Here is a 60,948-nt window from a genome sequence, read left to right on the forward strand (position 1 = left end):
CTGCAGGCCGTCATCAGAAGTATCACCGGCGTGCGGTGACGTGTCACTTATCAGCTGTTCTTACTTCCGAGGCGTGACCAGTCTGACGGTCCCAACAGGTCCGACAGACTGGTCACGCCCCCTGCCGCCCGGTGGATTCAGGGCGACAGGGGGCGTAATCATTGGAGGAGGGTGTCCCAGGTGTGGGACAGGAGAAACGCTCCTTCGTCACGGTTGATGGTGTCGGTGCTCCGTTTCCTGATTTCTATGGCTCTAGTGATACTAGAACACAAGTAGACACAATGAACGTTACGAAGTTTGTTGAGACCTTTGCAAATTATTCCACCCAAAATTGTGCCATAAATGCAGATTCTTGTAATGAGAGTGGATCAGGTGATGGTAATGTCATAAGAATGTTGGCATTTCCTGCTCCTACTGTCATTTTGTCCTTTGACTGGACCCCTCTACCTTCCCTAAGTATGTGTTACGAAATAAGAACTCAAAAGCAGAACCAAGCACAAAGGTTTAAGAAGATTTATTTAAAGCAGCAGGAGGGGAGAGCAGGTAGGTATGAGGCTGGAGGTCCAGGGGGAGCAGGTAGGTATCAGGCTGGAGGTCCAGGGGGAGCAGGTAGGTATGAGGCTGGAGGTCCAAGGGGAGCAGGTCGGTATCAGGCTGGAGGTCCAGGGGGGAGCAGGTAGGTATCAGGCTGGAGGTCCAGGGGGAGCAGGTAGGTATGAGGCTGGAGGTCCAGGGGGAGCAGGTAAGTATGAGGCTGGAGGTCCAGGGGGAGCAGGTAAGTATGAGGCTGGAGGTCCAGGGGGAGCAGGTAAGTATGAGGCTGGAGGTCCAGGGGGAGCAGGTAAGTATGAGGCTGCAGGTCCAGGGGGAGCAGGTAGGTATCAGGCTGGAGATCCAGGGGGAAGCAGGTAGGCATCAGGCTGGAGGTCCAAGGGGAGCAGGTCGGTATCAGGCTGGAGGTCCAAGGGGGAGCAGGTAGGTATCAGGCTGCAGATCCAGGGGGAAGCAGGTAGGCATCAGGCTGGAGGTCCAAGGGGAGCAGGTCGGTATGAGGCTGGAAGTCCAAGGGGAGAAGGTCGGTATCAGGCTGGAGATCCAGGGGGGAGCAGGTAGGTATGAGGCTGGAGGTCCAGGGGGAGCAGGTAGGTATCAGGCTGGAGGTCCAGGGGGAGCAGGTAAGTATGAGGCTGGAGGTCCAGGGGGAGCAGGTAAGTATGAGGCTGGAGGTCCAGGGGAGCAGGTAACGGGCTGGGGTCCGGTGGAGCAGAGGTGTCTGGCTGGGCAGGAACAATGGAAAAATGGCAAAGATAACTGAAAATAGTCTGTGAAGCCATAGTACTTCCATTACCACAATTTTAGCATGACAAACTGACAAGAAGTGAAAGTAGAACCGGAGTATAAACTGTCTGGATTGTAAGATGGCTTGCAGGTGAGAGGTTATCAGCCAGTAGCTGTAAGAGGAGGACTCCGCCCAGGTAACTCCACAGCCAAGGATATAACAGTATGATGTGTGTGTGATGTTGGAGTGGATAGAATGGATGTCCAGAAGTTCTTGCAAGGACTGGACATTGGCTCCACTGTCTTTAGCCCTATCTGCAGATTGAATCCAGTCAGACCTGGGAACAACTATAGCAAAAAATCCGCAGAAACACACTTTTGTATTTGCTCACCACTGTGACATTTCAGGCGCGCTTGTTTTGCACCTGTTTTTTGAGCCAGCACACAGCAGCTTAGAATTTATGAATGTGCATGTCTGTCCCTACAAACATCTATAGCCTGTCCATCTGCTAATTCACTGTCGAGAAGTGTCTTGGATTTAACTAACTGTTATGATCTGGGGTTGCTGCAGTTGGTTAGGTCTAGATTCATATTCCAAAATGATAATGCCAGGGTTCGTCTGGCTCCCGTTGTGAAGTTCAGGGAGCATGATTGGCCACAACAGAGTCCAGATTAACCCCACTGAGAAACTTTGGGATGTGCTGGAGAAGGCTTTGCACAGTGATCACACTCTCCCATCATCAATACAAGATCTTGTGGGGTAATTAATGATACACTGGATCTTTTAACAGTGCAGAAGCTTACTGAAACAATGCCACAGTGAATGTGAGCTGTAATCAAAGCTAACGGTAGTTCAACAAAATATTAGTGACTTTTTTTAGGACATTTTTTTTGTCAGTGTTTTTGTCTCAGCATTTCATCAAATCCACTGTTTTTATGAGGCAACTGTTTTTATATTGGGCTGCAAAACTGAATTGGTGAAAAACTGAGATGGTGGAATTAATCATTTGGGGCAGGTTCGCGGTCAAACTGAAGGTAACTGTGGTCATAATAACATCCTACCACTAATATGTGTGGCTCCAGGTCATTATTATTTGTGCCGTTATTTTTAACACAATAACAAAGTCAGATTCCGAAAGTACCCTCTGCTGAACTGTCACTTAGCCCGTGCCGGTTAAGCGCAGCTGACACTCCTCTATGTAAATGCTAATCATTCACTGTGTCTGCACATTATCATTCACGTGACAGCTGAAGCCAACACTATTACAAAAACACACTGCTCTTATTCATAAAGGCTTCACGAGGACTGTTTCTGGAATGGGACGCTGTGGGCAGAGCCGGGGTATATGTAGCTGGGGGATATTAGGCGTGGCGGCCGCCTGCAAACTTGTACATATTCTAATTTGTCCTTGTCATGTTTATCATTAATCTTTGGCCCTGGTTTTGCTGGAGATACGGTGATTTGTGGGAACGTCTCCGGGGAGAGCCAAAAACATTCACCAATATGATCACGGCATTACGCGGCCGCCCCAATGAAAATATGCCACATGAATGATGCATTATGGGTAAGTACATGCGTCATATGTTGATGTGGCTGTCGTCCGTCTGCGGCAAAACAGTGGGATCTGTCATTTTTAATGCGTTTCCATCACCTCAGGGCTGCGGAGAGAGTGGTGGTCCCTCTTTCAGAGTTCAAGTACATTTGATTACAATTCACGGAGCGTTAAAAAGGAGTTGGCATTCGAATAAACAGTGACTAAAAACAGAATAAACATTAATGCGATGTGACCAAATATTTCAGCAAAATGGGAACAAACGCAACTTAAGACATCGGCCTATCGAGAGACTGTCAGTGGTTTACGATATATTAGTCTTTGGCAACATTTCTTAAAGCTGGGGCTGTTAAAGTTAGTGCTTTAACTCAAGATTAATCAAAGGATAATTAACAAAATGAATCATTGATTATTCAGCTCTTGTACCTCGAGTGCTCACACATTACCTGAAAGACAGAGCACTTGCAAATTACAAAATACAAATGTAAGTAGTTGGGCTTTTCACAAAATAGATAGTTTGTTAATGAAATGTGAGCAAATGCCTTACATTTGAGCGTATTATGCATAGACATATTATTAATAGACCGTCATTCCTCACTCCTCCCCGTTTACCACAATGACCATGTTCGAGGGGGAAATCATGGCGGATTTACAGAAGCATGTTCCTATTGTTATCACAGGAGGAATATCTAGCTGTAGAAAGTTTAGGAAAATTAGAAACCAGGCTTTAAAGTTGTTTTTGCCGTGTCTAAAGTGCAATGCTTTCCTATGGGGGACTAGCAGCTATATGGAGGTACTACAGCAATGGCAGCCCCTAGTGTCGTTGTCACAAAGCAGAGCAGCCAGCGGGCATTGGTCTTATGTCAGCCTGGGAACACGCTGAGATAAGTCGTTTTTAATCAGATTTTAGTTGTTCATTGGTTATAAAGAAGAAGAAGAACAACAACAACAAAAAGCATGTTTCGCCGCCATTAATTGTGCCCGCCCCTTTTCTCAGAAGTCATAAAATCAGTTACTACACGAAAACAAAGCCGTTTTTTGGCTGCGCAGAGAAACGGGCAGTGTTGACTTGTTGGTGCAAATTAACATTGGATATTTTACACAAATCAATCGACTAAACATCAGATTTGAGCTGAGAATATTTTCCCTCGTTCTCCGTCTAAATGAACGGGCTTTGCGCTCGACCGGAGGTGCCAGGACAACGGAAGTGCCGAGACAAAGCAAAAAGTGAGCGGGGCGGAATAAGGTGAATACAATTTCAACAATGAATGAATGAATGGACCATAAACAAAACACAAACTTATATGAACTCAAAATACAACCTGCCATGATTGAGGCAGTTGTGAGCACAATATCAAATGTGCAGCTCAATGCATTTACAGCTTAGGACAAACAATTCTGTTTTATCTTTGGCACATTTTAGATTAGGCTGTCTGAAAAGGAGTGGGGGGAAGTAAACACTTATTTAGTCCCACCCCTTTTAAGTACTCTCAGTATCAGTATCATTACTTATTAGGCTTCCTTATAACAATCATTTGAGCACTGTGGGGATACAGTGTGAATACTACCTACCAATCAACATCTGGTTTACAACACAACAGCTGAACTTGATAAATCATATATTTTCTTCAGATTCATACCTAGATAATATCCTTTCTTTGTATCGATACTTAAACTCTCTGATATTTTGACATCGTTTGAGGTCTACATGTAATTTATTCCATATTTTAGGACCACAAACCGACACACAGAAAATTTTTCTGGATATCCAGGCATGGCCAATTTTAAATTGATCCAAGCCCGTTAAATTGTATTTTCCCTCTCTTTCAGAAATCATCTGTTGATTTTTTTTTATAGGTAGTTGCTTATTTTTAGCTTCATACATTAATTGAGCAGTTTTAAAAGTGATCATGACATGAATTTTAGATTTTTGGTTGTTCAGTTCTCTGTGAGCCTAAGTTGTTTTTATCTCTTGTGCAAATCTGTTTCCTTTGCCCTGATTTTGTTAAATACACTGCGTTCCAAATTATTATGCAAATTGGATTTTTGTGTCAAAAAGGTAAAAAAAAAAAACAATAATAATGAAACTCATGGATGGTATCGTGTCTTGGGGCTCGATGAATCACTGACATTAATCTCAGAGACCTGGGATGATTAGTTTTCAGGTTAAGCCCAGTTAAGGGAAAAACTACTGAAAAAGGGTGTTCCACTTTATTATGCAGATCATCATTTTCAAGCAATATGGAAAAGAAAAAGTGTCTTTCTGCTGATGAAAAGCGTGAAATAGTTGAATGCCTTGGTCTAGGTATGAAAACCTTCGATATTTCATGAAAGATTAAGGGTAATCATCGTACTGATAAGAGATTTGTGGATGATTCAGAGCACACTCTGGTTTGTGCAGATAAAGGCACATTATGGACAGTTTCTGCCAGACAAACACATCAGATTAAGAGAACAGATGCTACAAAGCAGCATGCAGGTATTTGAAGCTGCTGGTGCCTCTGGAGTCTCCCGAACGTCAAGGTGTAGGACCCTCCAGAGGCTGCAGTTGTGCATAAACCTTCTATCCGGCCTCCCCTAAACAGTTAATTGAAGCTGATGAACAGAAACGGCTGCAGTGGCTCAGAAATGCATGAGGACTCATTTTCAAACAGTCTTGTTCACTGATGAGGCCGTGTAGCCCTGGATGGTCAGATCAATGGAGTAGTGGATGGTTGGTGAATGGCCACAATGTCCCAACAAGGTTGTGACATCAGTTAGGAGGTGGCAGAGTTATGTTTTGGGCCAGAATCATGAGGAGAGAGCTGGTCAACCCCTTTAGGCCCATTTAGGCTCCCTGAAGGTGTGAAAATGACCTTTGAAAAATATGTGGAGTTTCTGACTGACCACTGTCTTCTATGCTACAAAAAGAAGAGCCGTGCTTTCCCGAACAAAATCCTCTTCATGCAAGACAACGCACCATGTCATACTGTAAAGAATACCTCTGCATCACTGGCTGCTATGGACATAAAAGGAGAGAAACTCATGATGTGGACCCCCTCCTCCCCTGACTTCAACCCTATTGAGAACCTTTGGAGCCTCAACAAAAAAAACTTCTATGAGGGTGGGAGGCAGTTTTCATTCAAACGTCAGCTCTGGGAGGCTATTCTAACATCCTGCAAAGAAATCCAAGCAGAAACTGTCCAAAAACTCACAAGTTTAATGGATTTAAGAATTTTGAAGCTGCTATCACACAAGGGCTAACTTGACCTGTTAATACTTTTTTGATTGAAATAGCTTTTGATTTCAGTAAATATGACCTCCTAATGCTACAAATTCAACAAATGACCATTTTCAGTTAATTACAAGCTTTAAAATGTATTGAAACGATGAGTTGCATAATAATTTGGAACAGTGGATTTTGAGGTTTTTACTATATTTATTTTTGAAAAAATACTGTTATCACTAGGAATTTTTTTCCACCACATTTAAATGATCCTCTAAAGACTTGAAAATTATGCTGACTCTCATTTGAGTTGACAATTTAGAAAATCTTAGAAAAATGTCATTTGCATAATAATTTGGAACGCAGTGCATACAAAAAGAGCAATATATCCCTGTAGTTGGAATTAATTTGTGTACTTGTAGGATGTGGCCAGTGGGTACACAATGCAACATGTATTTTACAAGTTCTTGATTAATAGCAGCTCTTTTTGAGATACCTGCATGGCTAAAGCAGCACCTCACTGCTTTATCAAACAAACAAGTGCTCAACACGACGACGAGAAGCCATTTTTCTCATTCAGACAAACACAACAGAATTATTATGTGATAAGAGGCAATACATTATTGTTCCTGTCACTTCTCCCCCCACACTCCCCATAAATATGTAGAAACGGGCTGATAGTCCACCAATAACCCTTCGCTGTGTAGATAAATTATTTTTAATTTCAGTATTACAGCTCTATGCAAATATATACATGGACAAGTAGTATAATGGAAAACATTAATGAAATTAGGGGTGAAAAATGACAGAGCGTTAACACCGTCCAGTGGCTTCTTTTCTTCTCCCTACTTGACCTTCAGGGGCTGAGCAGTCGGAGTAAGAAGATCCTGGGTTTAAATCCTGCCTGGACTTTCTGTGTGGAGTTTAGTTTGTATCTCCTCCTTATGTGTGTAAAGGTTTCCTCTGGATGCTCAGGTTTCCTCTGCTTCCAAAAAAGCGGAGGTCAGGATGTGTCCACAGGGCAGCACGCATAATCCCAGCGGCTCAAGGTCTCCATCTAACCAAGGCAATTTATTTCTACTTTTTATTTATAATCACAAATATAGCACATCGACTTGAAGGTAATTGAAATTAACTAGTATAAAGATTGCGCTCCATCAAAGGCCCATAGTTGCAGTGAAAGGCTCTTGCCACACAACCTCAAACAAGAAATACTTTTGTAAATAAAATGAATATAATTGTTTGGGCTCAAGCTTGGGTTTAAATGACTTAAAGGACTTGAGTTGAGGAATGTTAATCTTATTTTTTGCAGATTTGAGTAGATGTGTGTACTAAGATTGTCTCTGATTTTAAAACTGTCTGACAAGTCCTGAGGAAATCTCTCTCTCGAAATAAGAACGTAAAATAGGCAATAGGATGTCCACACTTTTTTTCTTTCTCCATTAGCACATAAGTCAACTGCAACAAGAAGCAATGTATTGAGACAAGTCAAAAAATATCATTAATATTCAGTTTAAGTGTGGTTTTAAGGCGAGACACTGCAGGTGAATAGGGAGAATGTTTAAATTTAAAGATATCTATTTGAAACTTTTGATGTAGATTACTGGCATAAATATGAGGAAAAAATATATTGCAAGTTTTCAGTCATTTGATGTGTTCATATAAAAATAAGGTGTTTTACTGTATGTGTGAAAAGGCCCAATATTTTACATCTTTTCAGCAAACACTGAATAACGGATGGAGCCAGATTCAAATGTATGGTTTATTTATTTATTTTTTGACATATTAGTCAAAAAAGAGACTAATTTGACTCAAAGACTTTTCTGAGGGAATTTTGGATATCTTGTTTAGTTTTAAAATAAGATGTTTTTGGTGGTAAATCAGGCTAGGCATTAGAAAAAATGTGTCCTTTCTTCAGCTCTGACTTTGAGTAAGTAAGTCTTGTGTCCTGGACATTTGGCTATTTATTTCCAACTCTCAAAATAAGATGAATCTTAAGCTATTGACAACTTTTTTTGGAAAAAATAAGCTGTTTATATTGGTAAAATCTGTTCAAATTTTAATTTTGCCTTGTTATTGGACTTTCAAAATAAATAAATCAGGCTAGGAATTAGATATATATATAAAAAAAAATGCATTTTGAGAAAAAATTTCCTGTGGAAATCTATGGAGAAACATGGAATAAGTGCACTGTTTAAACATGTTATTGTGATGATTAGGTATATCTTTTGTTTCCAGGTGAAAGTTTATGTCAGAGACCAACTTGGCCCAAAACCTGAAAATTAAAAAAATGAGTTTTGCCTATCTCCCCTTTACTTTAGATTACTCTAGATATATATATATTGTATGTTCACCATAAGTCGACATGTATAAATCACACTATCACATTCATAACAGTGCACCACGTATTTGGTCCCATTTTTCTGAGCTCAACACAAATTTGATCAGTCTCTCTCTCATTAATCATTCATGTGGCATATGCAGAGTCTGTTTGGGCCGTTAGGTGACAAAACTCATCAATCAAGGGAACACAGTGGCCACATTTGATATTATTGGCTACAGAGCATTATTCCCCATTGTCCGCAGCCTTTTTGATTGTCGCGGGTTCACAGCATATCAATCATGAGCTTTGTTAACGATTGACGCCTGTACGTGCGCTCGCTCTGCAGATTAAGAACCAATGATTCATCAAACTGGAGCCTGTAATATATCATTATGGGTTTGAGGGGATGTAAAATGTGTCTGCCATTTAAATCTGTTACAAATCACCTTTCTTTAAAGTTTTACAGCTCTGACTTTGGGTAAGTAAGTCTTGCATCCTGAACATTTGGCTATTCCCATGTAGAATTTTTCACAAAGATCTTTGTATTGATCTTTGGAATCACATATAAATGGTCGAAGCAGCCACAAGCGGAAAACAAAGAAAGGAAAACAAACGTATCTCTCTCATTACTCCACCACTAGTTTACAAATGCTGAATTATTCATATATTTTTCTACTAAATAAAGATACAGAACCCTGGAGAGGTGCAAAGTGGATCAACAGCCCATAAATACTTAAATGCTAACCATGATTCTAATATTAGATTCATGCAACATGAAGCTAATATTAGCATGCTAATGCTAGCTCAAGTGCAGTTTCGCTTCTACTGGACAATTTGCTGTGAAAATATCCATATGGGCCTGATTTTGACTTGACTTTATTTGTGTATGATAAATCTGTTTATAGTCCACTAGGAGAACTTCCCATGAGGGGCTTCATCCCCTTCGGCTAGGCCACGCCCCGTCGTATGACACGTTGCTGTCAGTATCTATCCCACAGATTCTCAATGGGGTTAAGATCTGGACTCTGTGGCGACCACACCATGTGTGAAAATTATGTCTCACACTCCCTGAACCACTCTTTCTCAAAAAAGGGACAAACAAGGAGGTATCCGGGCAAGACTCGCAGCAAAGCCACACAAATATTCTATCCCTACAACTGTTCTGACTAATGTATGTTCTGCTACTGGCTCGTCGCCACCTGCTGCCGACACTTATTTGGACATTATTTTTGCCTGGATACTTAATTTGCCTGAACTTTACATTGTCTTGTTTACTGTTCTTGTTTCATTGCTTTAAAGCAGTACTAAGTAACTCTTGCCCCTAGAGGCCATAAGCGCAACTGCAGGTGTCGTAGCAAGTTGCAATTTTTTTAACATATTCATTGTCCATGAGAGTCAATACTACGCTGACAGAAAAGGCGAAGGGAGAGAGGGATCTTATACATCCAATTACACAATGGAAATATTATTTTTCACTCAAACTTAGCTGTAAATACTGTTTAAGTGGCGCTAGCCCACAGTTAGCTTTGCCCGTTAGCCTGTTAGCTTCTTCTTCGTGTTTCCATTAGTGTGTATTGCTTGCTCCGGTCCGCTGGCAGTCAAGTTGCAATTGTGGTTTTCTTGCCAGAGACACCAGGGGGAGATGAAAGACCCCCCAATCATCCCATTAACACTTGTATTACCCCCAGAGGGACTATGAAACGTATTTATTAAGGTAAACAAGTTACTTAGTACTGCTTTAATGTTTGTACAGTCCTGTGAGGAAACTCCGTTTGTGATATTTGGCAATACGAAACCATTGATTGATTGCTAAGCTAAGCCAAGATGGTGAAAGACTGTTGTGGAGCGGAGGAAGAAGAAGGATAGGATAGGATGATACTGTATTGATCTCACAGATGGAGAAATTGCATTCGATGAGAGAGCATCCGGTAGCAGCACCCATTCAGTGTGCACCGCTCTTTTCCAGAAGAAGGTGGAGGAGAGGAGCTGATCAGTGCAGGACACCACGCTCTGAAACAGGGACAAACCTAGGAGGCGGTGCACTGTTTAAGAGGAGCCCTGCAGCCAGCCAGGTTTCCTCCAGGTGTTCCGCTTTCCCCGACCTCCAAACCCAACACCTGAATGCAATTTCGTTGTGCAATTGTACAATGACAAATAAAGCACTTACTCACCAGATCATAACAGTTAGTTAAATCCAGGGGGCACTGTGTGTATTTCGGAAGAATTTATCACGGTGTGCATCACTATCAAAACCAGCAGACTTCATTGAATCACCGCCCTGAAAATGTTCACTTCTGGGCCCGACCCACCAGTTGGGAACCCGCAGTTTCTAAACAACTCCTTTCAAGCAGTTCCAACACAACAACTGCCTCGGTGCTCGCATGGACTCCGCTGTACTTTCATGTTGCAGTGGCACAAAAAGCCCACTGCTGATTACTCTCTGAAGGGAGTGGGCACGTCACTGTTGGAGAAACCCAGAGTGCCGGAGACTTGTGGCAGAGATGAATTAGGCCCCAGCCGAAAGCACTTGGACGTCGGCGCGTGACATCCCTGCCCTGCCTCTTCTGTGCCCCCCTTTTTTCTCCCATTTATTCCTCTGCACCAAAAGCGAACAGAGGGCAAAAAGAGGCTCTTATTGTGCGAAATGGGACAGTGTATAAAACATATTCAAAGAAAGTGTGAAATTCTGCCCCAACTTCAGAAACCCATTTAGATCATGCGAGCCCGAGTGACGCAAGGGGGAATAGTATATGCGTGACCCTTTTGTCTGCGCACTTTGAGAAGTTTGTTATAATGGCCAGCCACTATAATAATTCACTGTACCTCATGTATATTAAGTAGAAATTCACCGGCTTTTATGATAAATTGCCAGGGTAACGCCAGGACACCTCTTTTGCATTTCAATACGAGAGAGTGTCAGATACTTATTTCATTACGAGCCGACACATTAGCTGACGGATTTTAATTTCCTTTTTTTTTTTTTTCCTTTTTTCAACGAGAATCCGTAGAGACCGAGGACAGGTAAGAAATGAAATAAATAAATACAACTCACTGTCAAGAACCTTTATTGCATTTTTTTTTAGGCAATTGGACCCAAAATAATAAGGAGGAGTGACTTTGCGGCGCATATTGCCTGTCCAGAAAAGAGGAGAGGGAGGGAGATCATAGAAATTGTGGTCTTTGCTGAGTGGACACAAAATGAAGCTTTCATTTGTGATAAAAAAAAAAAAAAGAATCAGAAGGAGGTAGAATTTGAGACGTGTTGAAGAAGCACAGGACCCGACTGAAGCAATGTGACTAAGTACTTGGCACAATTCAGTCCTTTGTAACGTTTTACAGCAGTTTCACAGAAGATGTTTGGGAGATGTTTTCTTTTCACTTTTGTCAGGGATGGATGACACCAGCAAATTTACTTTCAATCCAATTAAATCCAATAAAGAAATGCAATATCGATCGAATACCAACGTGTTGAAATGTGATGAAAACTCAACACAAAAAGCCACAGACGAGCAACAAAAAAGTGACAAATGTGTGATGAAAGAGACTCAAAAGTGACGACAACAGGGCAACAATGCAAGGGAAAAGACCTGTTTAGATCAGTTTTGTAGGTTTAAGCACCAGTCAAGAAGCTTTTAGATTTGGGTAAAGCCGAACTGGAGAAAAGGTGGGGGTTAAGAGGTTAAAATGCTTTGAAATTTTGGAAATTTGCAAGCCCATAATCTCTGAGGCTACTTACTAACTATAGAACTGAATGAAAAGGAGTTTCTCTTCACCATATTCCGCCCCGCCCACTTTCGCCTCTTTTTGCCTTGTCTCAGCACTGCTCTGGTATTGACACTTCCGAGCGCAAAGTCCGTTCATTAAGCGGAGAACGAGGGAAAATGTCTCGCTAAAATCTGATGTTTAGTTGATTGATTTGTGTAAAACGTCCAATGTTCATTTGCAACAACTGCGCAGACTAAAATCAGCTTTGTATTCTTGTAGTAACTGATTTTATCTTGACTTCTCCAGTCCTGTGCAAACCTATAGGAGAGAAGGGGTGGGCACAATTCATGGCGGCGCCCACGCAAACTTCCGGAATAAGGTGAATAGACTGAACACTAATAAAACCATTAAAAATTAGCAATAAAAAGGACATTTTTTAAAACATCAATATTTTGATACTGGCACTGGTATGAGTATTTTGTATCGATGCACCCTTCTAAAAATAAAGTGGCGGCGGGCAAGCTGAGCCTGAGGGTGCCATCCTTAAAAGCAGTGGTTCTTAACTGGGATGCCTGGGGTGGCAAGCCGTGACCCCGATAAGAAATTTCACATTTTCCCACAAATTAATATTGAATAAACATTAAATGAACCTAAAGTTGAAATTATGACCAAAACAACAATCATTTTTTACAGTTTCAGATGTTGCTATACTTGTATAGTTGATAAATATTGAAATAAATGTTCCCTGGAATGGGTTCATGGCCCACTGACAACTGCTCCCACTTTTAGGTCCACTTTTAGGGCCACTTCTAGGTTCATGGCCCTCTGACAACTGTTCCCACTTTAAGGGCCTGACCCACCCGTTGCAAACCACTGCTTTAAAGCTATTGGAGAAAATTGGCACTGAAGTCCCAATGTTCTCCAGTCCTGTTGTTGCCCACACCTAGAGGTTTTGGGGAACAGTAGCACGAGGGGACAATGGGACTTAAACCTGTTCGATAGTCCTGATGTATTTCTCCACTGCTCCAACATCAAGCCCCTGATCCCAGTCTGAATCGTCATTTTGACCTTAAAGGGATATTTCAGGATTGTTGACATAGGGCCTCATTTCCTAGTTATCCAGAATGTTGTTGATTTCTGGAGATATTTTTTTCTTAAATTCATGCAGTTCTTATATTTGAAGAGCTTAGTGGCGCTAGGCTAGTGCATGTCTATGGTATCAGCTAGCCTGCATTGACCCGCTCCACAGTGCACCTGAGGCAAATCACTCATAACGCCAGACTAACCATATAAATGTCTGTGTTAATAGAATCATTATAACTGTTTTGCATTTATATTTGAGCAGCATCAGCTTCGTGGTTGTATAAGCTACACAGCGATCTGCTAGAAAATAGTCCCTCAAAATGCGATCATTCATGTGATACAAGGTCAGTTATATTCCAAACATGATTCTATCGACACAAACATTTATATGGTTAGTCTGGTGTTATAAGTGATTTGCCTCAGGTGCACTGTGGAGCGGGTCAGACTGTTTTTAATGCAGGCTAGCTGATACCATAGAAATGCACTAGCCTAGCGCCACTAAGCTCTTCAAATATAAGGACTGCATGAATTACAAAAAAATATATCTCCAGAAATCAACAACACTCTGGATAACTAGGAGATGAGGCCCTATGTCAAAAATCCTGAAATATCCCTTTAACCATCACCTAAACCCTGAGGAGTAATCTGGGATGGCACATAAACACAGCTGGGGAACAGAAGTAGGTGCCGGGGAACATAGGACCCTGCTAACCCCCAGCAGTAAAAACTCAAACAAATCAGTCGAGTCTTATAAGGATTCCTAGACTCAAACCAACTTGCTAGAATTTATGCAAGTAATAAAACTAGTTCAAAAGATTAACAGTTTCATTCTGACGTTCACTCCAACACTGACAACAGTTTACTTGGCACCTTGAAATTGATGTGCAAACTTGTTTTAGAAAATGTGAATTTCACCAGTGCCACAGCTCGGTGTTGCTGGTTAGAGGGCCACCGACAGCATTTACACCTGCCTATTTTCAGCGCGAGGCATATTGCGTTCTGAGGAGCTCCATGTCCGTCGCTGCTGGTGTTTGGCTTAAACCATGTCCCAATATTTGGAGCTGAACTGCCCGCCTTTCTCCTTTCAACATTATTCACCGTTTGGACCCTCCCTCATTCCACACAGCCGGCCGGCCACCCGCCATTGTCCGCGCATTAACCGTAGGCTAGCATAAAAGTAATTGGAAACTGACACGAGCCAAAGCTTCAATTAACGCAGCCGCAAAAAGTCCCTGTTCTGAGCGAATCGGTAATAATGGTTTCATGTTTCGCAGGGCGCACGGTCACTGCCGCTCCTGACCGACGGTTTTTAAAACGGTCTCCAAATCCCCCGCTCAACGGTAATCTTCGTTTTTAGTCATTTCCAGTCTTTCTCCATCGCTGCCTGTGCGTGGCTGGCAGTCAGATGGTGCGCCCCAGTGAACAGGAGGTGTAATTGACTACTGACAACTCATAGACACCACTCTTAATTATTACTCTGGGGTATGGTGGCTGGCTGGCTCGGGTCCAGCTCTCTCTAACACAGTCATTTTCATCCTTCTGTTGAATATTGGAAAGCACTTTTGTACGCCGCGCAGACCTCCAGACTTTACATTTTTAGGGAATGATTGCAAATGAAATGCATAGGCTCTTATTCTAATGCTGAGGAGAATTTACACAAGAGCACTGGGGGCTATTGAATATAGAGTGTCAAGAGCGGCCGCTGTAGCCATTATGCGGTCTGTAATGCATGGATAATGCAGCAATCTTTAAGCAAAAAGACGTTACAATAGACTAGGTTTAAAGAAATGTTTTGTCTAGACTTTTTATGCATATAACAACATCAGATGTAAAATATAGAAACAATAAAGTCATGGACAGTGTCATTTTAAAAGATGGATATTTGGGCAACATTTGCTAACATTAATTGCTAACATTAATTTTGCCAATACAGTTTTATATGCATAGACTGGAGATCAAATGTGTTAAGTAATATCTAGAAATGTATATATATAATGAGGGGTGTCGCAGGACCAGACAGTGAATGCAAGTGAAAGCAGAGGGCAAGGAAGGGAGAGAGTTCAGCCTCCTTGCAGCCAGGTGGATGAAACTGTCAATGTGAATTTTGTTAAATGGGCTCAACTTATATCGCGCTTTTCTACCTTCATTACAACACCACTCACCCATTCACACTCTCATTAATTTACCAATGTGCGCAGACACTGGAGGCAAGGTGGGTGAAGTGTCTTGCCCAAAGACACAATGACAGTGTGCACCTTCGGGAGTTGGGATTCAAACCCCCGACCTTCCAATCCTGAGACGACCCACTCAACCAACTGTGCCACCACATTTTTTTTGTATGGCAGTGGCACATTAACAACGCTATGGGCCTAAAGTGCTTCATATACAAGGATAAGCAAAAAGACACAATATCTTACATCACTTTATCTGCGTATTTTTATTTTATTGATACTTTTTGCCCCCTTAAAGTTTTAGGTAGTCAGTGTATACTGTATAAGACACCTCATTTACTATTGAATTGTTTGCACATTTCCCATCTATTCTGCACACCCTGAGTGTTTCTGAGAGCTGATGTAACAAGTGAACTTCTCCATTGTGAGATCAACAAAGGCCATCTTATCTTGTCTCATCTTATCTTATCAACATTTAAAAAAAATAATCTCTCCCTATGATCCGTATGATGCTGAGGTGCAATAATGTATTGGCGAAAGGTTAAAGCAGTACTAAGTAACTCATGCCCCTAGAGGCCATAAGCGCCACTGCAGGTGTCATAACATGATGCGTTTTTTTTACCCATTAGTTGTCCGTGAGAGTAAATGCTACGCTGAGAGGAAAGACAAAGTGAGAGAGGGATATTGTACATCCAATTACACAATGGAGATCTTTTTTTTTTCACTCAAAGTTGGCTGTAAATATTGTTTAAGTGGTGCTAGCCCGCAGTTAGCATGCCCGTTAGCTTCTAATTTGTGATTCCATTAGTGTGTAGTGGTGGCTCCTACCCGGTGGGAGGGAAGTTGCAATTGTGGTTTTCTGGCCAAGGAGATGAAAGACCCCCCCAATCATATCATTAACACTTGTATTACCCCCAGAGGGTCTATGAAAAGGATTTATTAAGGTAAACAAGTTGTCTGACAATGTACCTTAAGTGCATGCTTTTATACACGGATGGGTGGCATTTATACTCTGTTGGTTATTGTTTTACATTAATCATTCATCCTCATCAATTGCCTTATTTTTTTCCCTTTAAATAGCAGTACAAGAAGGTACAAGGAAAGTGTTGGGGTCTCCAAACTCCAACCTGTCACTGAAAGAGAAAACACGGTACAATACAATGGGCCTGGAAAACCATTCTCGTCATAAAAACATTGGCAGTTAAACAGTTTCATGAGCTTTGAGGGCAAATTGTTTGTGAGCACTGATAACTGTTGTATTCATATTTGTTTGTGGACTGAAACCCCATTGACGCAAACACAATGCGTTATTATTAGCACACAACAAACTTCCCCTCTGTTGCAGCCTCTTGTTGGTGCTCGGCGTGCCCTTCCCGTGATAAGCCTCTGAACTCACTTCTCCTGCTGCCGCCGCTACAGTTTAAATCCTGCTTGTGCCTGCGCTCTGTGTGATAGAGCAAAGTGGATCGGCCCGGAGTGGCTTTGTGCTGCCGTCTCAGGCCTTTGTGAGGGCGGATATGGAAGAGGCCGTGAAACAATTGCACAAAATGGCCCTAATGTGCTTAAAGAATCTAGTGTCTTTAATCAACGCTCGCACACACACAGCACAAAGGGCGACAGAGTAAACCCAATCGGCCCCGCTCCTCTCTCTCCTCCGTCACGTCTCTGCGGATTGTTCCTTCAAATGTCACTCCTGCACTGCCATTGCCTCATGCTCAACAATGCACAAAAGCGCTTCTCTTCTAAGGCCTATATGAAAGTAGTGTAACTATAACTCAAGGTTGCTTCGAAGATATTTTCACCCATAGAGCATGCAGGAATGTGTAAAATCATCACTCAAGTACTTGGAAAAAATATTTCCTGAATTTTATCATTTAACAATTTAAAATAAATATGCAATCTTTAACATTTACGAGTTTCGGTTCTATACAGTACAAATATGTAAAGCTGCATGTCATTTGGTTAATCCAAGCACAAATGGGACAGATGATGACTTCACTATAGGAAAAACATTTGGCCCATTATTGATTGGTTCATGATCAATGCCGAGTAAATAAAAAAAAGATGAAAATGCACTTTGTCGTCCCCTGAGGAATATTTGTCTTGGACAATCTGGGCCTGATCTTCTGCCTGGCACAATAACAGGGTTTGTCCAGACGAGGCTAGTATCTTGCATGCAAACAAATGGTGCACCAGTGCTTGTACCCTGAGGGTGTGGTGCAAGCAACACTGACTTCAACGAGGACTTGCAGCTTTTCCTTCGCTCTCCTTATCTCTACATTAACATCGCTCATGGCCCCATGTACTTAATTCAAGATCTAGACTACATCCTTTTTAAGCTCTCACAGGACAAACTGCAAACTTTATTTATTCAACTGTGAGTTAAACATTGGCCGTATCCTGAGTGAAATGTGATCAAAACACCAGCATGTGTCCCCTACATCCCACCACCACCCCCTTTCCGCAAAAGATATTCAAGCCTGGTACGGTCTGTGGGAGGAAAAAGCTTGGAGAAGGACCACTGTTTTACATACTCTATGGCTGTTGTATTTCTGCATCACTGGAAAGCACTTTGGTCAACAGTAGTTGTTTTTAAATGTGCTATATAAATGGATTGCTATATAACTTGAATTGAATAACATCACCATTCGCCATAATGTCTGTCCAGTCCACAAACAGCCCACTTACTGCAGCCCCCGTCAGAGCAAAACTCTTTACAGCCTGTGTTTAGAAACACAAGATCCTCTGTGTCTTTACTTGGATACACAAGATCAAACATTTGCCATGCAATAACCTTGTACTGGGGAAAGATAAGGACACTCCCACATGACATCAGCTGGTCGAGAGTTTTTCCTGTGTTGACTTCCCTGCACTGGCTTCCGGTCAGCTTTAGGATTAGATTTAAGATACTGTTGATGGTTTTCAAATGTCTGAATGGGTTTGCTCCATCCTACCGAACATTGAGATCTTCCAATCAAAACACTCTGGAGGTGCCGAAATCACAGCTGAAAACCAGAGGAGACCGGGCTTTTGCTGTAGCGGCTCCAAGACTCTGTAACAGCCTTCCCTTAAATGTTGAAATGTCCCAATCCACTCATGTTGAAAATCATTCTTTTTGCGCTGGCCAAGCTGAGCAGGTCTTACATACTATTACTATTATTGTTTCATGTTGTGTATTTTGTAACTGTTTTTACTCATTAATTGCACTTTATAAAGTTTGCTTTTATAAAATGTGCAAAATAAATAACATTGACATTGAGTCTTTGAATGCGGTAGACCACTGGTTTTCAAACTTTTCACACCTAGTACCACTTCATAAATTATGTGTTATGTTATAAGTGCCACCAATTCTCGATCAGGATGCAACATTGTTGTAAATAACAATCTTCTTCTTCTTCTTCTTCTTCTTCTTCTAAAAAATAAAAAAATAAAAAAAACACCACACTCCAGAAAGCCAATTTGTCAAATAATGGGATCTTCCATGGAAAAGCATTTATTTCTTTGAGTTTTGAGTCCCCGTCATGACACTGTTTTAGAATGCTTTATGTGCTGCACTGTCATTTTTCATAATACACAAACTAAAGTACTGAATGTAAAAGTAAAGCAAAAACATAGTAATCACTATCATCATTCACTATCAGTAAAACAGTGGTCTCCATTAAACTCTTGTTTGTGATCCCTCCCCACAGTTCACTGGGATTACCTGCCTGCCCTCTGACCTCTCCCTCTTCTTCTCTCTTCCTCCACAGTTAAGAGATCAAGAGACTTAACAAAATGTCCGCTCATCTCATCTGTAATTTGACAGCGAAATAAATGGTCTCGAACAAAACGGGGCACCGAGTACGAAGGCTATACCTGGCATCGCCCGTAAGCGCCCTTCCTCTCCGCTGCCCTTTAGTGTAACATTCAGCCTTGGAGTGTCTTTTTGTCACCGACACCCCCTCCCTCCATTCGCCCACTTCCATTTTTCCCCTTATTCCTGGCAATTATCGGAACCCCTCCACCCCCCCCACACACACACATACACACACACACACCCCTGCCCCGAGAACTGAGGCGGCCCGTTTGGGAGAATGGCGACATTTATAATTTTTTTTTTTTCTTTTTTTCTTCTCCTCTGCTTCCCGTAGATTAATTTTCTAGGAAGCCCTGTCACCACTACTGCTCCCGTACGTTGGGAGAGGAGAGAGCGCACAAAAGACGGAGAAGGGGAAGGAGCATAGGAGGGTAGCGAGAGGAGAGGAGGCACAGAGATTGGGGCTATAGTGATTTGACAGATCATTTTCCATGCAGGGGTATCTAGGGGTCTGGCCCGATAATTGGCATGCAGATTGCAGCTGATGGCGCGGCGCAACAGAAGAAAAGCGCCGGCTAGTTAGAATAATGAGTAGGGCAAGTTGATAGATGGGCCGAGGCGGTGAGGTCATACGAAAATGGTTCAGACACAATCCCAAAGCCCATCCCGCCATCCGCCACTACCCCCCCCCCCCCCCCCCCCTTCCTTTTTACCGCCTATACCGCCTTGCCCCGTCTCCGCTACACCTGCACCGCCCCTATTCAAGTTTGCAATAGCGCACAAAGGCTTAATATTTCATTATGCGTCCATTGCTCTACATTCTGAAGCAATGAATGAGACCCATCTTCCAATTTTTCTTTGCATATTTTTTGTTGGGCTCTATAGCGTCGATGTTTTTGTCCCGTTTTTTTTTTTCTTTTGTGTGTGTGTGTGTGAGGTGAAGTCGGGTTGGAGCCGTCGTAAGGAGCGGACAGCCCGAGGAGACGCCCGTGTTTTAATTACACTAAAGGAGTTAATTACCGAGCTCTCAGCGGGGATCGGGATTCCTCGGCTTAAGTAATGGCATCGCTGCAGGACCGTACGTGCAAGTGCAAAACTGCGGAGTTACAGACATTTTCATTTGCAACTCCAAACTTGTAATTCTTGTCTAAAGCGTCACTGGTAAACACAATGCCTGAGCAAAAGAAAAGTCGCACACCTGGATTTAACTCGCTGTTATGATCAGGATTAGGGTTCCTGAATGACCAGGTTGTTCCATCATTGGATTCTCTTCCCTGATATCAATGCAATTCATCGGCCTCACATTGTGAAAGAGTGGTTCAGGGAGTATTAAACGTCATTTTCACACATGGACAAGATCTTCGTGAAAAATGTAAGCAACACTGGGTGGAAATAAATCTTCTGATATCGCAGGAGCTTTCTGAAACAATGACACAGGCTAAAGGCGGTCAAATAGTACTACAGAATGTGGCCTTTTGTTTTGTGGCACCTTTGTGGGTGGGGTTAAGCAGTGTATTTAAAGCTACTCTAAGCGATCCCGTTTTACCGGTCCGGCACTGATGCATTACCAATAAGCGCGTAAATCTCAAAATAGTTACTTTGTACATTATTTATGCGGATGAACGTGTTTTTCACGTAAGATTAATGAGATTTCCGTAGCTCATTGAATGCAATCAGAGCAGCATGTGGTCTAAACAGTGTGGAGGGGAGTGAGTGCATCAAATCATCCAAAATGCTTCATTGATCGTGAACTAGTTGTTAGCAGCATCGTCACAGCAGTTCAGTCCTGGTTGGGGAACATACGTATCAACCCAAGTTTGGATCCAAAATTAAAATGTAGTACAACTAGGTTCATTAGGTTATCAAATGAAGTTCCGAATGGATAAATGAAGTGAATTTGAAAACTGACCAAACATGCCAGCAGTGCTCATCTGCTAGTTTCCAACAAAGCTATTGAGGCTGTAGCTTATAGAAATAAAGTTTAATGTAACGCTCAATGTGGATTTAATGAAGACGGTACAATACATTATGTGTGAAGGCAGTGAAATTGTAGAAAGTTATTAAATACCGGCTAAACTACAACAATATGTTATCGCAATTACAGCACTTTTCCACACAGGGCACTTTACATCAAGGATTCTTTCACCATTCGCTCTCAAAATGAGACATTCCTTTGCGAGGCAGACAATGAGGACAAGGAGAGTTTGCGTTGAATCAGGTTTTGAAGTACCATCATTCTGTTTAAAGACAGCTCTACAAAAACGAGACTCAGACAAGTTACGACATTTACATTGTTGGGTTTAGTATAATAATTTCATTCAGAATCGAGTTTCCTGTGACTAACTATGAGTAACTTTGCAACACAAAGATGGATGTAAAGATGCTAGTTCTTCATGTTTACATCAATGGTCTGGAATGGTCAAGTGTGATTAACTGTGACCTTCAAAGAACTACCAGGCCTAGATAAAGATCAAATCAGGACTAAACCACTTCTAAAAAAAAAAAAGACTTAAATTGGACTAAATCACAGCATCTATATTTTCAACACTATGTACATTGTGTGATTCTCATTGAAGACATTAAACTGAACACTTGGGATTATATAGCAAACAGTAAAGGGTAAAATATCTCAAAATATGTTTTATATTTTAAATTCTTCTAAACTGCCACCCTTTATCTTGGCATTTTCTCAATGGGCTTCATAAGTTAGTCGCCTGAGATGGTTTTCAACAGTTTGTGAAGTTCAAACCGTTTCTGGTGACGACATCGTGAAGCCCATAGAGAAAATGTCAAAAGTAAAGCAGTAATCAAAGCAAAAGGCGGCTATTTTGAAGAATTTATGTCAATTTTATTTTGTTTTAAAATTCCCAAAACTTTTAACGGGTACTGTCTAATCTAGGTGTAAACCATGTCTAAACCAGGAACACACAAAATTGTAATGCATCACTGAAGCCTATATGAAAATATTAAGTTAAAAATTGCTGATGACCACCTGAAGAAGCCTAAGCATGACCAGTGATACACAAACCACATTTCGACCTGGATAGACTGAAACAGACCTGATTAGGAAGATTTATTGACATGTAAATTAGTTTTGGCGATCAGACCCCGGCGGTAGACATTGATGTATGTATGAAAGTCAGTATGGATGAACAGCTTGGAGTTACACTGGTTGGACACTGGTGGTGGTATAGGACAGTGTTTCCCAACCAGGGGTACGGGGACCCCTGGGGGTACTCGAGGACCTAGCAGGGGGTACTTGGAACTATTTCAGATTGAAAACAAAGGGAAAATGCAACATCATTTTTACAGGAAAAGGTATATTTTTCAGTAAAATGTGTCCTTTTTCTTACAAATACCGCTTTTAAGTAATTTCTTTCTAAATAAACTGCAACACCCTTGAGGTAGGGGGGGCACAGTTGACCACTGAAAGGCCCAAGGGGTGCAAAAGACAATAAACGTTGGGAACCACTGGTATAGGAGACCTGTGAAGATGCAGCAGGAAGAAGCCCTGGGCAGAAGAGGTGGATATGGGGCGGAAGTGGGTCGCAGCACAACTGGGAAGTGAATGAACCATGATTGCTGGAGGCTTAAAAAGAGGACCGAGGGCGATGATTGGCTGCTAAGGAGGTGTGGCCCACTCGGACGCAACCATTGGCTGGAGGTAGGTGATGCTGAAATTAGTCTACCTGGTTGAATTAACGCCTAGGCTTCATTTTAAGAACAATTGCATCTCTACTGTAGAGCTTTGATACACTGCCTGACCCCCCCAAAAGTCACACATGAATTAACTACTGTTATGATCTGTGGTCGCTGCCGTTGTCATCATCTGTCTACCTGAACATTCTGAATCAGGTTATTCCATCAATGGATTTCCTCTTCTCTGATGGCAAATTCCAAGATGACGATGCCAGAATTTGGTATTTTCACCAATATCAATCATTGAGGTTGATCAAAATAAGCACCAGACAAAAGACGCGTTCTTTCGGCTAATGATTGTTAACATAAATATCATTTGCTTCAGTTGTCACTCCTCTTCAGCTCTTCGGACCTAATCTCAGTCGCACCCTCATCGCCACGACAACACGGGGAACAAATTCACTGCTTCATCCCCATTCTGCCCGCCGTATACTGTACACAGACGATCAAAGCCTTAATTGAAAAATAATTATAGGTACTTAATCATGGAAGCGCCGGGCTAATTGAAGTGAAAACAAGAAACGGCGCACAAACCATCGGACCCGCTGTAGAAAGGGAATATTGTAAAAGCTCCTTCTTCAGGCGCCATTGTCTTCCAGATTTAATAGGAGAGGGCTATTAGCAGAGTTAATTGGCTCTCTAATTTAGATCTGGCCCCTCTGAAAGCATAACGGATGCACGCCTGTCCACCGGTGATGCGAGCACTCTGTCACCACGTCCTGCCGCGCTCCGATTGGTTAATTGCTCTGGGAATTTGGAAGTTTTCGTTCATTCTTCACAGGGGAGTCCAGTTAAGTGCGTGTTTGTGCGGTCAGGTACAATAATGTTCTACTTTCAGGGAGAAGTTCACATAAATTTGATTGGGTTTTTTATCGAACGCGTGTCATTCTTGCCGTCTACTACAGTGCGAGATTAGTAAACCCTAAGTAGATTTTTATCAGTCACGTGACAAAAACGAAAAATTCCTCCCTGTTGGCTGATGTGTGTGTGTAATGTAAATCGAACTGAAGTCACAAAGGTCCTATTAACAGCTCAACTATCCTGCCTCGCTCTTTACTGTCAGGTGGGACAATGGCAATTTATATAACCGCACAAACTCTTAAAGCATAAAACATAGCTATATTACCCAGTGATTTGCCAAAAATGTAAACTAAGGATCAGAAACTATGATACATATGATATATAGCATACAGTTCAAGTGTCTGCCCATATAAGTCCATGGGAAGTAATGTATTATTCCCCATGGTGCTGACTGTCCTGTGTTGTCATGGTCATCAGCTGCGTTATGTAGGTTTTCATGAAGCAATTAATGTTGCTATTGGGCTGAGTGTGACATCAAACATGATTAACCAAACTGTGTAGAGAGTTCTACAGACAAAGAAAACAAAAGCAGCAACTTTATCTTTATCTCCTGAAAAAACGACAAATACAAGGCCAAAAACAGTTTTGCACCTAATTACAATAACATACCTTGTCTCCAAGGAAAATGAAGATATTTTATATTGAGAGAGTGTATGAGAAAATAATTTGTCAGAAAAACATTACTTAAAGGAACAGGCCACCGTGTTTACATACGGAAATACGTTCTTACCTGAGCTTAGACGAGTTGATACGTACCTGTCTTGTCTTTGTGCATGCACTCAGTCATGCAAAACGACCAAAGAACATTTGGCCTCTCCCAATGTATTCCTATGGCTCCAAACGGGGGCGAAGCTGGACGCTACCACTCGTCTAAGCTCAGTAAGAACATATCACAGTATGGAAGAATTGTGTGCCCTCAGTCACGCAAAGCATTTGGCCTATCGAGATGGCACATCTCAAGGGGCATTCCATCAATAAACTTACTAAACTTACTATAAACTTACTATCCCAGTATATTCCTACAGCTCAAAGTACTTCCACGGGCACGCACAAAGACCAGACAGGTACGTAACAACTCGTCTAAGCTCAGATAAGAACATATCTCAGTATGGAAAAACGGTGGCCTGTTCCTTTAAGAAAGACCAGAGTAAATGTAACATTTCTGTGCAACCAGATGTTTAAAAAGAGCCTTGTACAAAACTCCAGGGCAGGTTAAAGTCAGCACAAACCCATTATAGTAAAGAGGACTTAAGTTCCACTGGACCTGGAAGAGTAACGACCTCTGTACTGCTAATGTCTGAACAGTCCCACCCACAAAACATACAATTCCCATTCATATTCCCCAAAAACCTTTCAAAACAGCTCAAAAATTACTTCACCCTATTTTCAACTATATTGTATTGATATGATCAGCAGTTACCACATAGTTGATGAGCCGTAATATTTCATAAATCCTAAAAGTCTATGGGTATGGGTATGGGAATGGTATTTTTGAGGTGTGCTAAACTGTTCTGCTTAATTGCCAGCAGGGGGCAACAGGTAGGCCATCTAATAATTCTGCAAGCTTTCTGCACAAACTAGTAATCGCTTGGCAACATTTACAGTTGCAAAGCCTGTCCTTACAGCCCAGTGAAAATGTTTTGAAATCATTGACTAATCTTTGCAATAAGGATCATGTAAACCCATAAATTAAAGTAGGCCTGACTGATCCTGTGTTGACCAAAGATGCCTTGAGTCAAGAAACCTCAGATTAAATCCAACATCAATGTCTTCTCTGACCGTGCTCTGCCCTCTAGTGTCCACAGAGCATAACTACAGCGCACTGTTTGTTTTGTGAAATGAAATAGTCCTTCAAATCATGTGCATCCCAGTGTTGGGGAGTAACTAAATATATGTTTTTAGAATACTCATTTTGAGGAACTGCATACTGGTATAGTTACACTTTCATTTGAGAGTATTTAAAATACAGCTATTTTCCAAATATCAAGGGAATACAGCCCAGTACAGAATTTTTAATGTTGAGCTGTTTTTCCTCCTAAAATAAAATAAAGATTTAAACGCCTTTTGCCATGTATTTTCACAAATCACTTCTGTCACATTATTTGATGAATGTGTAAATGTCAGGTTGGTACATATTAAACAAACAGTGGCTCCTGCAGGAGTTATTTGCACAAGGCTCAGTCTGACTGTGAATCAGCTCACTGTGAAAACCATTAGCAGCTTCTGTTCCTTCCTGAAACTTAGAGCAAAGGAGGGGCATTACTAAAGTTTTATGTTGATCTTATTTATGTTTGTAGAAACCAGGAAGAATAGTCATGCTGTGGCAATAAATAATGGGGATTCGTAATGAAAATAAAGTTGCCTATTCTTTATTGATTTAACGCTCAGAAGGTCTTTTTCACAAATGTCTGCAATATACTGAAGTACAAAACATATTTTACTTTAAAAGCTGCACCTCATACAAATTATAATGAAGCATTTTTCATAAGGTCAATATTCCTGAGTTTATAAGTAAATGTTTATATCCTCATGTGCAGCTCTTGACTCGCTCATTAGCCTAGTTTCGTCTCTGGTCTGATTATACAAATGGGTTTCAGTGGACATAATCATATCTGTGTTTACCTTTTCACCTGATCAGCACCGTGCTCTCAGCTCCCACACACATCTGGTATCGCGCTCAGCCACCACCACTGTGCCACCGGATTTAACAATAAATCACCGAGGTGTCTGACCAGAAACAAAGCAAAGTTACTCCACTATAGCACCTTGACTGTGGTTTTTGCTCTCTCACATAAATGGCCCTATATATAATGATTGGTCTATTGTTTAAATTTTGATTGGACTTTACATTATGGCTCAGTAATAACAGAATAAAAATAGTATGGTGATAAGGATAATTAAGAAAGTAGCTGTTGGGGGTAATGTATTACAGAAGCTAGAAGTTACAAATATATGTCACTTTTTCAGTAACTAAGGAATATAACATATTTAAACAAATACGGGAATATATTAGTCATTACAATTTAAGTAACTCGAGTTACAGATCTGCAGTCTGTAGTTAATGTCGTCATAGCAAAACACAGGAGAATGAGGAAAGTAGGGCCTGGACGATCCACTTTTGTCACGATCCGATAAGTATGACGATGCTTAGGGGCTGATCCGATATGTATTGTGATACAATAAGTAATGATGATTTGTAATATGTTTACCTTAAGAAGAAGAAAACAGTCATGTGTCTAAAGTTTATAAACCCAATGCCAGTTGACAGTTATTTAAGTGTTAAGATCAAAAAGTGAATTAACACAAAATGTAACTTAGTGCTGTTACTGGAAAACAAAGGGGTGCAGGATAAAATACCTCCAAACACAAGTATTGAAAGTATTGCGATACTTGAAAAAGTATCGATGCTTGGTGTTGCAGCGTAAAGTATTGCAATCCAAATCCGATCCGATATTTTGTCCCAGCCCAAGAGGAAAGTGAAGGAAAAGGAAATCTTTGACTTTTTGTATGTATGTAATACAAAATTACAACATGTTTAAAGCTTTAATCACTAATATAGAATATATTAGTATTTTTTAAGTAACTTGTCCAACACTGGTTATAAACCAAAGTAATACCATGTTTCTTAATAATTTCTTAATTGGGTTTGGGAATCGTAAATGAACCATATTACTATTAAATATTTTAGGTGTGTGTACAATTTCCATGTAAAAGCTATTATACTTGAGGTTCTGTACTATTTCCATACAATTCACATATTAATGTGTTGGAAAGTTCTACCAAATTAAAAACATTTACACTTCCTCTTACATAAATCCTGTTGTAGATGATATAAACCTTTATATAAAAGCGGCTGCATGATGAAAACATATTGCTGTTATTTCATTCTGAATCATTTGCTGATACCGAAACGCTCCTCCCATTTTCACGTAGATGAACAAACAAGGTCAGAAATACTCAAGTACCTTTAGACTCGTATCACCGTGCTACAGTATCAGACCTCACAGTCCTCTGCACCTCATCTGTGTCCAGTCTGGGACCATGGCAGCCACTCTGTGTCAGGTGCTGGGCTTCTTGCTGAGCCTGTTGGGGGTGGGATTGGTGATCGCGGCCACAGTGATGGACCAGTGGTCGACGCAGGATCTTTCTGATAGCATAGTGACCTCGATTTATACGTACTCAGGGCTGTGGAGGTCCTGTGTGAGGCAAACCACCGGCCTCACCGAGTGCAGGCCATACTACACCATCCTGGGACTGCCAGGTGAGACCGGGCACGTTGTCATGACAACTAAGCCTGTTTAGAGATTACTCAGAACTTTTTATTGAGTTAGGAGGCAAGAGCAGGTCTTTCTTAGTCAAAACTTTGGATAAAATGTATATATTTTAGTATTTAAACTGATTTTTATTTAAGTCTATGAAATAATTATTTTGCTACTAATGTAATTTCTGTTTACAAAATAAATAGAAGACACTTTATAATGAAGTCATATTGGGGTTATAGAAGATGCAGTGACTGAATAGACTTCATGAGTATTGGGTTTAGGCCTTACATTTAAAGGTTTTGCCTAATTATACCTCAATGAGCCACCATGTAGTAAACAATACATTGACAACCTCATAAAATCCATGGGTGTAATACAGTGTTTCTACCGTATGATGTGTCCGAACGTACATTTGTCAGTATTTGTGAGTCACTGTAACCTTCAGTAATGGCACAACGGCGCCACAAAAAGCTTTAAATTTGATTTTTCGAAAAAGGATAATACTATTATTCATGAGCTGTCAGACGAATCAGATGAAATAATACATTTCCGACACATGCTTTCTGCCGTCTCTGAATAAATGTAAGTTAATGAGGTCGCTCCACACCTCTGGTACAGAAGGGCGTGCTCTCAACTGTCGCCGTTTCCTGAAACTGGGACTCAGACTAATGAAGGTTTTGGACAAACATCTGATAAGTGCCACATGATAAGACTGAACACAGGGGCTGCCATTTCAGGACATTACTTTGGCGGCAACTTTGTTCAAAATGGCGCTGGTTCTGGATTTTCCCTTTCTTTGGGACAGGAGTGACATGCATTGTCGTTTGAGGGAGTTTAGTGGATGGAGCGACTTTATGGGAACGCACTGAGTCTTGTGTTTTCCTTCAGGTTTTTAGTCATTCTTATAGGGTGGCACAATATGAGAAATGAATGTGATGTTGAAATGCTGTGTCCTGAATATTACCATAATGATATTGTAATATTTTACCGCAATATTTCACCAACACATTCCATTAACATTGAACGACAAGACAAAATGTGAATTATGAATAAACTCTTAGTAAATCATTGATTGTGTGATATATTATGGCGCACCTTTGCAAAAACAATAATTTCCCGATATGTTGTGCAGCCCTTGTACAAGCTCACTCGAACAATCTCAATCATTTCCTTAAAAAGTGTGTCTTTTGTTGGTGGTGGGTCAGGACGCAGGGACGCAGAACCGTTGTCAGTGGGTTGTGAGCCTTTTCCAGAAAACGTTTCTTGCATTATGTATTTATGTACAAAAAAAGTATAAAATGTCTGTTATCAGGTTGTTATTTTTTTTATCATAATTTCAGCTTTTTGGGCTTATTTAATGCTTATATTTAAAGGGGCTAGATGCAAGTTGGCCATTGTATACTCACTACTGCCACCTCAGGTCATAAGTGTAACTGCACCTTCTATAATAAGCTCATGCATGACGGCAGTTGTGGTGTATTGGTCTGGGCTCATTCTACACATTAGGACATTGCTGGAACATGTAGAGGGAGGAAAATACATAATTTTAACATTTTCAAACTCTGTATAGTCCCTTTAAAGCTGTGGTACCTGACTTTTTATTGTTGTTATAAATGTATTTATTTTTCCCCTCAGAGAATATTGTAGACGCAGCAAAACACATGCCGTGTTGCATTGTCTTCACTTGAAGTTTTTTTGAGCGATGGAAGATGGAAGTAGTGTCTAAATTAGTACAGTTTATTTTGGGGTGGTTTCACCTGCTTCACTTTGCCATCCCTTAAAACTGTAATAAAAGGGCGTGAAATAAACATATAACTAAATTATTTGAACAATTTGGATATGCAAGGAGGGGTTGTGTGAGCAGGAAACAAGTTTGGGCCAAAAGAAAAAAAATGTAGTGTTTGAACAGGAAATATCAGGTACCCCAGCTTAAACAGGAAAACACAATATTTGACATTCAATTTCTACAAGTCTTGTCATCCGAGGGTGATTGTGGATCCTGACACCACACAAGCTGAGAACCACAGCTTTAAACAAAAAACACTTTGAGACAAAAAATATTATATCTGGTCAATTTTTAAATAAGGGTAGCATTTGGAACTTCAATGACAAGTACTTCAATTTAAAAATAAAATATTCAGATGTAACAATTTTAAGGCAGATGGACAATCAAAAGGCTGGTTGAACTTACAAATACATATTTGAATTTAAGAAGTTTATTGAGGTTTGGATTCAAATTTGAATAATTAAGTCAGAAACAGTGGGCTCACTCGATTTCCATAATCTTGGGCTGGATTATGTATCTGGAGGATTAGCCTCTTGTGCATGTTTTGTGTTGGCACTGAGAAACCAGAGCTCCCAAAAGACACCCATCCATACTAACTCCACTGAAAGGCCCCATTTATTATCGAAGTGTTCTCTAATTTAACACTAGAAACGGTCTTTTGACAGTTGAAAACATCAAACAAGTACCCTATGCACAAAGCCTGCTCACATCTTACAGCACCTGTACCTTTGACCGGGAAACACTGGTGTTGCAGGACGTCCCACATGAGCTCTGTTTAATCATCCTAGTGCAGGTGAGAGACTGCCTCTGAGATAAGTAGCCTTATCTACAATTTGGCCGCTCGGATTAGGAGAACATTTTTAACAGGACTTTAGAATATTTGGGGAGGTTTTAGGGACTTCTTTTTTTGGGCCCCTCTTCCCCCCTTTGCGTTAAATTGCAGTCGACAGCAGAAAAGATGGCGTCTCTCGGGAATCCAAAGGAAATTTGATGAAACATCCGAAGCTTAAGCTGAGCAGGCAGAAGCTTTAAGGAGCGCTACACAATGTAAAGCATATTTCCACACTCGACTTAGCGCCTGAACACTCTCAACAGCACATTATGTACAAGGGTTTATGGGCTTAAGAGCAGGAATTATACAGGTACAATACAGCAGGCCATTGGTCACTATTTTTAACAAGCCGTGCTGTTCAAACATAACTTTTTCACTTCACTTTTTTCAGAACGACTTAAGTTTCCTATAAAGGAAGGTAATCCTCTTAATGTACATTGTTGGGATGCACAATCACAGACGGAGCACAGGAGTGAATTAGGAGGTAGTTCGGAAAGTGCCGTTTTGACAGATGTTTTCCCCGATACGACCCGGGGATGCACAGAAGACGACACTGCAAAGTCATGCTATTTGAGTCCGAAAATAATCAATACACAACACTACAGCAAGCAGGCAGTGAAATAATACTCATATTTTTGTCCATTTTCAGGTTGTATAGACTCGGTGTGTTTGGAATTAAGGAAAGAGGAGGCAGGGATTGGGTTTGAAATCGACGCACGCTGTGATGAAAAAGAAAAGCAGCGATTTATATTTTACGCCAAACATACTTCATGTGTGGGTGTTTGTGTAAGCGCTCAGTCATATTGGATTTCAAAGTTTTTCAGCTGTCACCTGTACTGGGTTGTGTGTTGCCGACGTTCCGCCCCTCACCTCAGTAAGCTTCGTCAGTCACTAATTCTCTGTTAGCAGCAGGCTGAACGTATACCAAACCAGTAGGAGGAGCTTACTTGCAATATATTTAGTTTAGTACTATTGTTACATTTACATAGAAATGGTCCTTCTTTGTCCTTTGGTGAGTTAATATGCAAATGTCTGTCTGTTCTGATGGCAAACTTGTCGAATGCTACCCACACCCGCACAAAATAAAACACAGCTGATAATGATAGAGGTATATTAATGCTCCTCATGGCGCTGGAGGGGTCAGCTCAGTGTCTCCTGTCATGGACACTTTCCCTGTTCATCCCCACTCTAAGAGTCCACGATGTCGGCCCCTTTATGTGCATTTCTCCGTCCCTCTTCAGCGGCTCGTGTGAGAGCAGCTTTAGGCAAAGGCAGTGACAGGTGCGAGTTAGTCTGTATTTTACAAAGCTCTGAAGTCTGCAGGAAAGACCCCGCGTTCGAAGTGTGCGTTTTACACCCAGACACTGGAGCTGTGGCTGAAGGCTTGAACGAGACTGAAAAGTGGATGCGTCCACAGCACTGGCCGAGCCATGCGCTCTCCTGTTTACTCAAAACATGGTCCTATAACAGTGGCGTGGGTGTGGGGGTGCAGTTGCTCGCTCTACAGCCCCAGAGTCCAGTCATTTTCCACTCTCAAGAACGTGTTTTCGTTGCATCGCCGCATTACGCTGCACAGACGCAAGGCCCAGCTCATTCAGCTGCTTTTGAAAAGGACCTCACTCATATGTTCAAGTCTGAGTCGAAGGATGTGTTGATTAGGAGGTTCAGCTCGGAGAAACACCACCTGCAACTGTACATGACGTTTCCGCCACGAGGACTGATGTTACAGCTGTAGTTGGTGTGGTCATATTTGCTGTTGATTATGTTAATGTAATGATTAGTGTCCGTCAGGGCTACGCGAATAGCATATGAAAAACATGTACTTTATACTAATAGGAATTGGTGGTACCTGTCACCCTCCCAACTGGGTTAGTATATCAACCTGCTGCTAACAGATCATGTGTTGCTGACAAAGGCTCTTGAGGTGAAGAGCAAAATGTCCGTAACACATAACCCAGTACAGATGACATCTTAAAAAATCAAATGTCTTTCATAGAAGTATCAGCTTCTTTATGTATCTTCTATCCGTAAACCCAGGGTGCTTCACGGATGGTCAAATGCAATGGACAAAGTCTGCTACGTGGACAGTAAAGTAAAAGATAAACCTGGTTTTGTTGTTTCTCATTGTCAGCCTTGCTCCAGGCCGTGCGAGCTCTGATGATCATTGCGCTGGTTCTCGGTGGTATTGCTTGTCTGGTCGCCGTCCTCTCTCTCAAGTGTCTGAAAATGGGCAACATGGAGGACAAAGTTAAGGCTATTATGACACTGACGGCAGGCATCATGAACATCCTGGCAGGTACATGGCTACACGCAAACCAGGCAAAACATTATCACCACTGAAATGTGAAGTCAGTTATGGAGACTAGAGGTACTCAAGCCTCTAACACTAATTACTAACAGATTCAGTGTTTTGCTTTGAGCACTGTCAGGAGTCAAGAGGGGTTTTAAAGGGGGGGTATTATGCAAAATCGACTTTTTCAAGCTTTACATCATGTTATTATGTCATTCCCTCCTTAAAAACATGCCTGAAGTGTTGCTTTGGCACATTCACGTATTTTTGAGTAATCTGGAAAAACTCTGATGGCAGCCATTTTAGGGATAGGTTTGCCTGAGTCCTCCTAGGAACGCCCCCACCTTCTGGAGACGCCTCCAAGCTTTTGTCACCAGCCGAGTAACCAACCACTGCTCCTCAGCAGAACCCCCTCCCCACTGATGCCACAGACAGCGTGTGGAGGGGGCGTGTCGGAAAGGCTCAGAGGTTCTTAAAGAGACAGAAGCCTATTTCGAGACATTCGCTACAGCCATTTTGAGAGAGCAATTTTATACAAGGCAGTTATTCTAATTTACTGCATTCACAGACCAACAGAAGGTTTGGTCATCATTGTAGTGTGATATAGACTGGTGCTATGTGATTGAAAAAAGCATAATACCCCCTCTTTAAAAGAACTAAAAATTGATGCACATTGGGATAGAAGTAATGGGTTTGATCCATGCAAGGAAACATAAGGCCTATTGGGGGTTTTGTCACTACATGTACAGACATAGAAGTAGTGTGTGCCAAAGACTAAAAGGTTGTGTTCATGTGACATTTTAATTAATATCTATTTTTTTGTCCAGGGATCCTAGCCATCGCCGGAGTGTCAACCTTTGCAAATTTGATTGTCCAAAGTTTCAACTTCACCACATACAGGGAAGGAGGTTTCGGGGGGTTTGGAAGTGCGGGCTCGCTCGCTGGGTCGCTCACTCCAAGGTACAACTGTTCCCAAACACTGTTCAGACGTATAAATGCAATGATGAGTTAAGCTTGTGTCGCCCTCTGTGGTTTATGTTGGGATGGCGACATAGCGACACGGCACTAACAGATTGAATTACTGGTCTCGCTCTTGGGTGTTTTCAGATACACGTTTGGCCCGGCTTTGTTCGTTGGGTGGATCGGTGGCGCCGTCTTGTTGATTGGAGGCATCTTGATGTGTCTGGCCTGTCGGGGGATGACGCCCAGAGATGAGAAGTAAGTTTGGAGCCACACATTTTATTTTTACACATTGAAATTAGAGAACAATTCGATCATCAATGGGGCCATTCAGTGGAGTTAGTATGGATGGGTGTCTTTTGGGGGCCAACACAAAACATGCACAAGAGGCTAATCCTCCAGATACATAATCCAGTCCATGATTCTAGTGAGCCTACTGTTTCTGACATGCTGCTCAAGGACAAAAGTATTCAAATTTAAATCCAAACCTCTATAAACTTCTTATATTAAAAAATGTATTTGTAAATTCAAACAGCCTTTTGATTTTATTTAAAGCCACAGAACATTTTTTTACGCGCTGCTGTGTCACAATAGCAACTAAAGTTTACTAAACTGTCATGAAATGCTGATGAATAAACAAATAATGATACCAAATGTGCTCCTTATACTAACTACACTCCGACAATGCTATTTTTGCAGTAGGTTATCAAAATTAAGCATTGAAATGTGGACCCAATGTATATAAACGTAATGTTTGGCTACCAATACGTTTGTTAAGTGTTGATGTCATCGCTCCACTTCCGGGTCCAACGGAACTTTAGCCCTATTCACTATAATGGGATTTTACTGATTTTAACCTGCTGTAGAGTCGACTACAAGGCTCTTTTAAACTGATCACACAGAAATAACATTTACTCTGGAGTTTCTTTAGTCATGCCTTTCTGGCATCAATTATCAAATTATCATTGTTTTCCATACACAATGAAGGTTTATGGTAAATATAAAAATATATTAATTTTGCCTGGAGAAATGGTGAGTTATTTTATTCTAATTAGGTGTAAACCTATTTTTTTTTTTTGTGCCTTTTATCTGTTATTTCAGCTGGAGATTCAGATAAAGTTGTGTTTTTTTCTGAGTCTGTCGATTGAACTCTCAACAGTTTGGACCTGGAAGCAGCTAATTATTGTGTGTGATGTCACACTTAACAAACGTATAGTCAAATAGTCAAAGTAATGCAGCAACATCTCCATGGAGACGAGCCATGTCCAGCTCTCAGGCAAAGTAATGACATTTTAGGTATTTGTCACTATCAAAAATGTACCGCAATAAAATTAAAGCTTTTTTATTTTATTCTATGTATTTGGTGAAATGTTTTGCATAGGCGGCTTTAAACGCAAATACATATAACTTACTGAAAAGTGAAATAATAGTTGTTTTGGTCTGGTTCAGTTCAAGTTCTATTCTCAGCAGCAGCTTAATGTTTTACTTCAAACCCCGACAGTCTTATCTCAAAGGGAACCACAGTGTGACCTTTTATAGCTTCTCATTCAATGGATGAAAAAATGGTAAAAAAGCTTTGAAATATCACATTGTGCACTAACCACTCCCTGTCCGCCGCTACAGTAAACTCTGTATGCTCAGTTCAATGCTCACTCAAGTCGTGGCAGCAGCTCTGTTAATGCACAAAACCCAGTATTTAGACCTGGTTCGGGGCTTTCGTAAAACCCGCCTTTAAAATGACCAGGAGCCACTCAGCAGAATGTAAATGCTATATTGTGGATGCTTGGGCCGTGTATAATGCGGAGTTGAGAATATTGTTGATGTTGCTGGCAAAGCACTACAGCGGCGCCTACTCTCCTCCCTGTGTCTCCTTTCTTTGGCTTTTGGAGTCAGATCTAAAGCTTTCTCTAATACAGGTGTACACACGTGGAGAATTGAATATGCAGAACATGCGATAAATACTTTTCCTTTGCACGCGCTTTAGACTTGAGTGCATCGCATGGTGAAACATTTGGTGAGGTTTTGCCCTGGAAAAAATGAATAACTGTGGCTAAAAGAAACATACAATTCTAGTAAAATGAATCTTGAAACAATAGACATTAATTGAAAAGATGAAAGACTTCTATAGACAGCTTTGTCCCGCAGCCGTACTCAAGCACACTCTCATTCATAAATCAGTGTTGGGGGTAACCTATCACAAAAGTAACAAGTAACAAAAACATATGACTTTTTTCAGTAACTAAGGAATATAACACATTACTTCCACAAATATATATTAGTCATTACATTTCAAGTAACTCAAGATACAAGTGCATTTAAATGTATGAAACGACAAAAAAACACAGCACCAAATCACGTTGGATTTTGGTGTATAAGATCTGCAGTTGTGTGTAGTTAATGTCAAGACAAAAAAGGGGGGAAAAAAGGCCGAATGGGGGAAAGTGAAGGAAAAGGAAATCTCTGACTGCACTTTTGCTTGGTGGCATTATTACTTTTTTCAGTTGTATTTTGCCAAAAGTAACTCCAAGTGTAACTCAGATACATTGTTGAAACAGTAATATGTAATACATACATATTGAATTGTCAAGGCTGTAATCACTATTATAGAATATATTACAATTTTAAAGTAATTTGCCCAACACTGTTCACAAATCCGTGAGCACAGACACTGGAGGCATGTCGGGTGAAGTGTTTTCCCAAAGGCTCCGGTAAGAGCTGGGACTGAACGACCAAACCTCACATTAGTGGGTGAATCCTTTGCCACTGAGTGATTTGAAATAAAGATTATATGAGAATAAGATGCATTTTAAATCCCTCTCTTGAACGTAACCATCTCGTCTTGTCGTTGTGTGCACAGATATGAAGGCATTGGGTACAAAGCCTCCTCTCAGCACACTCAGATGTACAAACAGGACCCCAGACCTCGTCCCACCTACGACTCTTACAAGGCCCAAAGCGAGGGACGCGACTCCACCCAGAGATTCAACTATGTGTAGTTCACCTCAAACCTGGTCTTTTTCCACCATACTTTCTATTGAGAGTAAACCTGAACCTGAACCGTGTACATTCTGCCCTTTTTCTATTTGTTTTAATTGTGTGTCATTTTTTCTTAAAGGGGTGTTATAATCTTTGATATTTTTTACTTATTACAAGAACGACTCATTATAGCTTAGACTGTAGTTAGTTTCAACCTGGCATCCACCCGGTCTTTAAATCTGTTGTGGGCACCAACAAATGATCATTGTCTGTATTTTTGCAGAAACAAAATCAAATGTTTTGAATAGAATTAGCCTTGACCTCAACAGTAAAAATCTCTTGTTTTTGTTTATCCCATTACTGTTATCAAGTGTAAATAAAGGTCAATGGTTTACCTGCGTGTTTGAGTTTCTATCAGCTGCCCTCCGGCTCCGAACTGTAACAACAAACAGTAATTAATAAACTGGACCAAATGTTGGGTTTGTTTCAATATCTTGGATCCTGTTTGATTCTCCACTGGGACAGGACAGATTTAGATCACACAGAACTGAAATCATTACTGGCTAAGCCTAATTATTTCATCCCAGTAAATTATGTGGCTAAATATTCCAGTACCGTGTTTTACTGATTCTATCTCGTGGAGGGTGAAAACTATCAGTGTCAGGCGCCCTCCACTGGAGAATATAGAGTACTGCGAGAGCCTTAAGAGCATAATGTTGAACAAACTGGGGGGGTGATTTCAAGATGAAATAATAAGTGTGCCATTGATTTTTTTTGAATAATCGTTTCTGCAAAACAACATGGAATTTGTGAAATCCACACAAATATCACAATAAACTGGCTATATTAGTGGTGTGACTAGTTATGGCCTTTGCATGTTTGTATTTAATTAATCGCAATTAATCATAATCTATCTAGGGGCTATATATATATATTTTTTAAAGGTACATTTCAGATTCTTCTTTGTATTTTCAAACATGTTATCTGTAACTGTGTGATCATTTCAAACACTTAGCAATTGGATTTATTTTAGAGAATGGTAAACTTGTATAGCGCTTTTCCACCCACACTAGGCACTCAGGCACTAGGCACTCTACAGCAAGGATCCACTCACCCATTCATACTCTCATTCATACACCAATGTACACAGACCATGGGGGCAAAGTGGGTGAAGTGTCTTGCCCAAGGACACAGCGACAGTGTGCACTTCCAGGAGGTGGGATTCGAACCCTCAACCTTCTGATCATGAGACGACCCGCTCTACCATCTGTCTACCACTGTCACCCAACAAAGAATGATCTTTTTATTTATGCTAATGGTTTAACTATGTGAATAAACAAGCTTGACAGTAACATCTTGCTGGTAGAAGAAAACTAAAAAAATGTCTGTGTCGCTAAAGTAAAGTGCGATTAATTTCCAATAATGTTTTAATAGCACTAACTCTTGTGGAATTACTTGGAATTAACTGATACAAAATCCCAGCCCTAGTTAATATACATGTTGCAAACTTGATTATATTTTGTTGCCCTGAAGTGGAATAAGAAACAAAAAATGTTCTTACATTGGGGGTGCCAGGTTGGTTTTAATGGCAATGTGGGGGTCACGGGTGATGCAGAAAACAAGGGATTTTCTGTTCATCTTCCATCCATCCATCCATTTTCTTCCGCTTTATCCGGGGCCGGGTCGCGGGGGCAGCAGTCTCAGCAGAGAGACTGCCCAAACTTCCCGATACACACACACCTCCTCCAGCTGTTCTGGGGGGACGCCGAGGTTCATCTTTTTACTGTTTATTTTCAGTTTTGCTCTTATTGCTTTATATATTATGGTTGTGTTTATTCTGGTTTTCATAATTGAATACCAGTATTTAGTGTACTGAGCATTTTGAGCCTGTAAAATGTGCTTTATCAATAAACCTGACCTTGACCTTATTTGTCTTCTGATGGGGAGTCAAGAGTGGATCCATGTCATGTATACAAGTCCCCTATAGTTAATTCCTCTGTAAAAAATAAAAAAAATGATGATGTTCTAATGAAACTATGCAAATGTCATTATTTACAGGACAAACAAAACAATTCTGGACAACATTTTCAATTTTTATTGATTTTTGGACAATTTCTTTTCCAGTGTCATCCGTAACCGTTCACTTCAATGGTATTTGCATAATCTTTTCATTCATTACTAGAAAGATATAAACCAAAAGCCCGGTTGGTGCTAAATGTGAAATTCATTGTTGAGCCCCACACCTGCCTTCCAGTTCACTTTCTACATCTCAGCATCAACACGTCATGGTTTGTATCCTTCTAGTTTTAAGGCTGTTAAAAAAAGGGCCACTGCTATTCGACAGAACGAGCTGCGATAGCAACTGGAAGACAAAGGGACTGGACACTGACCCGATGAGTTACACAGAACGTCACTAGACAGGAAGTTGGCACATGATGGTCGCTATTAGCTTCACAAACAAACAGTCATTTTTACTTTAAAGAGATTTTTTAAAACAGTTAGTGTGAGGCTGACGCACAGGAGCTCCATTAGGCCTATATAGTGTTTTTGTAAGTTTAGTTAACGTCTCCCGAGCATCTGGCAGTTTGATTACGGCCGCTCCCCCTTTGTGGCTTCACCCTCCGAGAGTTTAGCAATTCATAAGGCTACAAAGGTGCCACTAAAGTCGAGCATGATTCACACAGAAGCACAGAAGTTACGAGCAAATGTAGAGAGAGAGAGAGAGAGAGAGAGAGAGAGAGAGTTCGGACAGGAGCGACACTAGCATGTGCTTAAGAGCTGACGTCACGGATTGCACTCGGCTACATGAGAAAAGCAGGGGTGGGGGACGGATCACTGAAATGGCTGGACCTCCGAGTGTGTGCTCAAAAAATGAAAAATTGACTTCACATAAGCGATATTTCCCATCTTATCGCTTTATGTTAATCGCAAGGGATAATTTATTTGCCTTACTTAATCTACTTAACTTTATCACTTGCGATTAACAAAAAACAAGATGACAAGACCCTTAATTAAGGACAATATTTACTTTTTTGAGCGTAGTACCAGCCTTTTTTTTTTCCTTTTCTTTTTTTTTTCTCAATCACGTAACCCCACCCCGCAAAGGCAACTAAGATAAGGGTAGCTCAAAGAAACAGATGTCTGGCCACCATTTGATTTGGTATCATAACAGTTCAAACCACAATGAAATGTCATCCCTAATCAACACTAAAATGCCAGCCTTTTAAGACCACGCAGACGCTGCCGCTTTGTTAGACGCGTATATATTCTATGTAGTTACGAAGCTCACAATAGTGTGTCTGAAAGCACGGTAGTTTTTTTTTTTTTTTCTTAGACCGATGGAACAGCAGCGCAGGCTAAAAGACACGTGGTTAACACTTCCAGAACTGAAGAGTTTGGGGTCAGCGGTCAGTCCTGGGGAACGAAGAGGGGGGGTGGAGGAAGAGGAGGAGGAGGAGGAGGGATCGCGGAGAGAGGGGACAGGAGCGAGGAGGGTGTCTGGTTCGATTCAGGCCCGTTTTTTCTGTTTAGCAGCAGCAGGTTCAGAAGCGCTTGGGGCCCCAGGGGGAGGTCTTTGTGGCCACCGGGGCGCCGAAACTGGGGAAATCCTCAGAGCTGCTCATGTCAGGAGCCTAAAGCGAAACAAGAAATTAGTTTGTTTGAAAATAAATGACGCTAAGAAGAAGGGAAAATAAATAAATAAATAAGTAGTACCTTCTCGCTGCCGGCCGCCCAGGGAGCCTCTCTCACCACGAAGCCCTTTGACGGCCCCCGGTGATCGTCAGAGGCAGCAGCACTTCCTCCAGAGGGCCTCATGTACGCCATCTTAGACTCGTTCTCCGTAACATCCACCATCTGTAAACAACAGGATTACATTATGGGTCTGTAGTTTCATTTAGATCAGGGGTGTGCCCAACATTTTTTCCATAAGAGTCGCATATTGAACTGTGTACAGCGTGGAGGACCACAGATCAGCGGTCAATGCAATCAGTCAATTGATCTGGGCACATTTAAGAGAGGTTTGACCCCGTGCCCAACACCTTTATTTAGGCTTAGAACCCCAAGATTACCATCTCTTGGAGTGTGTGCCAATTCACATTGAACCCTCCTCGATTATAGAAAAAAAATATTATTTTAGTAATAATTATCATGATTATTCAAACCATTATTTGTTGCCCTTTTTTATATAAAAAAACATGCAAAATATTTTCTTTGGGCAATTAAAAAACAAAAGGACAATTTATATCATATTAATCCTCACGTTTCTGTCTCACACCTGCCCCCTGCTGGCCAGCCCCTACACCTGCCCAAGCAAACAGGTGTAATGTGTGTGTGTAAGGCGCGGCCTGATGACATCACACAGCGCTGTTTGTTCATGTCGGACCAAAGCATTTGCGATTAGCACTTGAAATGCGAAGGGAACAAAAACAATCATCCGAGCAGCATCCGGGACAAATACAATAGTTCTGTCACGCGGCACTGGTGTTTCAGGAGATCAGACGCGCTCACAAAAACAAACCGCGCAGGAGGGACTTTCTGCACTTTGGATGGACAAGCGAGAGGGCATCCTTAACAAAATTTAGTACAATGTAATGTGCTCCGTAACAATCTGTAATAACTTGTACCTATGGGTTAGATACACAATGGAATAATATATATTTGTAGTTACACAATGTAATAGGACACAAGAACTACAAATACATATTATTCCTTTGTGTATCTAACCCATAGGCACAAGTTATTACACATTGCTACAGCGCACATTGCATTGCACTATATTAAGTTGGGTACAATGTATCAAGGGTACTGTAAAATAAAGTGTTACCGCATGATTTTTGTAATCGTTAAGTGTAATAATCAAAATGGTAATTGCATATTGATTCATTGCACAGCCCTACCTGAGGGGCACCAAAAATTTGTTTCAGGGCCGCATTTGGCCCCTGGGCTGCACTTTGTACATCGTTGATTTAGATGGACGCAGCCAAATATTGTTAGTTTTTCCTCAATTTAAACGTCTCTGCTCCTGACACAAAGCGCACGCCAAACACCAACCACTGTTCAATGAATGTGTTTTCATATGAAACAGCAATTGCAAATACAAATGTGTTGGTTTTTTGCATCATATGGTGTGAATGACAAAGGTGTTCAAAGAAAGAGTGTATAGTTTTGTATAGTTGTATAGTTTTGAAAAATGGTTCAAGCGGTCAGGCCTTGGTGCATCAATAGAGCATCTGAGGTCTTATTAATAAATAAAAGCCTGGATTACATTGAAACTATCGTTTTCTCTTTTGGATCTAGGCCAATACACTTAAGAAAATATCAAAACTGGTTCATATGTCCATGAGAGAGCGACATCACATTCTTGAGCCAATACATACATACATTACGAGCAAAACAATTGAGAAAAGACACGTACGAATTCCTCTTCCAGGTTGAGGAGGTGGTCGATAGCTTCGTCCACGTGTTCAGGGCGACCGGTGACAGTCACGAGGTTGGGGTCTGCAGCTCCGCTCTGAGGAAACCTGAGGTCGACCTAAACAGCAGCACATAAAAAGCTTTAAAACACTCCTATAAGCATTGAAAACGAAAGAAAGAGCAAGAGAAAACGGTGCTCCTTTCTCCTCAACCTTGAATGAATGCTGTTCCTCAAAAGGATTCTTTTGAGATAACGACTTACAATACAAAGAGCTGGTGGACATTTTAAATAAAAGATCCCTATATAATACGAAGAATGTTGAAGTATGGCCAATAGACTTTCACATATTTTACTTAAAGTGAAGCAGCAAGTGAATTACAGTTGATTTAATAAAAGCAGGAATAAATATTTGAAAGATTGAAAGACAATTTTTAGCCAACCAATATTTAAGTCTTAAACAGAATCCCACACGGTTATAATTATCAGTTCTTTTGTTATTACTTTTTTGTCTTCAATATAACTTATTCATCATTATTCTATTATTGTCATTACTATTCATGGCACATTCCAAAATAAATTATCCTGAAGTTAAATCAATGGCTCACCTTAAATTCGTCCATGATTTTGCGGATGCCTTTGCCGCGGGCTCCGATGATGCGGGCGTGAACCCTGCTGTCTAGTGTTATGTCCTCAGAGATCATCTCCTCCAGTTCATCCACAATGGCCTGAATAGCATCACGTGCAGCTATGGCTTTGTGCTCATACCCTGTAATAGTGATCTGATCCTGTGGAGAAGAAAGCCTGGGGTTAATAAGGGATACTTTTATTTACACTTATATAATGCAGTGCAGATCTTGATCTAGACATGGTGGCTGTTCAAAGGTTAAATATGATACTGTATAGGCCAGTTCACCATGTTTAGATTTCCACTGTTGTGGGATTTTCGTGGAGTGTATGAAAACTATATATTTTTGGAATAAGCAATGGGATAAATGATGTTTCCATTTGCCCTTGTCATTTGGTAAAATTGTGCAATTACACCATTTTTCCATTAGAGTAAATGGGGAGCTCTGGTCATCGCTATGGTAACTCCATGAAACATGACAAGGGTTTCATTGACTTTTTTGGAACAAACAAATGGAATTTTCTGCCAAATTTCCGCCAAACTACGTTTTTTACTCCCCATATAAATGTTTTTTTTTTATTTATTTTTTATTTTTTACATATCAGAGCAAATGGAAACGCTGTTTTTCTGATTGCTTATTTAATAAAGTTTTAAAAAATATATAGTTTTGATACTCACCACAAAAACCTGGCAAAATTACATAGACCACATACCACATACTAGTCTGGTTCACTAAAAGCTTTTTATTGAAAGTGCATATACCAGGTTTTAAGGTGGTATATTATGCAAAACTGACTTTCTTGATGTTTAATCCAACATTAACGCAGTTTTGAGTTAATACTCAGACAAAGCTGTCAAATTCAGCTGTTTCTTCTTCTACATTGTCAGCGCCTCGTTCTGTACTTCCTGATTAGTTGCGTCAAACCCAAAAACTGTCATTTTTAAAGCCCATAATCCAACATTATCGATTTTGAGCCGTTCCTATAGCTGCCAGCAGGAGGAGCCCCAGTCCAGATTTTCACCAGCTCTTCTTACAGACAAAATTTCAATTTATAAAACGTAAAATATCAAAGGTGAGGCATTATTATGCTCCATATGCATGCCACTTTAATGCATTTCATATTGTTCTTATGTTGGATTGTAATAAGCGTCACAAAAATATCAATGTTAACCCAGGATTAAAATGGATAAAATCATTATGCAATTCTTTTTGAATACAATTAGGCTAGATTAATCATTTCATCCGAACCTCTTTAACCTGTTACAAACACTATAATTAACAACAACAAATGTCAATCGAAACTAAACTAAAAGCAATGCATTATGTGTGGGCACTAACAGGTTGATGCTTGTCAATGTTAGCTCTGTCCTCCAGGCATGTTCCCTAGTTTTCCAAAAGTAATCTTCAGTTCCGAACAATATTATTTCTTAAGACGGTTGGCTATCATCCAAAAAGCTTTGCCAATTCTGATATTCCATTGGATAAAAGCTCCCGAAGAGACGACGAGTTAGTGATTCGTTTCTCTGGAGCGTTGCCGCTAATTTCAGGCACGTTATAATCTATATGACCAATTTAAAACAAGGTCCATCTCATTTGTTTAAATTAATTTGCACATTAAATCAAATATTTTAAGGAAAAGTGTCTATCAAAGCATTGTTGTCATTTTATATTAATTAAAGTTAATTTCTTGCCTGATTCTCGTCATTCTTCTCAGGGAACTGGATGTTGACATCATGCTCGGTGCGGATAGTTGTGATAATAGCACCCTTTCGGCCAATAATTTTAGGGTGATACTTGGGTTCCACAGTGATGGTCAGTTTGAAGCTCCTGAGTGCCTGCAAATTAAAAAAACAATAAAACAATGTCAAATCTCTGAACTGCAACGGAATACTCCGTATTCTTGGCATCTTCTATATTAATTTCTTAGGATTTTAAAACATGTCACGGACCCGATCCTCCTGCTCGGCCTGCAGCTCTTTGACTCGCTCCAAGAGACCCTCTTTGGCGCGGTCAAGGTGAGTGGACAAGCCGGTGATGGCGATTTTATCGGACTGTTGCTCAGGCGCAGGCACTTGAATATTCACCTGAGAGCAAAAAAGAAAATCCCACACATTGTTAGGCAGAGTTAGATACAGGCTTTTTAAACAGTGTACAAATAGCATACCTCGAATTCATCCATCATCTTCCGAATTCCACTTCCTTTCTGTCCAATAATGTATCGGTGCAGCTCAAAAGGCACTTCCACCTCAATAGTGACAGGAACCAGGGCCTAAAGAAACAGTTTTTTTAGTTAAAGACCCACTCGGCATAGGAAACTTCCCTGATGAACATTAGTACGGACCTTCAGCGCTTCCACAGCAGCTTCGCATCGCTCCTTGCGTCCAGAGATCACGATAATGTCGCACTTTTTGGGTGCGTTTGGATCAACTGGCTCCTTCACCTCTCCGTTGGCCTCTCCATTCTCTTGTACGGGCGCTTCTGTGGGGGATGCAGCTAACAAAAGGAGACAAAAATCTGTTGATTTTTTTTTGTGCTTAAGTATCAAACATGAAAAGCAAAACATGACATTAAAAAAAAAAAAAAAACTGATTGCACTAGGTGTCCGAATGTACCCCTACCTTTTGGGCAACACTTCATAATAACTACACCTTATTTAGCCTTAATTAAGGCTAATTAAATAATGATTAATTTAGTGTGACTCATACTTACACTTACAACTATTCCTGCTACTATTAATGCTCAACTTCTAATGAACAGCTCAGACACTTTGGTTATTGATTCATTTTTAATACTTGATAAACTATGAAGCCACAAATTATAAAACAAATGATCAAATATTAATGATTAGTTGATGTATAAATTATTAGAAACTAATACTGCAATGCATGACTAATCCAGGCAGTTATTAATTAGTCTTTAGCGAGCCTTTCCAAAGTGCAGACTATTCATGCTTTACTAAAGAGTTGTTAATGTTTAAACAAAACATTTATCATAATCAATGAAAAAGTATTTTAGAGCTTTTCATTGGATGATAAGCAATAATCATTGGAGTAGTTAAGTAGTAATTAAGCATGAATCATACATGAATTGTTCATGATTAATTAAATGTTGTGTGTAGTTATTTTAAATAAAGGCTTTTTAAGTACTTCCTTGTGCTGCTCATATCTTGCATGGGCTTGCTGCTTTTTTGTGCAAAACATTCCTTAAAACATTTTTTCATCGCTCGGAGTTGCATCTCCTCGTTTAACCAGCCAAAATAAAGTACTATAAATAATATTAATTATTTGTTCCTAGATTGGGGAGATAAGGGGAAATCACAGGACAGCTTTGCTCTTACCCTGGGGGTCCTCCCGATCTGGGAACTTGATCTGGACGTTGTGGTCTCTGGTGATCGCCTGAATTCTCGAGCCTTTGGGGCCCATGATGGAGCGGTGGAACTTCTGAGTGATCACACACTCCATCGTCACCTGAGCCTCCTGCAGACGATACATGAAAACAGTTAAACCCAAGAAGAAATGATGAGAATGAACTACATCAGAAGAAAGATTCATGATTCTTCACAGATATGCAGAGAGACTATAGAGGAATACAAAAGGAAAACAAAAAAAATCTACTGACCAGGTCCTCCACAATCTCCAGCATGCGTTTCTTGGCGGCCTCCACACACTCTTTGGCTCCTTTGAGAGAGACCTTATCGCTCTGGGACGCGGTGCGAGGGAAGCTGACCATCACTCCTCCGTACTCGTCCGCCAGATCCCTCAGCACCTGCCCGCGCCGCGCCACGAAGTAACGATGGTGCTTCGGGTCCACGTTCAGGGTATCCTCCACCACATTGTCCTGAAATTCATTATTTCAAATTATACTTACAGACAAAATAGATCAGAATGTGTGTTATCCAGAAGAGGGTAGAAATTAGTTACTTTTGTCTACTTCCTGACAATTTCTTTGACAATATTTCCCATGAGAAAAAGATAACCAAAACACAAGTAATTTAGTTGCCCCACTCCAGTCATCAATACCGTTTTAATTGAACTTGGAACATGTGTTACTTCTAATGTTCCTCACCAGACTCTTGATGAGCTCCTCCAGTTCCCTCTGCGCCTCCTTCACGGCCTCCTCGGTGCCCACCACAGTGATCAGCTCCTGGTCTTTGTCGTCCGGTGTGGGGAAGATGATCCGCGCTCCGGTACTGTCCCGAACCTTACGGATGTTTCCACCCCCTTTTCCGATCAGGAACTTGTGATACTCTGGCTTGGCGCGCAGCTCCGCGGTGTGGCTCTTAGTTTGCTGAAAGGGTGAGAGAATGAAAGGGAAAAGCACGTGCCAAACGTTAATAAGTGAACTATATTCTTTTAAATCAGCTGGATTATGTACAACGTGATTTGTGGATTGAAAACAATGAAGTTAAGCCAATTAGTCTTAGAAACTGTTTATTCAAGCACAAAGCCGTCTTTTAACACTTTGCTAACTGTTTTGTCTGACGGCCATTTTTTTCTGACAATGAAATTACATATTTTTTCCAAAGTCTTTTTCACAAATCTAATGATAGTGAATGAAATTGGAAACCGTCAGCCCATTTTAGATATGACAAGTCTAAAATAGTCAATACACTTCATGACACAAACCTTCTCCTCAGCCAGAGCCAGCAGTTGCTGCTTGGCCTTATCCACCTCCTCCGCCGGGCCTCGGATGGTGACTTTGTCGATGCCTGAGCCTTCGGTGGGAAAGTGGATGTGCACCCCACCGCACTCTTCCATGATTGACCGCACCAGACGGCCCTTGGACCCGATCAAGGAAATGTGCAGCTTCGAAGGAATGGAGACCTCAATCTCTGTGATGTTAGCCTAAAAACAAGGCACGCGTTAGTAAAACACATCATAGCAGGGTTAGCATGAACACTAGTTAATTACTGTACTTTTACTTTATATTACTACTACACTTTGACTATTCATGGGTCTCATGAGATGAAAAAATGAAAAATGATTCCTTAAAGTAAAACTAAGCAACTCATGCCCCTAGAGGACATAAGCACCACTGCAGGTGACGTAGCATGTTGCGTTTTTTTACTCATTAATTGTCTGAGAGAGTAAATTTTACACTGACAGAAAAGACAAAAGGGAGTGAGGGATATTGTACATCCAATTACACAATGGAGATATTTTTTTTCACTCAAACTTGGCTGTAAATACTGTTTAAGTGGCACTAGCCCACAGTTAGCTACGCCCGCTAGCTTCTTCTTCGTGATTCCAATAGTATGTTTTGGTGGCAGCGAAGTTGCACTTGTGGTTTTCTGGCCAGAGACACCAGGAGGAGATGAAAGACCCCCCAATCATCCCATTAACACTTGTATTACCCCCAGAGGGACTACAAAAAATGATTTATTATGGTAATCAAGCTACTTAGTACTGCTTTAAAATGGCATAGAAAACAGAAAATGCCATGCAACTGGAACCCATATAACAACTAGGCAGCACTGCAACATGTATATAACAAGTTGAAACAATGTTTTTAAATTTGTTTTGGTATCGCTTTACATTAAGGTGTGTTCATTAATTATTAATAAGCCTTAGTAATCATTTTAGGGTTAGGTTTGGCTATGAATAAGCGTATTATTAATGGCCTATTTGCATGCTAGCAGATAAAAGTCTAATAAGCAGTGTGTTAAAACTTTACAAGCATATTATTAATGGTTATTAAGACCTTATTAATTCTTAATGAGCACACCTTAATATAAAACGGTACATTGGTTTTTAATTTGTGTTGAGGCTCGTCATATAACATTTACCTTGAGAGTAAATCCCGAAACGACACCAGTTGAAAACGAGTGTACATCAAAAAGGTGCAATCTACTTGAGTAAACACAATTTTGAAAGGTCTTATTGGAAATAAAACCAATTCACGTTTTTGCTAGAAGTCTTCTAGGAAATGGTTATGAAAAATATTGGATTCTAACTTTCGAAAAAAGGACTACCTGCAATATCCTGCGAGCAAAGAAGTCCAGATCTTACCAGCTCCTTCTGAATTGCCAGGATGCGATTACGAGCAGCTTCACAGTTTGCCTTTTTTCCAGTAATGATGATCATTTCCGAGTTGCTGTTTTCAGCGGGCAGGTCGATTTTAGTGTTTGTTTCTTCACGAATCTACAGCAACAAAAATCATTAGAAACCCTCTTATCCAAATCGAATTACCCAGAGGTGAGTGCAAGATACCTTTTTGATATTGGAGCCTCCTTTGCCAATAATGTTCCTGTGAAACTGCTTGAAGATGGGGACTGAGACGGAGAAGCTGTTCTCCACCTGGAATTGATTGCTTGTATGAGGCTATGCTTTTGAAAAATGTACAATGCATTTGAGAGAATAAGCTCATTTACCATTTCAGCCACAATCTTCTGCATGAATTTGGCGCATTTCTCAACCTCATTTCGTGGGCCTCTGAGTTGGACAATGTCACTTTTTTGTGCGGGGTCAGGGAAGTTGATGATGACCTATGGACAAATATTTGTGGTTATTGGTTCATGCAGGTCTATATAAAATTCTTTCGCTGGAAAACACTGTGCGATTCTGGGACAATTTTGACATGGTTATAGCTTGCAATACAATTTTGTACAGGAGCTTACACGCTGCAATTACCTTACCCGGCCCACTCACAACAAACTTATGACTGGGGGATTGTAGAGTCAGATTTCTGACAGGCCTGATATTTGTCAAACAGTCCCTGGGTGCTAGCGCTGCTGAAAGGAATGTGTACAAGGAAAAATACAGCAGCAGGCACCAGGCGGAAAGACACATCGCTCTAAATGGACAGAGAGGTGAGCGAGGGCAGCTAGTTATGATCAGGAAGATTTTGATTTAGGAGGACGTTTCCTGTGACATCACCGTAGACATGAAAGTGAGCAAATTTTGGACATAATTGTCTATAATTTAAAAAGGAAAACATTAAACCAACATACCCCTCTCACTATAGACCTCCAGACGCAGCCCACTTTGCCGGGTATTTTGGACAGCAAATGTGGGCAAGTGTCAAGTTACACTTTAAAGTTAAAGAGTTTGAGTGTTTGAGTGTTTGAGTGGTCAGTGGAGCAAACCTGTAACCACAGTGCAGCACACATGTTCAGGGTCATGTCACCCGCACAGTGTGGGCACCTCCATCGTGAAATTGGCCTCACTTTGTAGGAGATTCTACTGCGAGTGGATGATTAATGATTTGGCACATTCAAAATTGCCCCGATTCGCACAGAGTACTGCATACCCAGCCTCAGTAAAGAACCAGGTAAACAGTAACTCACCTCTGGGAATTTGTCCCGCACTTCTTTGATCTTCTCCCCTTTTTGGCCAATGATGGCTCTATGAAAACGCTGTTCAATGATCAGGTCCTTTGTACGCTCATTCTCCTGCAATTACAAAGCAAACATTAATTTCAAACCTACCGTCAGGCAAAAGGCATTTGATCATGATTTTGACCAGACCATGCGCGACGCCAGCTCAAGCAGCTCCTTCTTGGCTTCCTGAACACCCTGAGGATCGCCTTCAATTCGGATCAAATTGCTCTTCTCGTTGTCAGGAGGGATACGGACCGTGACCTTGTGCACCTCTTTAATACGGTTGACTAAAAATCAAACAGAAGGATTATTATTAAAATGTAACTACAATACTCTATAAAAAGGAAATAAGTATTTGACTCACTGTTAACTCCTCCTTTTCCGATCAGATGTCGATGGAACTTAGGATCCACACTTATCTCGGTGTAGTCCATTCTGCTTATCTTCAGGGGACAGATAAGAGGAAAGTCAAGGTTAAAAATGATAACAGCTTTCCTCGTCCATGGTCAGATCCTTAATGATTAGTGTTTCATACCAAATCTGTAACAATGGCTTCAATTTGGCTTTGCACCATTTGTACGTCTTTGGTAGGTCCTTCCAGGGTGATCTTCTCTTCTCCCTCAGTGAACTCAATGTGCACCTAGAATACACATAATAAGCAGTCTTAATCAAATGTGAACGTTTTTTATATCAGAATGGCTTTATAAAGAAAATACCTTGGGCATTTGTTGGGTGATCTTGGCCAAGTTTTGTCCCTTCTTGCCGATGATGAAACGGTGAAGCCAAGAGGGAGCTGAGACCGAGGAAACAGTGTAGCTGTTTGCCTGCAAAAATAAATATTTCATTTAAGTGTGTATAATCGTAGAAGGTGTCTTTCAAAGTAAGTGACTTAAATTGTGGGATTTACTGACAATCTAATAATATTTGTAGTATTTGTGTGTCCTCAAACATAAACTGGCTTTTGTTCTTTTCCTAAAGAAATTCTAAAAAAACGGCACCAATTTGAAAAGGCTCACCTTGGCATAGACTTCGGTGAGGGCCTGACCCAGACGGTCAGGCTCCCCACGAAGGATGACAGTTTCTGAGCTGCTGTCGGACGGTGGGATTTCGACGGACACACCAGTTCGATCCAGAATCTCCTGCAGAGTGTTTCCCTTGGGGCCGATCACATACTTGTGCTGAGACTTCTTTACCTCCACAGCAATAGTGGTGGTGCTCTTCTTCTGCAAAACAACAACACAGGTTTAAATGCAATACCTACATGAAACACACAATGCTGCATGATTCAGCTTTTTTTCTGACTTTTCACCCCTGAGATTTGGTATTTTTATTCACCACAATATAATAATGACTGAACGACTTACACCGAACAACTTTCTATAAAAGACCACGTTCTATTTTTTATATTATGTTGATAAAGTGCTCTGTTAAGTGCGAATTCAACACTCAATATATGCATTTGGATAAAGGCCATACCTTGTCGTCATAGATCTTCTTGATCATAGCCATAGCAAGGGCCACCTGCTCCTTCTCCCCAGTGATGACGATCTCCGTTTTGTTGACACTTGGAGGAGGGACGTTGATGCGCGCGCCTGTTTCCTGCATCATCTCTGACACCAGTTTGTTGTAGGCGCCGGTGATGAACGGGTGGTACACTTTGTCCATGTTTACCCTCTCCACTGCACGCTTGTCCTGAACAAAACAATGGCGTTTAAAAGGTCGCATTTTGTCAAGAAGCGGCAACGTAACACAAAGAAATCACTGAGGCTTTCCATCTGATTGAAAATAAACACAGCAGCTTACAAATATGCAAAACTTAAAGCAGAACTAAGTGACTCATGCCCCTAGAGGCTGTAAGCGTCACTACAAGTGTCGTAGCATTACGTTTTTTTACTCATTGTTTGTGAGAGGAAATACTACGCTGACAGAAAAGACAAAGGGAGAGAGGGATATTGTACATCCAATAACACAATGGAAATATTTTTTTTCATTCAAACTTGGCTGTAAATACTGTTTAAGTAGCGCTAGCCCGCAGCTAGCTTTACCCGTTAGCCTGTTAGCTTCTTCATCGTGATTCTATTATTGTGTATTGGGGCTTTCGATCCGTAGGCAGCAAAGTTGCATTTGTGGTTTTCTGGCCAGAGACACCAGGGGGGAATTATACCACTAACACTTTTTAGGATTTATTAAGGTAAACAAGTCATTTAGTACTGCTTTAAGCGACAGTAGTTAGTGAAGACCGTCTGAATGTAGTCTCGCTCTGGCCCCGATTATTTCCAAGTCTTGCAACAAATTTCTGATGGCGTTGTGAATGGAATGTACAGTGTTGAAAAGGTGCTGTAAAATATTTCAATTTCGCTTAATCCTAACCCCCCAAAAAAGTTCTGTAAATATGCCGGATATAGGACAGTGCTCGTTTCTGTGATGTTACCTGCTCAGCCGAGATCAGCAGGATCTCATGCTTGGCCTTCTCCAGCCCCTCCTTGGTTCCAGAGATCTTGATCTGGTTGCTGGGGTCGTCGGGTCGTGGAATCTGGATCTTGGTGGCGGTCTTCAACTCGAGCTCCTGAAGCTTCTCCCCGTTTTTTCCGATGACAAAACGATGGTGCTCCTTGGGGATGGCAACAGTAGCCGAGGCCTGTAACGTGACACAGCGTTAACATGAAGGTTCAGTGTACACAAATAATACATTCACACACATTCTCATTTGCACCCATAGGTTTGTTGTGCTGAAATTAGCGCCACTACTGACCTGAGTCTGCAGTCGGGACACGATCTCCTTGCGGGCCTTCATCACGGCGTCCAGTTTGCCCGACACCATGATGGACAGGCCCTGGTCTTTAGCCAAGGAGAGCTCCAGGTGGGCTCCAGTCCTGTGCATGATGTCCACGCACACCTTTGCCTGGTCTCCCTCCCCGAATTGGTTAAGGTCCTTGTACTTGCGCTCCTCTAGTGGCACGTGGAAAACCTGAAGATGAAATTAAATAAGTGAGCCATCCAACAGTGTGGTTGAAAGAAAAATATCTATAACGTTTCAAAATTAGGCATCTGTTCACATTTTCAACAAACCCAGAAGCATCAAGAGTTTATCCGATACATTTTTATCGTGTTTGTGACAATGCTACTGAAGGTCTCTAGTTACGGGAGCGATCCCATTGTATCACTTCATCGTTAAAACCAAAACTAGTTTAGTGTCTTCTCTATATGAAAGACGATATGTAATGTAATTCTAGACTACTTTTTATAAGGTGGCATAAGATGATGTTTCCACAAGTTAGGTCAGGGTCCAAAGTTACACAATTACCTTTTGTGCCTCATTGGAAACCTTTACTTGTCAAAAGCCTAATCCTAATATACAGCTACAGTATTTACAAAAAGTACCTGGGTGATAACAGAAGACTTGAGAGGCCGGATCTTGGTGGCCCAGGCGTTGGTGGTTTCCTGGGTGGCCTCGGGTGTCATAGCCTTCTCAGGGAGAGGAGGGAAGGCATCTTTGTAGGTGGGGAGGGTGTCCTCCTCCTCACCACCAGCGGCAACAGCAGCAGCGACACTGGGTCCTGCCACAGCAGCTGCACCGACAGAAACGAAAGTTGATTTGTTTATCGAATTTAAAACTTGAAACTGCTGATGTGCACGGCGCGTTAAACTTACCTCCACCAGCCTGCTCTGGCATGAGCCCATTGCGGTGCTCATTGAAGCTTTCCTGCGTAAGTACAGCGACTGAGCTCATGGTCAAAATCCCACGCTAACACAGAGTCCGAGTGCGTCACTGCGGAAAAAAATTATGATTTGGAAATGTCATTATTTTTAGTTCAACTATGTTTGTTTATAAAGATGCAACACAAAGTTTGACTTGATCTGATTTATTTCATCCTTAAATTTCGACTGTTTCATCTCAAATTTGACAGTGTAGTGTGTACAATTTATGACGTTTTGTTAAAGGGGCTAGATGCAGCTTCTATATTAAGCTTGTGCATGACGGCACTTCGGACCTGAATTAACACCTTTTTGAGTGACAGTGCAGGATTTTAGAGGCAGTTGTGGTGAACAGGTCTGAGCTCATTCCACACTTTAGGACATTGTTGGAACATTGAGGGGGAGGAAAATACTTAATTTTAACATTTTTAAACTCTGTCAGACAGTGCACATCACATTATATATTACCTGTTACAAACATGTTAAAATAAGCAAGAAAGTTGCCTGGACAGCAACCACTAGCCCCATGTAGGACGACACCAACCGGGGCATGGCCCTGCTGAGCTGTGAGGCGAAAGGGTGGCTTAGCTTTAACATTTTCAAACTCCGTATAGTCCCTTTAAGTCTATACATAATACAGTTCAGGTTGTCATGTAACAACATATAACGTGGTGTGCAAACGGACCAGTTTAGACGTCATTTGTAGCTAATGTTTAATGCAGGCTCTGGTGAAACTGTATTCCGCATGTAAAGGCTTAAAATCATTAACATAATTGCCTGAGTCACGTTTTGGCTTTTTGAAGAGTTTTGTTTCATTCTACTCCCCAAACACTGCTGCCGCTTTATGCATCATAGGTTCTGTCATCAGTGAATCATCAGTCATCAGTTATTCCCCCAATTTCCCCCAATATGACACACATAATTTAAATAAAGGCAAATGAAACCTTTCCACCTGTGTCTGTTCAGTGGCTGAAACTAGGACGGAAACTAGAGGCACGAGACGCAATCATGCAAATTAGTCAAATGAGACGTGTCTTAAGGATTATCTGTTGCACCGGTTGCTCTCGGCCATGAAGAGAGGGGTTACGCTGGGTTCAAACATCAAAAAGTTCAATGTCATGTCACCCATGTTGGGAGTCACACTTCAATCGGCAAAGATGTACTTTCATCATTGTTTTATTTGGACAACTCCTGGGTTGCAGTGACACGAAAAAATGTTGCAACCGCTAGTGAGAATCCGCACTCCATTGTTGGATGAAGTTCCATACTTAGAAATGCAATTGGGTTGAAGAGGACAGAACAGTCTTTCAGCAAAAACTGGTTAAACTAGATACTCGAGAATACGTTTGGCGTTGGAGGAGTTGCGAAGGAAATATGCTTATCAAGTGTGGACTTTAGAAACATCCGCTCAACTTATCTGACTTTAATCATAAGCACCAATCCATGTAAAAGAATGACCATGCTCATTATCAAGTCAGCATGGTAACTTAGCTAGATAAGTGATTCTAAATTTGCAACAAAGAAAGAACGTGTGTGGGTAGGGCTGCTGAGAGAGAGAGAGGCTGAGAGAGAGAGTACACTGTGTCTTTTTGGAGAAGAAACCAGTCCGTGTTCTTGAAAACTGTCCTGGTCCAATGCATGCCTAAGTACCAAAGGGCATGTACTATAGAATAGGCTGCACATTTAAGAGGATTTGCCCACTGACCCCGGTGAACGTCCATGGAGAATTGGATTATACTGGCGCTGTGAGCTCCGGTTTAAATTGCTGCAATCTTTTCACTTTCAGACTCATTTACAAATGTTCAGCACATGTACTTATGCAAAAAAGTGTCTCAGAATAGGGCAGCTCTATGCATCATCAAATTGTTGTTATCGCAGTTTTGTATGAGGCCACAGTTTATTGCAAAATCACTGAGGTTTTCCATATGATTGAGACTTTTTTTTGACACGTTGCCAAAGCAAAAACAACTTTAAAAAAAATGTGTAAAGTTCAGTTCTGTTCCAAATATTTTCTGAGACAATTTGATAAAACACAAATCATTACTAGTGATTTTTAGTTATGATTGGTTTAGTAAAATGTCGCCATAATATTGTTATAACAATACTCAGTTATTGATTTTTTTCTGTCCTCAATACATCATATGGTAATCATTTCTTTAAATCTATTTAATACGCTGTTTTGACCCCAGGATTTATTCAGAACTTATCATACAACATACACACTGACTACAGAAATATAAGGCTAAGCTTAGATGATATTTAGCTTAAAGGGACTAGATACAATTTGGCCATTTTATACTCACTACTGCCACCTCAGGTCATACGTGTAACTGCACCTTCTATATTAAGCTCGTGCATGACGGCACTTTGGACTTGAGTGACAGTGCAGGATTTTAGAGGCAGTTGTGGTGAATAGGTCTGGGCTAATTCTACACCTTAGGACATGGCTGGAACATGTAGGGGGAGGAAAACACATAATATTACATTTTTTAAACTCTGTATAGTCCCTTTAATAAAAACTTCCATTTTGTGAACCATAGGACCATTTTTCTTCAGATTCATCAGAATACGCATAGTATTACAGACACTGTATTGAGATAACAATCGTATCATGAAGCTCTTGTTAATACCCAGCCCTCATTCAGAGCTACGATCACATGTGAAACTTCATATCAAATAGGAGCCTGCACACTTCTGTAGCTGCCAAAGAAAAAGTCATGTCTGGCCAACAGGAGCAAAGGAATGTGAGGATCTTGGGGTAGTTTTTTGCCCCAAAGCTTTCATAAGATTACCCAAAAAGCTGCCAAGGTCACACAACACATTTTACAGTCGACCAACTTGATACTAAAATATCTTGTGTGAATTTCCTTGTCGTATAAGACGTGATTGAAGGAATCGAGCAGGAGCTGAGGTCGGCAGCCAACCAAGCAGGCCATTTTCTCCCCTTCGAACACTTCATAACCCCCCTTATGGCCTCTTCCTTGTCAGGCTTCATAAAGTTAAGGTTGCCCTGCACAGTGCCCATTAGCGTTAGTCTTTTCCTGCCCACAAACATACACCTAAAACTGTTGCTTGATCTGTTTACATTGGGTGTTGTATAGTCTGAGGGAGCGTTAGCATGTTTACATTAAGCTCAACTCCTCTGAAAAACAAATAAGGACGCGGTGAGAAAATAAAGACCGTGAAAAGCTCCTGCATTTAGTCACATGTGCCACGCTAAAGAATAGATACATCTTTAACTTCTTGGCTGCTTGTGCTGCATGGTCTCATCATAAATACGTTGACAGTGCTCGTCGATTTTGAAAAAAACACTGCAATTATAGCGACAAGCACCGAGATTGCAGAGTTGCCTGTTTTAAGATTATTCTTCCTAGAGTCATCCGTTTGAGAGGAATGAAATACAAACGGCTGATCCAATAATCAAATGGATTTAAGAATATTGTGCAGGTCTAAACTGAATGGCTTAATCCAGCTATGGCATATTGTGTGTTTCGCTGAAAACGACTATACTGAAGTAATTGCACCCTTTTTCGATTGGGTAGCAATTAATCTTGCAGCCCAAACAAACTGAAGCGTTTGATGGATTTTTGAATATCATTATATAGTGCAATTTAGTGCCTTGTTTATACTGTGAAGTGACATGAGTGTCTTGATGATATAGCATTCAAGGTTTATGGTCTTATTGTTATCACGAAGGTTGTGATGATATGGAAGTGTGTCAAAGTTAAAGTCAGCAACAGGAATGACAAATGGTAGAAAATGGCTCTTCCAGCTGCAATACTCACCAGCTAAATGGTCAGTTACCAGATAATCCGTCCTGTAAGGTGTAAACTCCCGTCAGCCTGCCAGCTTTTGCCTGAGGAGGAGGGAGGGAAAAAAAGCATCGTTATTAAGGCACCTGTAAGGAGGAAAAAAACAAATGGCAAAAACCTGATGAATGAGAAATATAGTTGATAATGACATACTGATCTATATATAGAAAGGTGAAGGTTCTAGGTTATTCTCTTATTTTCTAAACCATGGCCAGGCCTGAGACTTCATTGAGTAATTCCTCTAAACCTTGGTAATTGCTCACTTAAGTAACAACATGACAGTTCAGCTAACATGCTACCACTGACCTCGAATGGACACTAGGGTAAAGCTGCCTTCACTGTCTGCCTAGACCCTATTACAGACTTACAGATCCAGTATAACATTATACCCAAATCCCAGATTAGGGGGTAAGTAGCCGGTTAGTGTGGCTGAGTGAGCCAACGTGTTATCAAGTTAACTACATGAGCCAGAGTGCAGTAGTGTTGGCAAGCAAGAATCTCCAACCAATGTTTAAAGACAAACGTAATTTAATGTGAGACATCTGGGCTTCAGAATCAAACCATATGCACAATTATAACGCAGAATCTATGGGTGCGAGGAAAGTGGAGGCTCCAAAGGAAAGGTTAGTTCGAAAAAGGCTTATAAGCACAAATGCAGACCAATACAATGTAGATTACAGTATACTTTACCTCAAATTCATACAGTATAATTTAATATGAGACATCTGGGCTTCAGAATATAACCATATGCACAATTATAACGCAGAATATATGGATGCAATTAAAGATCTCGAAAGTAGAGGCTCATAAGGAAAGGTTAGTTTGAAAAAGGCTTATAAGCACAAATACAGGTGGACACAATGTAGATTACAGTATACTTTACCTCAAATTCATTTTAGCAAATGGCTACATTTTTGTCCTGCACTAAACAGACATAAAAAACAGGGCCCACATTTTCATTGTGCTGCCAATAGTCTGATCAATGACAGTAACACTGTAGTAAAACATGTTTAATGTTTTCGGTGCCATTTAAAATGGGGGACAATCCTGTAACACGGGTTGTTGAAAACGTCTTTTTTCCCATGTGCTGGGACAAGGATCCTAAAACTTAAGACTCTCCCCAAATGCTAAGGGACATCTGATCACCTAAAACGCAAGATCCAGCGAATAAAAAGGATAGTATCGAGCCCTGCTAGTTAGCAAAGTTGCTAAAAACTTTGGCGACTGCGGTGACTGTGACACGTAGCTAAGGAGCTGCTACATGCTAATAGGCAGCCTTGGCTCACTCCCCTTCAGCCCTCCCTGGATTACTCAAAGTAGAAAATTAGCCAGAGAATGACAACGGGGCAAAAAGCGAGGTGGATGCTGTCGTGAGTGACCCGGCTGCATTTCTACGTGGTCGCCTGTGTTTGATGCCAAGGGCGTGCGTTTAAAGTACAAGTTGGAGCAGTAGCCACGTTAGCTGCTAATGTTAGCTTCCAGTACAGTCCTACACTTGTATAGCTCGCTAAGTCCACGTAGGCACACACCACCACACAGCTGAGCGCAGGAGGAAAAATGACACGGATCAGGGCCACAAATCAGTCTGTAAGCGATCCCAACTCAGTGCAAGTACACACGCAGCAGCGAAGCGCCTCGGGAGACCGGGGATGTTGACATTGTCTGTGGAAAGCGGCGTTTGTACTTACTTATTTTATGTTCTCGTCTGCCCAGAAGGTGCAGAAGCTGAGGTGAAACTCCACTGGCGAGAAGGTGGGACACAAGGCTGTTGGATATATACTAGAGCCGCCCACCAATCACACTGTCCGACGTCACCCTCCAGAGTCCAGTTACAAGGCACTTTTCACGGCCCTAAACCCCACTCTTGTGTAACTTTTTGACTTTCACTGCATCATGTGTGTCGGCTATATGTTTTTCTTCATAGGATTGCACAGAGACTACATTGTATCATGCTCTTTAGAATAGAAACGAATCAGTGGGTCTGTTTACCATCTTATCTTTATTCATTGAGCATTATCCAGACTGAACTCAACCAGAACTAACCCAGGCCCCTACAAATGTAAGGTGTTATTAGAAAGAACCAGCAGAGTTAACCTGCCATGAACAAGGGTCTAAATCATTTTTATCAAAGGTATGATTATTGAATGTCATTATGAGACAGTGAATTGCCACAGTATCTCCAATTGGCTTCTAAAGTATTATTAGGCAATTTATTAGATCAACACAGGCAAGCAGCTTGTAGCTTTCATGTTAAGTCAGTGGTTCTGGAGGCTGTAATAGCTGAGGCACCCTTCAACTGAGAGACAATTTGAGACACAAAGAAATACTAATATCAACATAAATGGAGGAAAACAATATACGGTTTGAGTTACAGTAGCCTACACAATATAAAAAAAGAAAATCAGAATTTCATCACATTTTATCACTTAGGCTGTCCAACCAAAAAAATCTCTCTGCAGTCATTTTTGGGACAGGACTGAAAATGGTTCCACAAACCAATGGCTTATATTGCTGAAGGCCATAACCCTTACACTTTTTTTTTTTTTTAACAATGGGTAAAGGTCTGTTTATTTACAAATCGATTCTCCAGTACCTTCATACTTGACATGCTGTACACTGTCTGTATACTTTTGTTTATACGTCTCAAAATAAAATATAGAATTCAGAGCATAACTTAATTCAATTCAGTGTTACTTTACACACAGAGTGGGCCATCGCAGCCTCCACTCCCAGGACTTTGTTTCCTTCAGTGTTCCATAAGTGCACACAGAGGTCGTACAGGCTTCAGCAGGACCTGAAGCTGTCCAGCCTGGTCACACTTGATGAATTTAGAGTTTAATTAAAAGGTATGGAAAATAGGAATTAAGAAATTGCTGCTGTTTTAACTAATGTTTAGCCATGTCATGAAGTATCTCTGAAACTAGTATTTTCATTTTATTTGTAGGCCACTGTTTATAATTTATATGTTGAAACAGGTCCGTCTTGCAAATGAGACTTTGAGTCTCAAAGTAAAGGATAAATTAAAAAAATAAATACATAAATGAGGACCATGCGCAATTGGTCACTGATATAAACAAGTGACAATTGTCACAAAAAAATACAGGATGGTGTCCATGCCACAAGACTCACTGAGTTCAGCTCAGGAAATAGTTTTGTCTGCTAAAATGAAATATCACATAAAGCCACACCTTATAACATTTCGCCCAATAAATTGCAAGCATTTACTTTATTACAGATATTGTTTAATTTTGAAAAAAAAAGAAAAATTATCAAAGTGTGTGCTTTTGCTCCTCAGACCTA

General features: G+C 40.9%; 2 protein-coding genes across 2 annotated transcripts; one reads left to right on the top strand and one right to left on the bottom strand.

The window, feature by feature from the left end:
- Window positions 1-27,715: 27,715 nt before the first annotated feature.
- On the top strand, window positions 27,716-36,800 carry LOC306976880 (claudin-18-like; the record flags this gene model as incomplete). The annotated part of the gene is made up of 5 exons (XM_079574998.1): window positions 27,716-27,935; window positions 32,686-32,850; window positions 33,672-33,804; window positions 33,952-34,062; window positions 36,662-36,800. 5 exons carry the CDS (start codon window positions 27,716-27,718, stop codon window positions 36,798-36,800), a joined length of 768 nt encoding a protein of 255 aa, XP_079431124.1.
- A 2,524-nt stretch (window positions 36,801-39,324) lies between these two features.
- Window positions 39,325-59,474, bottom strand: hdlbpa (high density lipoprotein binding protein a). Its single transcript, XM_079574773.1, has 28 exons — window positions 59,337-59,474; window positions 57,622-57,692; window positions 53,792-53,909; window positions 53,522-53,709; window positions 52,893-53,108; window positions 52,572-52,778; window positions 51,617-51,832; window positions 51,157-51,363; window positions 50,857-50,964; window positions 50,676-50,780; window positions 50,505-50,583; window positions 50,288-50,427; window positions 50,108-50,212; window positions 49,193-49,306; window positions 49,032-49,118; window positions 48,831-48,962; window positions 47,448-47,666; window positions 46,888-47,109; window positions 46,441-46,659; window positions 46,160-46,298; window positions 45,164-45,315; window positions 44,987-45,091; window positions 44,772-44,906; window positions 44,514-44,657; window positions 42,802-42,981; window positions 42,197-42,313; window positions 40,495-40,635; window positions 39,325-40,412 (listed from the first exon to the last, which is right to left on the bottom strand). The coding sequence occupies exons 3-28, from the start codon at window positions 53,868-53,870 to the stop codon at window positions 40,323-40,325; spliced, it is 3,846 nt and encodes a 1,281-aa protein (XP_079430899.1). The 5' UTR covers window positions 53,871-53,909; window positions 57,622-57,692; window positions 59,337-59,474; the 3' UTR covers window positions 39,325-40,322.
- Between the last annotated feature and the right edge of the window lie 1,474 nt (window positions 59,475-60,948).

The sequence above is a fragment of the Gobius niger genome, assembly GCF_951799975.1.
Source record: "Gobius niger genome assembly, chromosome: 17".
Classification (NCBI taxonomy): Eukaryota; Metazoa; Chordata; class Actinopteri; order Gobiiformes; family Gobiidae; genus Gobius; species Gobius niger.

What these genes read in the sequence shown, in the direction of transcription:
- hdlbpa (XM_079574773.1), bottom strand. Translation starts at nt 53,870, where the DNA reads ATGAGCTCAGTCGCTGTACTTACGCAGGAAAGCTTCAATGAGCACCGC. An exon ending in AGTCTTCTGTTATCACCCAG is followed by an intron (nt 53,109 to 53,521) that starts GTACTTTTTGTA and finishes TTTCATCTTCAG; the next exon opens with GTTTTCCACGTGCCACTAGA. An exon ending in TTGAGCTGGCGTCGCGCATG is followed by an intron (nt 50,213 to 50,287) that starts GTCTGGTCAAAA and finishes TTGTAATTGCAG; the next exon opens with GAGAATGAGCGTACAAAGGA.